The 72,089-nt window shown below is 43.8% G+C and overlaps 2 protein-coding genes across 2 annotated transcripts in view; one reads left to right on the forward strand and one right to left on the reverse strand.

Annotated features, from left to right (window-relative positions):
* The first annotated feature begins 15,960 nt into the window (after window positions 1-15,960).
* Window positions 15,961-49,435, forward strand: SRA1 (steroid receptor RNA activator 1). The gene is made up of 5 exons (XM_077266130.1): window positions 15,961-16,172; window positions 17,276-17,398; window positions 35,719-35,924; window positions 42,477-42,585; window positions 48,002-49,435. The coding sequence occupies exons 1-5, from the start codon at window positions 16,148-16,150 to the stop codon at window positions 48,199-48,201; spliced, it is 663 nt and encodes a 220-aa protein (XP_077122245.1). The 5' UTR covers window positions 15,961-16,147; the 3' UTR covers window positions 48,202-49,435.
* Window positions 49,436-59,635: 10,200 nt separating this feature from the next.
* CD14 (CD14 molecule) overlaps window positions 59,636-72,089 on the reverse strand; it is a 17,593-nt gene continuing 5,139 nt past the window's right edge. The window contains exon 2 of the mRNA XM_077266131.1: window positions 59,636-61,941. Coding sequence (XP_077122246.1) covers window positions 60,557-61,941 — 1,385 coding nt within the window. The 3' untranslated portion in view covers window positions 59,636-60,556. The remainder of the gene's footprint in view (window positions 61,942-72,089) is intronic.

Raw genomic sequence — 72,089 nt, forward strand, 5'->3', positions numbered from 1 at the left:
TTTGCTCATCTCTAGTCCTAACTGCCCCGGTTACAGTCCTAAATTTGGGTCTTCGCCCTGCAGTCTTGGACATCTGCTCAATGTCCCTCACTACAACCACCCCACTGACAACTCCTGTCAGTGGAGAAAGAAACGGTAAATGGGTGTGGGTTGGAGTGTGGCCAAAATTTGGCGCAATACTTTACACTCGCTGCATGATCTGTCCCTCTTTCTCTTCTTCAAAAGTTGGGAGGATTGAGTAATATACAGTACAGACCAAAAGTTTGGACACACCTCATTTAAAGATTTTTCTGTATTTTCATGATTATGAAAATTGTGCATTCACACTGAAGGCATCAAAACTATGAATTAACACATGTGGAATTATATACTTAACAAAAAAGTGTGAAACAGCTGAAATTATGTCTTATATTCTAGGTTCTTCAAAGTAGCCACCTTTTGCTTTGATGACTGCTTTGCACATTCTTGGCATTCTCTTGATGAGCTTCAAGAGGTAGTTACCGGGAATGGTTTTCACTTCACAGGTGTGCCCTGTCAGGTTTAATAAGTGGGATTTTTTGCCTTATAAATGGGGTTGTAGTAAATGCTCAGTAGTGTTGAGCAGAAGTCTGGTGGAGACACAGCTGATAGTCCTACTGAATAGACTGTTAGAATTTGTATTATGGCAAGAAAAAAGCAGCTAAGTAAAGAAAAACGAGTGGCCATCATTACTTTAAGAAATGAAGGTCAGTCAGTCCGAAAAATTGGGAAAACTTTGAAAGTGTCCCCAAGTGCAGTGGCAAAAACCATCAAGTGCTAAAAATAAACTGGCTCACATGAGGACCGCCCCAGGAAAGGAAGACCAAGAGTCACCTCTGCTTCTGAGGATAAGTTTATCCGAGTCACCAGCCTCAGAAATCGCAGGTTAACAGCAGCTCAGATTTGAGACCAGGTCAATGCCACACAGAGTTCTAGGAGCAGACACATCTCTACAACAACTGTTAAGAGGAGACTTTGTGCAACAGGCCTTCATGGTAAAATAGCTGCTAGGAAACCACTGCTAAGGACAGGCAACAAGCAGAAGAGACTTGTTTGGGCTAAAGAACACAAGGAATGGACATTAGACCAGTGGAAATCTGTGCTTTGGTCTGATGAGTCCAAATTTGAGATCTTTGGTTCCAACCACCGTGTCTTTGTGCGACGCAGAAAAGGTGAACGGATGGACTCTACATGCCTGGTTCCCACCATGAAGCATGGAGGAGGAGGTGTGATGGTGTGGGGGTGCTTTGCTGGTGACACTGTTGGTGATTTATTCAAAATTGAAGGCATACTGAACCAGTATGGCTACCACAGCATCTTGCAGCGGCATGCTATTCCATCCGGTTTGCGTTTAGTTGGACCATCATTTATTTTTTAACAGGACAATGACCCCAAACACACCTCCAGGCTGTGTAAGGGCTATTTGACCAAGAAGGAGAGTGATGGGGTGCTACGCCAGATGACCTGGCCTCCACAGTCACCAGACCTGAACCCAATCGAGATGGTTTGGGGTGAGCTGGACCACAGAGTGAAGGCAAAAGGACCAGCAAGTGCTAAGCATCTCTGGAAACTTCTTCAAGATTGTTGGAAGACCATTCCCGGTGACTACTTCTTGAAGCTCATCAAGAGAATGCCAAGAGCGTGCAAAGCAGTCATCAAAGCAAAAGGTGGCTACTTTGAAGAACCTACAGTAGAATACAGTTAGTCCTCGGATTACGACGGTCTCGAGTTACGTCGTTTCGTGGTTACGACGCCTCATTCCGACTTACGCGGTTTTGCATCGTAAGTCAAACTACATGCAACTACATGCAGCGGCGGAAGAATAGAGTCCAGTACTGTACACGGTTACACGAGGAAAACGAGTCTCCTGCACGCCATAACACCCTTCATTATGGCTCCCAATTGTAAGCTAGACTCATCTGATACCAGTGCATCAAAGAAAAGGAAGGCCATCACCATGGAGGTGAAAGTGGATATCATAAGGTGATCTGATAAGGGGGAAACATCAACTGAAATTGGCAGGTCATTAGGACTTAGTCGTTCGACTATATGGTACAGTACTGTATGAACGTATGGTCCGACTTACATCGAAATTCGGTTTACGATGCCGCGTAAGAACGGATCAACGTCGTAAGTCGAGGACTACCTGTATAAGACATAATTTCAGTTGTTTCACACTTTTTTGTTAAGTATATAATTCCACATGTGTTAATTCATAGTTTTTATGCCTTCAGTGTGAATGTACAATTTTCATAGTCATGATAATACAGAAAAATCTTAAAATGAGAAGGTGTGTCCAAACTTTTGTCTGTACTGTATATGAAGTGTTTATTTTCCATTTTGGTTTTCTTATACCTTTTGTACTCAGAAGAGGCTCTTTGATTTTGTTAAATAGGACGGTTTATGGACATTTAACACCTTAAAATTTAACCTTGTTAAAGGACCTTATTCTCTTTCAAATGGCAATCAGGAATAAGGGAATAGTGCTGCCCAGAGGCCACAATTCCTGTGGGTGTCAGCTGTACATGACAGCTGGCACCCTGCCGTATCAGCCCCACATGATTTTTAAGCCGATTGGGCCAATTAACCCCTTAAATACCACTGTCAATTGCAACAGCGGTATTTAAGGGGTTAAAAGGGGGTTAAAAAAAAAACCTTTGTAACCATCGGACCCCAGCTATGAGAATCGCTGATGCCAATGGTTACCATGGTACCCTGAGCTCATTTGATGTTCCCAGGGTATGGTGGCCTGTGAGATCCAGGTATAAGCTGAGTCTGACAGGCACAGTTAGTGAGGTTAGTGAGACACTGACAGTCTCATGCACTGCTGTACACGAATACTGCAGTATAGGAAACCAGTAATCAAAATAAAAATTATGTCTCACAGTGGGACTAAGTAAAAAAGTGAAATAAAATATGTAAAAAAGTACTCACAAATCCCAAAAAGCTGTTTCACCATTCAAACGCAGCATTTGTAATAAAACAAAAATAAGCAAAAAAAAGTACCGTATATATAATTGGTATCACCCCATCCAGAATGACCCGCTCTATAAAACTGTCATATTATTTATTTTGTATGGTGAACACTGTAAAAAATAAAAAACATGCCAAAAATGTCACATTTTCATCACACTGACTCACAAAAAAAGTGATTAAAAAGCGATCCAAAAGTCATATGTAAAAAAAGTATTAAATGAAAACTCCAAACTGTCCTGCAAAAAACAAGCCCTAATATGACTCATTTGGCCAAAAATAAAAAAAGTTACAGCTCTCAGAATATGAGTATGCAAAAGAAATTCATTTTTGTAAAATATTGTCTTTAGTCTGTATAACTAGCAAAACATAAAAAAAACTGTATAAATCTGGTATTGCTGTGACCACATCGACCTGACAAATAAATTGGCCTTATCACTTTTACCGCACGGTGAACAGCACAAAAAATAAAAAAATAAAAACAATCACTAAATTGCTGGCTTTTGTTAATTCTAGATCTGAAAAATCTGAATAAAAAGCGGTCAAAAACTGTTATATACCCTAAAATAGAACCCCCAAAAAAGGAACTCATCCCTCAAAAAATAAGCCTTCATATAGCTCTGCTCGCTTAAAAATAAAAAAGATACAGCTATCAGAATATGGCGATGAAAAAAACTACTTTTTACAAAAAAGCATTTTTACTGTGTGATAGTAGCAAAAAAACCCAACCTATCTGGTATCACTATAATCACATCGACCCGATCGACAAAGCGGTCTTCTCACTTTTACCACACTTTTAAAGGTGCAAAAAATAAAAAATTAAAAGCAATAACTGAATTGCTGGTTTTTGCTCATTCTGTGTCTGAGAAATAAATACATGAAAAGCTAACAAAAATTGTTGTGTAACCCAAAATGCTGCCAAAAAAATCTGCAACTTGTCCCGCAAGAAATAAGCCCTCATACAGTCTGTTGGCCAAAAAAATTAAAAGAGTCACAGTTCTCAGAATATGGCGATGAAAAAAACTACTTTTTATTAAAAAAAACATTTTTACTGTGATAGCAGCAAAACCTAAAAACAACTATATAAATCTGGTATCGCTGTAACCAGAAGAATAAATACACCTTATCACTTATAAAGCAGGGTGAACCATGCAAAAATAAAAATGCAAACTATTTTTTTACTGCTGTCTATCTGTTCATTCTACCAAAAATTGGAATAATGCTTGGCTCACATTTATCCTGCGCTCTCCGCTGAGCGCTTACATTGGGGTTTCCGTGTAAATTCCCCAAAACACCAGACGGAACCACTTAATTATGAGGCAGATAAAGTCACTTTGGACTGGTCTGTGTTTCGGCTGTGTCCCATCCTTTTAGATGTCTTTTTAGCGCACAAGTGTGGGCGACCACAGATCTGGGTATCTTCTGGGCTCCGCAATTGTATCCTGCTAACTATTCTACCAATATCTGTGCTCCAAAAGCAAAATAGCGCTCCTTCCTTCTCAGCCTTTACGTGGGGCCAAATTATGGGGTCCAGTCTCACCTATTAAACATTGTGTACATGACAAATTTACAGCAAATACAAAAATTACATTTTTACCACTGAAGTGTCATATTTCCGCTTCTCAATATTATATCTGTGTGGCACCTATGGGTTCAAAATACTGACTACACTTATTTCCTTAGTCAGTGAAGTTTCCCATAGGACGTAACCTGGGGGGTTTCTGTTGGTCATGCACTTCAGGGGCTCAGCTTATGGAGCCCACAAACTATTAAAAAGAAATCTGCATTCTAAAAGCCACGTAGCGCTCCCTCCCATCTGATCTCTGCCGTGTGCTCAAACAGTAGTGTACAACCACACATGAGGTACTGGCAAATTCGGGAGAAATTGCATAACAAATTGTGGGGGCTAATGTCTCCCATTATCCCTAGTGTAAATGATAAATTTGGTGCTAAAATAGTATTTTAGGGGAAAAAATTTAATTTTTTGTTCTCACATCTAAAATGTTATAAAGTTTTGTGAATCATCTGTAGGTTAAACATGTTCAGTACACCCCTACATGAATTCCTTTAGGGGTCTAGTTCTCAAAATGGGGTCACTTGTGGGAGGTTTCTGTTGTTTTCACATGTCAGGGGCTCTCCAAACGCGACATGAAGCCTGCAGACTATTCCATCAAAGTCTACATTCCAAAACATCACTCCTTCCTTTACGATCACTGTCATGCGCCCATACAGTAGTTTTTCCCAATATATGGGGTATCAGCGTACTCAGAAGAAATTGCACAACAATATTTGGTGTCCATTTTCTCCTGTTACCCTTGTGAAAATAAAAAAATTTGAAGTTAAAAGTATATTTTTGTGGGTAAAAATGTGATTATTTTGATTTTCACAGCTCAGCATTATAAACTTCTGTGAAGCACCTGGGGGTTCAAGGTGCTCACTACAGTTCTAGATACATTCCTTGAGGGGTTTAGTTTTCAAAATGGGTTATGTGTGTGGGGTTTCCACTGTTTAGGAACATCAGGGGCTCTCCAAACGTGACATGGCGTCCGCTCTTGATTCCAGCCATTTTTGAGTTAAAAAAGTCAAATGGTGCTCCTTCCCTTCCGAGCCCTGCCGCGCGCCCAAACAGTAGTTCCCCCTCATATGGATTATCGGCATGCTCAGGAAAAATTGCACAACACATTTTGGGGTCCATTTTCTCCTGTTATCCTTGTGAAAAATAACATTTGGGGCTAAAATAACATTTTTGCGAAAAATATAAAATGTTATTTTTTTCCTTCCCCATTACTTTAGTTCCTGCGAAGCAACTGAAGAGTTAATAAACTTCTTGAATGTGTTTTTAAAGGGAACCTGTCACCCCCCCAGGGCCTATTAAAGTAAATGAGCCACCTTCAGCAGCACTAAGGCTGCATTCTGTGGCAGGTCCGACCCAGAGAGGACGAGGAGGAGGAAGAAAAAAAAAAAAAAAAAAGAGACGCGGGCCCTTTAAATCTTCGGGCGGCGCCGACCGCCGCCACGACCAGGCCTCCCCCCCGATGCCAGCGCTGGCATTGGGCCCCCCTTCTACAGCGCTGGCATTGGGCCCCCCGTTCTAATACTCACCTCTCCTGGTTCCTGCGGCAGCTGCAGCATCTTTGGAGCCCTCTGACTCTCAGGGCAGAGGGTGCTATGACGTTATCACTGCGCGCTCAGCCTCTCTGTCCTGAGCGTTGCAGAGCCGGAGAGACGCTGAGTGCACCGGACCTGCGCTGGGAATGGGAGAGGTGAGGATTTTACTTTTTTTTATTTTCTTTATGTCTAACTCAGACACACTGGGGGTAATATGTTGGACACACTGGGGCAGATTGCTGGACAAACTGGGGCAGATAGATTGCTGGACACACTGTCTGGGGGCAATGCTGGACACACTGGGGCAATGCTGGAGACCCTGGGGCAGATTGCTGGACACACTGGGGCAATGCTGGAGACCCTGGGGCAGATTGCTGGACACACTGGGGCAATGCTGGACACTGGGGCAGATTGCTGGACACACTGGGGGCAATGCTGGACACTGGGGCAGATTGCTGGACACACTGGGGGCAATGCTGGACACTGGGGCAGATTGCTGGACACACTGGGGGCAATGCTGGACACTGGGGCAGATTGCTGGACACACTGGGGCAATGCTGGACACTGGGGCAGATTGCTGGACACACTGGGGCAATGCTGGACACACTGGGGCAATGCTGGAGACCCTGGGGCAGATTGCTGGACACACTGGGAGCAATGCTGGACACTGGGGCAGATTGCTGGACACACTGGGGGCAATGCTGGACACTGGGGCAGATTGCTGGACACACTGGGGCAATGCTGAACACTGGGGCAGATTGCTGGACACTGCGCCTGTGCGGCCGCCCTGCTTGTGAATCCCAGCCCCGTACTCTGCATAATGCATAACACACTGCGGGGCTGGGATTACCAAGGTGGGTGGCCGCACTCGCCGCACAGGCGCAGTCTGCAAGCCTGGCTGTGACGTCAGACGGCCAGAGCTCTCTGCGCCTGCACCAAACAGCGATACACAGCGCAGGCACCGGATTTCATGGGTAAACAGCGCTGAGTGACGGCAATGGGGGGGGGGCGCCAAACTCGGGAACAGCCCCGGGCGGCAAAAGCTCTAGCTACGCCAGTGCACGGCCCACAGTCAGATATATGTCATGTTACACAGCCCACAGTCACATATATGTAATGTTACACAGCCCACAGTCACATATCTGCCATGTTACATAGCACAGTCAGATATCTGCCATGTTACACAGCCCACAGTCAGATATCTGTCGTTACATAGCACAGAGTCAGATATCTGCCATGTTACACAGCCCACAGTCAGATATCTGCCATGTTGCACAGCCCACAGTCAGATATCTGCCATGTTACACAGCACAGTCAGATATCTGCCATGTTACACAGCACAGTCAGATATCTGCCATGTTACACAGCCCACAGTCAGATATCTGCCATGTTACACAGCACAGTCAGATATCTGCCATGTTACACAGCCAGTCAGATATCAGCCATGTTACACAGCCAGTCAGATATCAGCCATGTTACACAGCACAGTCAGATATCTGCCATGTTACACAGCCAGTCAGATATCAGCCATGTTACACAGCACAGTCAGATATCTGCCATGTTACACAGCCAGTCAGATATCAGCCATGTTACACAGCCAGTCAGATATCAGCCATGTTACACAGCACAGTCAGATATCTGCCATGTTACACAGCCAGTCAGATATCAGCCATGTTACACAGCCAGTCAGATATCGCCATGTTACACAGCAAAGTCAGATAGCTGCCATGTTACATAGCACAGTCAGATAGCTGCCATGTTACACAGCACAGTCAGATATCTGCCATGTTACACAGCCCGCAGTCAGATACAGTGGGGCAAAAAAGTATTTAGTCAGTCAGCAATAGTGCAAGTTCCACCACTTAAAAAGATGAGAGGCGTCTGTAATTTACATCATAGGTAGACCTCAACTATGGGAGACAAACTGAGAAAAAAAAATCCAGAAAATCACATTGTCTGTTTTTTTATCATTTTATTTGCATATTATGGTGGAAAATAAGTATTTGGTCAGAAACAAAATTTCATCTCAATACTTTGTAATACATCCTTTGTTGGCAATGACAGAGGTCAAACGTTTTCTGTAAGTCTTCACAAGGTTGCCACACACTGTTGTTGGTATGTTGGCCCATTCCTCCATGCAGATCTCCTCTAGAGCAGTGATGTTTTTGGCTTTTCGCTTGGCAACACGGACTTTCAACTCCCTCCAAAGGTTTTCTATAGGGTTGAGATCTGGAGACTGGCTAGGCCACTCCAGGACCTTGAAATGCTTCTTACGAAGCCACTCCTTCGTTGCCCTGGCAGTGTGCTTTGGATCATTGTCATGTTGAAAGACCCAGCCACGTTTCATCTTCAATGCCCTTGCTGATGGAAGGAGGTTTGCACTCAAAATCTCACGATACATGGCCCCATTCATTCTTTCATGTACCTGGATCAGTCGTCCTGGCCCCTTTGCAGAGAAACAGCCCCAAAGCATGATGTTTCCACCACTATGCATTACAGTAGGTATGGTGTTTGATGGATGCAACTCAGTATTCTTTTTCCTCCAAACACGACAAGTTGTGTTTCTACCAAACAGTTCCAGTTTGGTTTCATCAGACCATAGGACATTCTCCCAAAACTCCTCTGGATCATCCAAATGCTCTCTAGCAAATTTCAGACGGGCCCGGACATGTACTGGCTTAAGCAGTGGGACACATCTGGCACTGCAGGATCTGAGTCCATGGTGGCGTAGTGTGTTACTTATGGTAGGCCTTGTTACATTGGTCCCAGCTCTCTGCAGTTCATTCACTAGGTCCCCCCGCGTGGTTCTGGGATTTTTGCTCACCGATCTTGTGATCATTCTGACCCCACGGGGTGGGATTTTGCGTGGAGCCCCAGATCGAGGGAGATTATCAGTGGTCTTGAATGTCTTCCATTTTCTAATTATTGCTCCCACTGTTGATTTCTTCACTCCAAGCTGGTTGGCTATTGCAGATTCAGTCTTCCCAGCCTGGTGCAGGGCTACAATTTTGTTTCTGGTGTCCTTTGACAGCTCTTTGGTCTTCACCATAGTGGAGTTTGGAGTCAGACTGTTTGAGGGTGTGCACAGGTGTCTTTTTATACTGATAACAAGTTTAAACAGGTGCCATTACTACAGGTAATGAGTGGAGGAAAGAGGAGACTCTTAAACAAGAAGTTACAGGTCTGTGAGAGCCAGAAATCTTGATTGTTTGTTTCTGACCAAATACTTATTTTCCACCATAATATGCAAATAAAATGATAAAAAAACAGACAATGTGATTTTCTGGATTTTTTTTTTCTCAGTTTGTCTCCCATAGTTGAGGTCTAACTATGATGTAAATTACAGACGCCTCTCATCTTTTTAAGTGGTGGAACTTGCACTATTGCTGACTGACTAAATACTTTTTTGCCCCACTGTATCTGTCGTTACATAGCACAGAGTCAGATATATGTCATGTTACACAACCCACAGTCACATATATATAATGTTACACAGCCCACAGTCACATATACAGTGGGGCAAAAAAGTATTTAGTCAGTCAGCAATAGTGCAAGTTCCACCACTTAAAAAGATGAGAGGCGTCTGTAATTTACATCATAGGTAGACCTCAACTATGGGAGACAAACTGAGAAAAAAAAATCCAGAAAATCACATTGTCTGTTTTTTTATCATTTTATTTGCATATTATGGTGGAAAATAAGTATTTGGTCAGAAACAAAATTTCATCTCAATACTTTGTTATATATCCTTTGTTGGCAATGACAGAGGGCAAACGTTTTCTGTAAGTCTTCACAAGGTTGCCACACACTGTTGTTGGTATGTTGGCCCATTCCTCCATGCAGATCTCCTCTAGAGCAGTGATGTTTTTGGCTTTTCGCTTGGCAACACAGACTTTCAACTCCCTCCAAAGGTTTTCTATAGGGTTGAGATCTGGAGACTGGCTAGGCCACTCCAGGACCTTGAAATGCTTCTTACGAAGCCACTCCTTCGTTGCCCTTGCGGTGTGCTTTGGATCATTGTCATGTTGAAAGACCCAGCCACGTTTCATCTTCAATGCCCTTGCTGATGGAAGGAGGTTTGCACTCAAAATCTCATGATACATGGCCCCATTCATTCTTTCATGTACCCGGATCAGTGGTCCTGGCCCCTTTGCAGAGAAACAGCCCCAAAGCATGATGTTTCCACCACCATGCTTTACAGTAGGTATGATGTTTGATGGATGCAACTCAGTATTCTTTTTCCTCCAAACACGACAAGTTGTGTTTCTACCAAACAGTTCCAGTTTGGTTTCATCAGACCATAGGACATTCTCCCAAAACTCCTCTGGATCATCCAAATGCTCTCTAGCAAACTTCAGACGGGCCCGGACATGTACTGGCTTAAGCAGTGGGACACGTCTGGCACTGCAGGATCTGAGTCCATGGTGGCGTAGTGTGTTACTTATGGTAGGCCTTGTTACATTGGTCCCAGCTCTCTGCAGTTCATTCACTAGGTCCCCCCGCGTAGTTCTGGGATTTTTGCTCACCATTCTTGTGATCATTCTGACCCCACGGGGTGGGATTTTGCGTGGAGCCCCAGATCGAGGGAGATTATCAGTGGTCTTGAATGTCTTCCATTTTCTAATTATTGCTCCCACTGTTGATTTCTTCACTCCAAGCTGGTTGACTATTGCAGATTCAGTCTTCCCAGCCTGGTGCAGGGCTACAATTTTGTTTCTGGTGTCCTTTGACAGCTCTTTGGTCTTCACCATAGTGGAGTTTGGAGTCAGACTGTTTGAGGGTGTGCACAGGTGTCTTTTTATACTGATAACAAGTTTAAACAGGTGCCATTACTACAGGTAATGAGTGGAGGAAAGAGGAGACTCGTAAAGAAGAAGTTACAGGTCTGTGAGAGCCAGAAATCTTGATTGTTTGTTTCTGACCAAATACTTATTTTCCACCATAATATGCAAATAAAATGATAAAAAAACAGACAATGTGATTTTCTGGATTTTTTTTTCTCAGTTTGTCTCCCATAGTTGAGGTCTACCTATGATGTAAATTACAGACGCCTCTCATCTTTTTAAGTGGTGGAACTTGCACTATTGCTGACTGACTAAATACTTTTTTGCCCCACTGTATGTAATGTTACACAGCCCACAGTCAGTTATGTGCCATGTTACACAGCACAGTCAGATATCTGCCATGTTACACAGCCCACAGTCACATATCTGCCATGTTACATAGCACAGTCAGATATCTGCCATGTTACACAGCACAGTCAGATATCTGCCATGTTACACAGCACAGTCAGATATCTGCCATGTTACACAGCCCACAGTCAGATATCTGTCGTTACATAGCACAGTCAGATAGCTGCCATGTTACACAGCACAGTCAGATATCTGCCATGTTACACAGCCCACAGTCAGATATCTGTCGTTACATAGCACAGTCAGATATCAGCCATGTTACACAGCCCACAGTCACATATATGTAATGTTACACAGCCCACAGTCAGTTATGTGCCATGTTACACAGCCAGTCAGATATCAGCCATGTTACACAGCCACAGTCACATATCGCCATGTTACACAGCACAGTCGGATATCGCCATGTTACACAGCACAGTCAGATATCGCCATGTTACACAGCACAGTCGGATATCTGCCATGTTACACAGCACAGTCAGATATCTGCCATGTTACACAGCACAGTCAGATATCTGCCATGTTACACAGCCACAGTCAGATATCAGCCATGTTACACAGCCCACAGTCAGATATCGCCATGTTACACAGCACAGTCAGATATCTGCCATGTTACACAGCCCACAGTCAGATATCGCCATGTTACACAGCACAGTCAGATATCTGCCATGTTACACAGCCCACAGTCAGATATCGCCATGTTACACAGCACAGTCAGATATCTGCCATGTTACACAGCCCACAGTCGGATATCTGCCATGTTACACAGCAAAGTCAGATATCTGCCATGTTACACAGCCCGCAGTCAGATATCTGCCATGTTACACAGCCACAGTCAGATATATGCCATGTTACACAGCCCGCAGTCAGATATCTGTCGTTACATAGCACAGAGTCAGATATCTGCCATGTTACACAGCCCACAGTCAGATATCTGCCATGTTACATAGCACAGTCAGATATCAGCCATGTTACACAGCCAGTCAGATATCTGCCATGTTACACAGCCACAGTCAGATATCAGCCATGTTACACAGCCAGTCAGATATCAGCCATGTTACACAGCACAGTCAGATATCTGCCATGTTACACAGCACAGTCAGATATCTGCCATGTTACACAGCCACAGTCAGATATCAGCCATGTTACACAGCCCACAGTCAGATATCAGCCATGTTACACAGCCAGTCAGATATCTGCCATGTTACACAGCCACAGTCACATATATGTAATGTTACACAGCCCACAGTCAGATATCAGCCATGTTACACAGCACAGTCAGATATCTGCCATGTTACACAGCACAGTCAGATATCTGCCATGTTACACAGCCACAGTCAGATATCAGCCATGTTACACAGCCAGTCAGATATCAGCCATGTTACACAGCCCACAGTCAGATATCTGCCATGTTACACAGCCCACAGTCAGATATCAGCCATGTTACACAGCCAGTCAGATATCGCCATGTTACACAGCACAGTCGGATATCTGCCATGTTACACAGCACAGTCAGATATCTGCCATGTTACACAGCACAGTCAGATATCTGCCATGTTACACAGCCACAGTCAGATATCAGCCATGTTACACAGCCCACAGTCAGATATCAGCCATGTTACACAGCCCACAGTCAGATATCAGCCATGTTACACAGCCAGTCAGATATCAGCCATGTTACACAGCCAGTCAGATATCTGCCATGTTACACAGCACAGTCAGATATCAGCCATGTTACACAGCCCACAGTCACATATATGTAATGTTACACAGCCCACAGTCGGATATCTGCCATGTTACACAGCCCACAGTCAGTTATCTGCCATGTTACACAGCACAGAGTCAGATAGCTGCCATGTTACACAGCCCACAGTCACATATCTGCCATGTTACATAGCACAGTCAGATATCTGCCATGTTACACAGCACAGTCAGATATCTGCCATTTTACACAGTCCACAGTCAGATATCTGCCATGTTACACAGCAAAGTCTGATAGCTGCCATGTTACATAGCACAGTCAGATAGCTGCCATGTTACACAGCACAGTCAGATTTCTGCCATGTTACACAGCCCGCAGTCAGATATCTGTCGTTACATAGCACAGAGTCAGATATATGTCATGTTACACAGCCCACAGTCACATATATGTAATGTTACACAGCCCACAGTCAGTTATGTGCCATGTTACACAGCACAGTCAGATATCTGCCATGTTACACAGCCCACAGTCACATATCTGCCATGTTACATAGCACAGTCAGATATCTGCCATGTTACACAGCACAGTCAGATATCTGCCATGTTACACAGCACAGTCAGATATCTGCCATGTTACACAGCCCACAGTCGGATATCTGCCATGTTACACAGCAAAGTCAGATATCTGCCATGTTACATAGCACAGTCAGATAGCTGCCATGTTACACAGCACAGTCAGATAGCTGCCATGTTACACAGCCCGCAGTCAGATATCTGCCATGTTACACAGCCACAGTCAGATATATGCCATGTTACACAGCCCGCAGTCAGATATCTGTCGTTACATAGCACAGAGTCAGATATCTGCCATGTTACACAGCCCAGTCAGATATCTGCCATGTTACATAGCACAGTCAGATATCAGCCATGTTACACAGCCAGTCAGATATCTGCCATGTTACACAGCCACAGTCAGATATATGCCATGTTACACAGCCCACAGTCACATATATGTAATGTTACACAGCCCACAGTCAGATATCTGCCATGTTACACAGCCACAGTCAGATATCTGCCATGTTACACAGCCACAGTCACATATATGTAATGTTACACAGCCCACAGTCAGATATCAGCCATGTTACACAGCCAGTCAGATATCTGCCATGTTACACAGCCACAGTCAGATATATGCCATGTTACACAGCCCACAGTCACATATATGTAATGTTACACAGCCCACAGTCAGATATCTGCCATGTTACACAGCCACAGTCAGATATCTGCCATGTTACACAGCCACAGTCACATATATGTAATGTTACACAGCCCACAGTCAGATATCAGCCATGTTACACAGCACAGTCAGATATCTGCCATGTTACACAGCACAGTCAGATATCTGCCATTTTACACAGCCACAGTCAGATATCTGCCATGTTACACAGCCCACAGTCAGATATCAGCCATGTTACACAGCACAGTCAGATATCGCCATGTTACACAGCACAGTCGGATATCTGCCATGTTACACAGCACAGTCAGATATCTGCCATGTTACACAGCACAGTCAGATATCTGCCATGTTACACCGCCACAGTCAGATATCAGCCATGTTACACAGCCCACAGTCAGATATCAGCCATGTTACACAGCCCACAGTCAGATATCAGCCATGTTACACAGCACAGAGTCAGATATCTGCCATGTTACACAGCCAGTCAGATATCAGCCATGTTACACAGCCACAGTCAGATATCTGCCATGTTACACAGCCCACAGTCACATATATGTAATGTTACACAGCCCACAGTCAGATATCTGCCATGTTACACAGCCACAGTCAGATATCAGCCATGTTACACAGCACAGTCAGATATCTGCCATGTTACACAGCACAGTCAGATATCTGCCATGTTACACAGCCAGTCAGATATCAGCCATGTTACACAGCCCACAGTCAGATATCTGCCATGTTACACAGCCCACAGTCAGATATCAGCCATGTTACACAGCCAGTCAGATATCAGCCATGTTACACAGCCAGTCAGATATCAGCCATGTTACACAGCCAGTCAGATATCTGCCATGTTACACAGCACAGTCAGATATCAGCCATGTTACACAGCCCACAGTCACATATATGTAATGTTACACAGCCCACAGTCGGATATCTGCCATGTTACACAGCCCACAGTCGGATATCTGCCATGTTACACAGTCCACAGTCAGATATCTGCCATGTTACACAGCACAGTCAGATATCTGCCATGTTACACAGCCCACACTCAGATATCTGCCATGTTACACAGCCCACAGTCACATATATGTAATGTTACACAGCCCACAGTCACATATATGTAATGTTACACAGCACAGTCGGATATCTGCCATGTTACACAGCCCACAGTCAGATATCAGCCATGTTACACAGCACAGTCAGATATCTGCCATGTTACACAGCACAGTCAGATATCTGCCATGTTACACAGCCAGTCAGATATCTGCCATGTTACACAGCACAGTCAGATATCTGCCATGTTACACAGCCCACACTCAGATATCTGCCATGTTACACAGCCCACAGTCACATATATGTAATGTTACACAGCCCACAGTCACATATATGTAATGTTACACAGCACAGTCAGATATCTGCCATGTTACACAGCCAGTCAGATATCAGCCATGTTACACAGCCAGTCAGATATCTGCCATGTTACACAGCACAGTCAGATATCTGCCATGTTACACAGCACAGTCGGATATCTGCCATGTTACACAGCACAGTCAGATATCTGCCATGTTACACAGCACAGTCGGATATCTGCCATGTTACACAGCACAGTCAGATATCTGCCATGTTACACAGCACAGTCAGATATCAGCCATGTTACACAGCACAGTCAGATATCTGCCATGTTACACAGCACAGAGTCAGATATCTGCCATGTTTCAGCCCTGTCTCACAGCCCACAGTCTGTTATATGCCCTGTAGCCCTGCAGAGCAGGCGAGTATCACTACTATTGACAGACTGAGCTGTGTCTTTTGACGATGTGAACAATAAAGCTTTGAAGAGAAAAAAAAACCAGCCACGCAGCAGCAGTGAGTCAGTGACAGCGTGGGGTTTCCTGCTGCCTGGCTGAGCGCAGGAGAGATGGCTGAGCAGTATGTGAAGCCGGGTAAGGGCAGGCGGGCACAGGTGGCAGCTGGTGACCAGGGAGGTGGCACTGGTTCATGCTTCTGTCACTGGGAGCAATGTAACCCACTACTTCCCCATTACTGCTCCCTTTGTAGTGGTCTATGAGAATCTCACACACACCGGACCCTCATAGTAATGAGCAGGCTATGTCATGTAGGGACGTACTACAAGTGCCATGTAGGACATGGTTACCCCTGACCTTTGTACCTGTGCGGCTGCAGATGGCTTCATGGTGGGCATCATACAGTGAGTGTATAACTGATATAGGTATGAATTGTCTTATATATTGAGGTGTAACTATGGCGGGGCCGGCCGGGGCTGTTCTGGGGTCCATATGAAGCCTGGTGCTATCACTTGTGCGTCACACCGCAGCTATGTCATTGCACCAGGCACCAACTCTATTAAAAAGCCGTGATAGTTGGGCGCCACTATGGAAAGCAAAGTATGCCAATGGGTGCTGCACCGTAACCCCCTTCCTCAATGGATGCTGCAACCCCCCCCCCCCCCAGTGTATGTAGATGTCCCCCTCACGTATCCATTGGGTGCAGCAGCTGGGTGTAGTAGTACCCCCGTCTTCCCCCAGTTGAGTACAGTAACCCCCGTGTTCCTCCAGTTCCCTATTGGGTACAGAAGCTCCCCTCACGTATCCAGTGGGTGCAGCAGCTGGGTGTAGTAGTACCCCCATCTTCCCCCAGTTGAGTACAGTACCCCCCCGTGTTCCTTCAGTTCCCTATTGGGTGCAGAAGTTCCCCTCACTTATCCAATGGGTGCAGCAGCCCTCCCCGCTTCACCAGTGGATTTAGACATCCCTAGTTGGTGTGACAACCTGTGAAGACAGCACCTACCTTCTACAGTGCAATCCCCCAATTTCCAGTGAGCATGACCACCCCCTACACACAGCAGCCCCTAATCTCAGCCGACACATCAACTTATGGAGACCCAGTCATTGCTTGTCAGAATTTGTCGTCTAGTGTAATTTTCATTGTGAGATCTACAGAGCAGATTGCTGTATCCACCTGTAGTCGAGGCCGAATATTTGCCAATAAATTGTTGATTTTCCTTGTTTTTCATTTCTTTTATCAGGCAACTTAGAGAGAGGCTGGAACGACCCTCCACAGTTCTCTTATGGTTTGCAAACAGCAGGAGGGGGTAAACGTACGCCCCTGAACAAGAGGGTGCCCGCTCCATTACAGGGCTGTCCAGCAGGTAGGAGACCGTGGGGCCGCCAGGCACGGATGCTTATTTCTGACTCAGAGATCTTGATCCTGGAGCTGAATGATAACTCATCCTGTATGACTAAGGCTGGATGTCGGGAGAAATAGCATGGGACAGTGACATAGCCGGCCATGTATGACCGTCTACGTGATTTTCCATCAATAGCTCCTACACTCAGGGTATGTGCACACATTGGGGATTTGGCTGCGGATCCGCAGCGGATTTGATGCTGTGAATTCGCAGCAGTTTTCCATGCGTTGTACAGTACAATGTAAACCTATGGAAAGCCAAATTCACAGTGCCCATGCTGCTGAAAATTCTGCGGTTGATTTTCTGCGGCATGTCAATTCTTTGTGCGGATTCCGCAGCGTTTTACACCTGTTCCATAATTGGAATTCGCAGGTGTAAAACGCTTATTCCCTCATTGCTGTTTTAAAATGGGGAATAAGGGAATACGGCCACTCGGCAGCAGCAATTCCCGCGGGTCTCAGCTGTAGGTGACAGCTGACACCCTGTAGTATCGGACCCAGCCGGTTTAGCGACTGATTGGGGCCGATTAATCCCTTAAATACTGCAGTCAGTCGCTTCAGCGGTATTTAAGTTGTTGCAAGGGGGTCACAAGACCCCCTTAGTAACAATCGGACCCCTGCGATGAGAATCGCGGTTACCATGATACCCTGAGGTCATGTGATGACCCCAGGGTATGGTGGCCTGTGAGATCCAGCAATAAGCTGAGTCTCACAGACTGTGTCAGTGAGACACTGACAGTCTCTCATGTACTGCGGTGCACGAGTGCTGCAGTATAGGAAACCACTGAAAAATTATACATGTTCCACAGTGTATGTTCCAAAAGTGTAATAAAATGAAAAAAGTTAAAATATGTAAAAAAAAAAAAAAAAAAAAGCACAAAAAAGCACACAAATCACGAAAAGCTGTTTTGCCACTCAAAACACAGCATTTGTGATAAAAGAAAAAGTAACAAAAAATTACACATAATTGGTATCACCGCTTCCGGAACGACCCGCTCTATAAAACTGGCGCATTATTTATTCCATTTAGCAAAAAGCGTAAAAAAATATGGAAAAACATGCCAAAGATAATGTCGCTTTTTCATCATATTGACTCACAAAAAAGTGAATAAAAGGCGATCAAAAAGTCATATGTAAAAAATTGTATAAATAAAAACGCCAAACCGTCCCACAAAAAACAAGTCCTAATTTGGCTCATTTGGCAAAAAAAATAAAAGACTTACAGCTCTCAGAATGTGACAATGCAAAAACAAATTCATTTTTATAAAATATTGTTTTTAGTGTGTAGAAATAGCAAAGCATTAACAAAAATATAAATCTGGTGTCGCTGTACTCGTGCTGACCCGATGAACAAATTGGTCTCACTTTTATTGCTTGGAGAACGCCTCAAAAACATAAAAACAATACCCGAATTGTTGTTTTTTGTCTGAAAAATCTCAATCAAAAATTATGTACCCAAAATGGTACCAAAAAAAATCTGAAACTCGTCCCACAAAACATAAACATTTTTACTGTGCTATGGCAGCAAAACCTTAATAAATCTGTTAAGGCTGTAATCACACTGACCCAAATAATAAATCTGTCTAATCACTTATACCACAATGGAAAAATGCAAAAATAAAAATAAGAACTATTCTTGTACTGCTGTCTATTTGTTCTTTCCACCTCCCAAAAATCAGAATAAGGCTTAGCTCACATTTATCCTGCACTTTCCGCTGAGCTCTTAAAAAGATGGATACCTCCAGAGCAGATGCGAAACGGACTCCAAAGTGTCTCCATCTGCCTCATTATGGTGGGTGGCTCTGTTGAGGGTTTCGTCTGAATTGCATTTTTATGGAATTTACACAGAAACCTCAACATAAGTGTGGTCAGCTTAGAACTCAAGAATGTGATCACAGCCTTATTCTGGAAGCGATCAAAAAATGTTTTGTACCCCAAAATGTTAACAATAAAACCCCTAATTTATCCCACACAAAACCAGCCCCCACTCAGGTGCGTCCTCTGTTACTGGAACTATAAGAGGTCCCACTTTACTGTTACAACAAAGTCTCTGGAAAAGCGACACAGCTCCAGCACCCCCTCAAATAAAATCCAGTGAATTCTGCGCTCCCAAATCCAAATGCCCCCTCCTTCTGAGCCACACTGTGCCTAAACCACAGTAAGCAGCCATATTTTTGGCATTATTGTACTGGGGGGAGAGAGAGAACTTAAAGGGCCACTGTCACCCCCTCCAGCCGTTATAAACTAAAAGAGCCACCTTGTGCAGCAGTAATGCTGCAGTCTAACAAGGTGGCTCTTTTAGTTTTTGATTCATTTATTACCTCAATAAAGCGTTTTAAAAATTGGCCACACATACCAGATATTGTCCCAGGAGGCGGTCCGAAGCGTCCTGTATGAATCCCCCAACTGCCGTCACTCTTCTCTTCAGGGCCGATGGTACCCGCCCCCTTCGCGTTGTTGCTTCTTAAATCCGGCGCCTGCGCTGTGCGTGCCTGCCTGGGGTCTGCGCAGTGTTCTTTGTCAGTCACATCTCAGATGCCGGGTGCCTGACTGCGCCTGTGCAGTGAATCCCCGCCCCGCACTGTGTTATTCATTATGCACAGTGCGGGGCTGGCGTTCCTGGGCATGCGCACTGCGCTGTTCAGGCGCTCCCCCATCTAGGACGCTCTACCATCTCTGACGCTCCCCCGCCTTCCCAGGAACCCCAGCCCCGCACTGTGCATAATGAATAACACAGTGCGGGGCGGGGATTCAGTAACAGGGCGCAGTCAGGCACCCGGCATCTGAGATGTGACTGACAAAGAACACTGCGCAGGCCCCAGGCAGGCACGCACAGCGCAGGCGCCGGATTTAAGAAGCAACAACGCGAAGGGGGCGGGTACCATCGGCCCTGAAGAGAAGAGTGACGGCAGTTGGGGGATTCATACAGGACGCTTCCTGGGACAATATCTGGTATGTGTGGCCAATTTTTAAAACGCTTTATTGAGGTAATAAATGAATCAAAAACTAAAAGAGCCACCTTGTTAGACTGCAGCATTACTGCTGCACAAGGTGGCTCTTTTAGTTTATAACGGCTGGAGGGGGTGACAGTGGCCCTTTAATATACGGGGTGCCTGTAACCAGAAGTACATGCTGGACACAATGTCTTGGGCCACTACGATATATGGGGACTCTGCACTGTATAGGGGCACAATGTTTGAGCAGTAAACTGGCATATTTGCATTTCTCCAGAAAAAAAACCTGGTGTGGATGTTACAAAATAGTTGTTACAGCCGTAGATGAATTCATTGAGAGATGCAGTGTCTACAATGGGGACACTTTGGGAGTTTTCTGCTGTTCTGGTACCTTTGGGACTCCGCAAATGTCGCTCGCAAACTATCCTAGCAAAATCTGTGCTCCAAAAGCCAAATAGCGTTCCTACCTTCTCAGCCCTGACGCGTGGCCTAACAATAATTACTGGCAACATGTGGGGCCTCACCGCGTTTGGGAGAAATTGCACAATAAATTATGGGGTTCCGTTTCTCCTACTTACGTTTGTGGTTCATGAAAAATTTGTTCCACTAAAATGTAATCTCCACATCTCAATGTTATAAAATTCTATGAGGCACCTATGGGTTCAAAATACTCACTACACCCCTATAAGAATTCCTTAGGCAGTGAAGTTTCTAATATTGGGTCACCTGGAGGGGCGTGGCGATGTAGCGGAGCTGTGAGGACGCGTCTGGCTGGAGCTCCAATAATCCTGACCTGAATCCTCTGTTAATACTTGCCCGCGAGGGTTTTCCGAACCACCGCTGTGTTCCCCTAGGTGCCTGGAGGTGCCCGGCTTCAGAGAGGCGGCGTGGGCGGCTTCGGTCGGGTGAGCTCCGGGAGAGCCTGGACGGAGGACGGAGCTGCAAGAGGCGGCGGCCATTTTCACTAACCACGCGCGCTGACGGCGGAAGGCGCGAAGCAAATCCTGCTGCACGGGAGAGAGCTGGCTGGTCTCCGGTGCAGTTCTTCAAGGTACGGGAGGGGAGTCTTACGGTGTGTGCCCTAAGAAACGGGCCCCGGGCTCCCCCTCATCAGTGCCGCACAACGCTTTATAGCGCTGACTGTTCCTGGCGCATACTACACTGGAACTTCTTCCCCGCTCCACTACCTGCGCGGTGGGTGTGGATTTGCCATGTTTTAACTATATACTACAACTGCCTGGGTGTAATCCTGAGCATTGAATGCAGATACTACACTCTTATTGTTCGCTGCTGGAACTACTTCCTGGATCCCTATATCTCCTGAGAGTACATTGGGTTGGATTATAATCTACCATTAACCTTGTGGTGCACGGCTGAGAGGGCCCCATAGGCTGTTTGGGTATTGTGCCACAGTATTGCATTGTCCGGGCAGAATCTGTACCCTATTAAAATACTAACTGATCCTCACTATGTCGTCCGCACATCGCACCAAAAACCTAAGTGCAGCTGAAAAACTTAAAAAATTTACACGATCTGATCCTCCTGATAATCTGCGCTCAAAAAAGAATAATACTTCTCCTATGGGGAAATCTGAGACCCAGGTACAAAATCGTGCCTCCGAGGATGAGGGGGATGGAGATCAGGAGGACTTAACTCTGAGACAGGCATCCGAACAACTGATGCAAGCTATATCACTGACTAGAACCTCTCTAACTGGGAAGATAGAGGAAGTGCACTCTGAGGTGGGGCGCCTCCGTCAAGATATGCAGTCTATGAAGGGCCGTATTACAGAGGTTGAAACACGGGTGTCTCGCTTGGAGGACAACTCCGCACCTATGGAAGCTAAATTGACAAAAGTGGCTGGCTCCATAAATGCTTGGAAACAGAAGGCGGATGATCTGGAAAACAGGCTACGCCGAAATAACATCCGTATTATAGGCCTGCCGGAACGCTCAGAAGGCCAACAACCTGAAAAATTCTTGGAGGGCTGGCTCAGAGATATTCTGGGAGATGAATTCTCCCCTACATTTGCTGTGGAGAGGGCCCACAGGGTCCCAACAAAAGCTCCTCCTCCAGGCGCTCCACCGAGACCCTTCTTGGCCCGCCTTCTTAATTCCAGAGACAGAGATATGGCTCTTCGTATGGCGAGGCAAAAAAGTCCTATTAAATTTAACAGCGCTACTGTCTCGATATTCCCAGACTTTTCTATGGAGTTACAAAAACAACGGTCTCAGTTCATGGAGATAAAGAAACGACTGAGGGGGGAAAATATCGTGTATTCAATGCTTTATCCTGCTAGACTCAGGGTCGTGTATAAAGGTTCTTATCCTTTTTTACCACCCCGGCGGACGCTGAAGAGTGGCTACGGTCGTGTGTGGGAGTGGACGGGAGAGGAGAGAAATCCTAAGTTGGCTGCTGTTTATATTTACATGGATCTATAAAAAGAGGAGCCCTCTTGTCGGGCAGATTTTCTAGTTTCTTTCTATTAAGGGTCTGGAACTCTCTCGCCGGATTTTCCTTGTTGATGAGGGGAGCTCCCTTGCCAGCGCCCTAGGAAACAACTTTACCGAACTCTGCATCCAGAGATGGTATCCCCTTTTTTGGACTGGGTTATGCGGAGCACAAATTTTTGCTCCCTTAAGAAGTATTTTTTGATCTTCAATGTTTTGATTTTGTTCATTGTTAGTTATATAGACATTACTGCCATGTTTTTCTTCATCACCGGCGTGACGGGCACTCGACGTGATACTATATTTTCTAAACTGATGAGATATGGCGTCTGAAGTAACATGCATGACTTGGAATGTGAGAGGTCTAGGGTCGCCTCGTAAGAGAGTCAAAGTATTTTCTCAGATAAGACGTTATCGCCCTCATGTAGTAGCTTTAGTTGAAACACACCTGACTAGAGACTCGGCTCGATATGTGCAGAAGCCTTGGGTACAATGGTCTGTGCACACATTTCATACTAGTTATTCTAGAGGAGTATCTTTGTTAATCCATAAGGATATTAGATGGGAGGTCAGAGAAGTTCGGAGGGATCCGGAAGGTCGTTTTGTGTTTGTGTATGCGAATATGAATTCAGAGGAGTATGTTATAATGTGTATATATAACCCTCCTCCTGCTAACATGTCGGTTGTCAAGAAGGCGGTCGACTTTGCTTTAAACTATCCAGATGCGCATGTTCTCTGTATGGGAGATTTCAATATGTTAATGAATGAAGGTATGGATAGACTTCGGCTCGATGGAGAGAACACAGATGTAAGTCCTTCACCATCTCGATTGTCAATATTCATGGAAGGTACTGGCTGGTTGGATCTTTGGAGAATGCATCACCCCGACGTAAGGGAGTTTACTTGTCATTCGTCTGTCAGACGTACTTTGTCTCGCTTGGACTATGTATTCGGCTCCAGTAACTTGGCAGTACGGGTGAGGGAGATGTGTCATGGGAATAGAGGAATTTCAGACCATAGTCCAGTGATCCTTAAACTTAAGTTGGGTCGGGTGAGGAACATTATAACGTGGAAAGTAAATCCATTCTGGCTGAAGTTAATGGGCCCAGAGGACCGGACTGTTGACCAACTGGACTGTTTTATTGCATCCCACCCTATGCCGCAAAATATTAATATTCTCTGGGACGCCCTTAAGGCATACCTAAGGGGTTGTTTGTCTTCTACTATTTCGTATATTAAGCGACAGACCTCAAAGGAAGACGATGACATGGACGAGCGACTGAGAGACTCGGAGGCGGCCTATATAGCTAACCAGACGAATGAGAACAGGATGGAGTGGCTACACTTGCACAGACTCCATAGTCAATATACTGACACTAAGTCTAAGCGCAAACTATTTTTTACTAGACAGACATACTTTGAACTGGGAAATCAGTCCAGTAAGCTCCTAGCATACATGGTGCGCCAGCACAGTACGTCCAACACTATACTTAAAATCCGGAAACCAGATGACTCTGTAGTAACCTCGACAGATGACATACTCCAATGTTTTTGTGATTTTTATAAAGAGCTGTACAGTTCCAGGGGAGACTCTGATACCTCGGAGTGTCTAAGTTATTTATCAGATTTAGTATTCCCCGCGTTGAATGCTGCACAACAAGCCTTTTTAGACGCTGACTTTACTCTTGACGAGGTGAACAAGGCTATATCTGACATGGCTTCTGGCAGGGCGCCTGGTCCGGATGGCTTCCCTATAGAAATATATAGAAAATATAGAGATGCTCTGGTTCCAACTCTGCTGAAAGTATTTCAGGGGATTTGGGAGGGAGGTTCCTTGCCGGATTCTTATTATGAAGCAAATATCATAGTCTTAAAAAAGGAAGGGAAGGACCCCCTGGACTGCGGATCTTATCGTCCTATTTCATTAGTTAATGTGGACTATAAGATTTTCACTAAAATTCTAGCTACTAGATTAAACACGGTAATATTAGATATAATACATCCAGATCAGACAGGTTTTATGCCGGGTAAGAGTACCTCTATTAATATCAGGAGGGTTCAATCAATAGCTCAATACAGTACGTTGGTACCTGAGAATAAATGGGCCGTGGCCTCACTAGACGCGGCTAAGGCATTTGACTCCCTTGAATGGCCTTTTCTGTCTGCATGTTTACAGCGATTCCAATTTGGTCCTAAATTCCAAAAATGGATTGCAGCATTATATTTGAAACCAAGAGCCCGGATAATTATCAATAATTCTATTTCTGAATCTTTCTCCTTAAAGAGAGGGACTCGCCAGGGATGTCCTCTATCTCCGGCCTTGTTTGCTCTTGCAATCGAGGCGTTGGCGATTCGTATGAGGTCCTCCCCGTTGGTTAAGGGCATTACGATAGCAGACCGCGTGGATACTGTCGGTCTATATGCGGATGATATGGTTGTATTTCTTGATGAGGTGGAGGAGACCTTGCCACACGTGATCACTACTATAGAGGGATTCAGTAGACGTTCCGGACTATATATTAACTGGGATAAATCTGCCTTGATGCCTCTCTTTCATGGCTCGGCAGCACACTACTACGCTGTCCCTATTGCCGGTTGTCACTAGCTTTAAATACCTAGGAATAATTATACCAAAAGATAGTAGACTGGATTTACAATTTAATATTCTCCCGTTGCTGGAATTCGTTAAACATAAATTTGCTATATGGAGTAAACTGCCTCTATCTGTCTCGGGCCGTATAAATTTGATAAAAATGATACTCCTCCCGAAGCTTAATTACTCCCTCCAACATAGTGCAGTACCGGTTCCTAAATCCTTTTTTGCCAACTTAAACTCTTTAACTACATCCTTTATCTGGGGGAGGGCTAGACCCAAACTCAAATTATCCACCTTACACAGATCTAAGCAAATGGGAGGGGCGGCGTTGCCAGACTTTTTTTTATACTACTTGGCTGGACAGCTTAGAGCTCTGGGAAAATGGATGCCTGGGAGCGATTTACCAAACTCGGAGAACCACCTGGCTTATGCTGCCAAGATCAGCTGCCCGTTGGGTTTCCTGGAAATAAACAAACCCTCTGTCCCTAAGTTATTGCCATTGCTTCGGTTGGCAAGGTTGATTTGGCGACAAGTGAAAAAGGTAATCCGTTTTGATGGTATTGTAGCTGAAATGCCATTATGGGATAGTGAATACTTCCCGAGCTTACTGAATCACCCTTCCGCTCAGTTTTGGACGTCGCATGGTGTTTTGTCGCTTAATGATCTTTATGAACAGGGAACCCTAATGTCGTTTGAACAAATCCAGCATAAGTATGATATACCGAGGCCTCAGTTCTTCCGATACCTTCAACTTAGATCGGCGATTCAGTCACATCTTCGAAGTGTAGAGGTGACACAAGTAATATCCTCCTTCCCACTGATAGGGATTTTTAAGTCACAGGGACCCCGTGGTCTTATCTCTGCATTGTATACTTACATGTTGTCCGTGGGTGCTGATGCTACTTTGTTGCCAATAAGGGAAAAGTGGAGAGTCCTGATACCTGACTTACAGGGTGAGGACTAGGAGATGGCCCTTGAGTCCCCGACCAAGGTGTCCCCCTCGGCTAACAATAAAATGATACAGTTATATATTCTGCATCAATCATATCTAACCCCATTGCGACTATTTAAAATTGGGTGGTCCCGATCTTCTGAATGTACTAGATGTCATATGGAGGAGGCGGATTTCATACACATGATATGGGAATGCCCAGTTATTATGTCTTATTGGAGAGAGGTAGCCTCGTTGTTGACTTCCCTTGTACATATTCCTGTTCCCTTGACCCCGGCAGTGTGTTTGTTTGGGATTCTGGAGGAGGAAATGTGGGGCCACCACGTTCAAATTTTTTTGAGGGAGACACTTTTTCTGGCAAGAAAATTGATTGCCTTGCGTTGGATGGGCACTCCACATCCGTCTCTTAGGGCCTGGATAGAGTTGGTAAATCTGATTGTGCCGTATGAACGCACCTTATACCAGAATAGAGGTTGTTTAGAGAAATTTAATAAAATCTGGGACTTATGGAACTCGTCGTATCTCACCATGTCATCACGTGATTAAGGGCCTAGATTCAGTATAGTAAAGAGTTGAGAGACTATACGATTCACGCTGAGCACTGAAACCGTTATACTAAGGTGATGGAGTTTGTTTTGTTTAGGCAGTAAGACAGGTTGAGTTTTAGGATTTTCAGTATATGTGACATACTATTATATCTTAAATATGCATAATCTGATCGGTGTATATAACATTATGTTAATGAATCTATCGTTATGATGTACCTGCACTGACCTGGAAATATGTTAACTGTGTATGTACATGTGAATTAAGCGTTTAAATAAACGAATTTAAAAAAAAATATTGGGTCACCTGGGAGAAGTTTCTGCTGTTCTGGCACCCTAGGGACTCGGCTAATAAAGCCCACAATCTAGATAAACGAAATCTGCAGTCAAGTAGCGCTCTTTCTCATCCGTTCCCTGCCATATGCTCAAACAGTGAAATCACATTCGGTAGAAATTGGATAAAAAATTGTGGGGTGCGATTTCTCCCATTCCCCCTCTTGCAAATTATAAATTTGGTGCTAAAACAGTATTCTAGTGGAAAAACTTTAATTTTCCCGTCTCCCATGACAGCACACTTGAGAGAGGGATCCGCCCAGTCAGGACAGGAAACCTACTGAAATAAAAGGGCGGTACCTCTCCCTCGCTTCAGTTGGGTTTCCTGTCCTGATGGGAACCCCTTGTGCTGAAGAACGGCGGTTCGATTTTATTGACAGAAGATCTTCTTACCCGCTCCTGTCCCGGCACTGGAAGCACAGGCAGGGCGCCTGTATGTCGGCCTTCAGGAGCGGTAGCGCCGTTCGCAGATCCCATAGGGCTCTTGCGCACGTGCGGGCGTCGGTCCGGCACAGTCCGGACTCCTGGGGCCGGTCTCTGTCCGCCACGCCGCTCTCTCCCCCTTAGCTGGGCCACTTCCGGGTGCGCGGCTGACGTTGCGCGCAAGGTACGCTGGGAGTGGGCGTGCCCGCGTGACGTCAGACCGGCGTGCCGGATCCAAGATGGCGGCGCCCATGCAGAGAACGCCGGTAACGCCACAGGCTACCCGGCGGTATCCAGGGGGAAGGAAAAAGAGCGCAACGGTCACCGGAAGAGGTGGAGAGCACGAGTACCCTTTATTAAGGGAGAAATAACGCTGGAACAACGCTCATTTCCATACAGCTATTCCAGACATGGAGGATCGTATGGAACTCCAGCAGCAGCAGCAGCAGCCTTTACAGCAGCAGCAGCAGCAGCGTGAGCCCCTGTCAAGTGATACGCCTGCTCACCAGCGTACCAAAAAGGATAGCCGCTCGAGCGCAAGGAGTGGCAAACGCCCTGGTCGGTCGTCTCAGGATTCTACCCCCAGAAGAATCGTTCCACGTGCTCCTAGTCCGCCTCAGATTCCGGTACCGTTTGTGGTCAGCGGGTGGTGAGTGATCTACGTGAATGTCACCCTGGTGGTAATAGGCTACATTTTCTGTTTACTTGGCAGGCGCCGAGGAAGGCTAGCTCCAAGACCAGGAATAAGGAATGTGCCCTCTGTAGAGCTCCGTTGGCAGTCCAGTGGCAGAAAAGTCTTTGCTTAGATTGTATTCAAAAAACCATCCAGGAAGAAACCCCTGACTTTGCCTCTACTCTAAGGGCAATAATTAGAGCAGAAGTAGAAGGCTCTGTTAAAGCGGCCCTTAAGAAAAAGGGTAGTAGAGACCCAGAACCAGTTTCCGCGTCGGAGGTTTCTCATTCTGAAGAGGAATATCAGGAGGATCCATTGTCTCCCTGCTCCTCCGCCTCTAAGTCCCCTGGCTCCTCTTCAGATAGTGATATTGGGGGGCGTCCATGCTTTCTTACCGAAAACATGGACAAACTGGTTAAAGCCGTTAGAGCTTCTATGGGCCTAAAAGATGAGAAGACAGCCAAATCCCTGGAGGACATTATGTTCGGGGGGTTGGAGGAAAAAAGAAAACGTACGTTTCCCGTTAACTCCAAAATAAAAGCCCTTATTGAAAAAGAATGGAAAAAGCCGGAAAAATCGGGTAATCTGCCCTCGGCTTCTAAAAGACGTTACCCCTTTGAGGAAAAAGATTCAGAGACTTGGGATAAAGTGCCTAAGATTGATGGCGCAGTAGCAAAATCTTCTAAAAAGCTATCCCTTCCCTTAGAGGACTCTGGAGTATTAAGGGACCCCTTAGATAAAAAGGCGGACGGTTTCTTAAGACACACCTGGGAAGCAACCGCAGGCGCTCTGAAACCTGCAATTGCAGGAACCTGTGTGTCTCGTTCCCTTATTGTTTGGCTACAGCAAATAGAGGAGCAGTTGACATCTAAAGCTCCAAGGGACGAAATTTTATCTAATGTGACTATGGCTAAAGGGGCAGCCGCCTTTATAGCAGATTCATCAGCAGATTCCGTAAGGTTGGCGGCCAGAGCTGCAGGTTTATCCAATGCAGCTAGGCGTGCTCTCTGGTTAAAGGGGTGCCCGGGAGACCTGCCCTCAAAAAACAGACTCTGTTCTATACCTTGTGATGGCCATTTCCTCTTCGGTAAAAAGTTGGAGGACATTCTGGAAAAAGCCGGTGACAGGAAAAAGGGTTTTCCTCGCTTTCCAGTGGACTTTAGAAGGCCTTATTTTCGGAGGGGCAAATTTAGTAGAGGCCGCCCCCCGGGAGACAGAAGGGGCTGGGACTCCAGAGACAAAAGGGGATCTGGATATATGTTTAAAGGTCCCTCAACTTCAACTAAAAAGCCCTCCCAATGACGCCAGGCCAGTAGGGGGGAGGCTTTCATCTTTTTTCCCAGCCTGGGTAAACATCTCCCCCTCTCATTGGGCTCTGATGGTGGTCAAAGACGGCCTAAAAATAGATTTTGTTTATCCACCGCGACGGACTTTTATTTCAACACCCCAAAGAAAAACCCCGGAAGAGCAGCTAGCCTTGGAAACAGAGGTACTAGAGCTGGTTTCAAAACGTGTTTTGATAGAAGTCCCGTGCAAGGAACAGGGAAAAGGTTTTTATTCCCCTCTTTTTTTGATAAAAAAACCAGACGGGTCACTAAGAACTATCGTCAATCTAAAACGCCTCAATCAATCGGTAGTAAACTGTTCCTTCAAAATGGAGTCTGTAAATACAGCGATAAAACTCTTGTTCCCACAGTGCTTCATGGCAGCTATCGATTTAAAAGACGCCTATTATCACGTCCCAATTCATCAAGATTTTCAAAAATTCCTAAGGGTAGCGGTTTATGTCCAAGGTTGTCTCAGGCACTATCAGTACACTGCCCTCCCGTTCGGCCTGTCAATAGCGCCAAGAATTTTTACCAAGCTGATGTCAGAGGTCATGTCCTTCCTCCGCTCACGGGACGTGGTAATTGTTCCATATCTGGACGACTTCCTGATAATAGGGAACTCAGCGGCGCACTGCCTGTCACAAATAGAAGAGGTTATGACGACACTAGAATTGCTGGGGTGGAAAATAAATCTTGCCAAATCAAGGTTGACGCCGGAGCCGGTTCAGTCCTTTCTAGGCCTGGTTCTGGACTCCGGGCGTCAGCTTTGTCTTCTACCAGAAAACAAGCTGGTCAAAATCCAAAATCTTGTGGAAACAGCAATTCAACACCCTGTAATGACTTTGAGAAAAGCAATGTCCTTGCTGGGCTCTCTGACGTCCTGTATACCCGCAGTAAGATGGGCTCAATTCCACCTAAGATTATTACAGTGGGAGGTCCTGTCGGCGCAAAAACTGTTAAAAGGGCGTTTAGAGGGCAAGCTGTGTCTTTCATTGGGGGTAACGGATTCGCTAAAATGGTGGGCCATAAGAAATCATTTAACATCTGGGGTCCAGTGGGTAACTCCGATAGAACAGGTCATCACCACAGACGCAAGCGGTACAGGATGGGGAGCTCATTTAGGGACTCTCTCTGTTCAGGGATCGTGGTCCCATCTAGAGTCACAACAAGCGTCAAATTTAAGGGAATTATGGGCCGTAGAAAGAGCTGTGAAACACTTCCTTCCCATCATTCAGGGCCACCATACCAGGGTCATGTCGGACAATCGCGCAGTGGTGGCATATATCAACCACCAAGGGGGGACGAGATCCCCTTCCCTAATGAAGTCAGCGTCTGTCCTCCTACAAATAGCAGAACACCACCTGCTATCCCTCTCTGCTCTTCACATAAGGGGAATCGAGAATTCGAGAGCAGACTACCTAAGTCGCAAGGCACTGAGGCAGGGGGAGTGGTCTTTAAATCCCCGGGTCTTTCAAGAGATAGTGCAGGCCTGGGGCTTACCTGTGATAGATTTGTTTGCCACTCTAAACAACAGGAAGGTAGACAGGTTCTGTTCACTAGACCCGAGGGAGAATCCCTTCGCAGTAGATGCCCTGCAGATTCAATGGGATTTCAGTCTCGCGTATGTGTTTCCACCAATAGCAATGATACCAGCAGTAGTGAGGAAAATCAGAATGGAGCAAGCGAGAGTAATATTGATTGCTCCATTTTGGCCGAAAAGACCTTGGTTCTCCCTCCTGAGACAAATGTCTATAACCGATCCGTGGATCCTACCAGAGATTCCGGACCTACTAACCCAGGGCCCAATATGCCACTCTCAGGTGAAGGGCTTCCATCTTGCAGCCTGGAATTTGAGAGGGCATTACTAAGTAGGCGGGGGTTTTCGCCGGGGTTAGTTTCCACCTTATTAAAAAGTAGAAAACCAGTAACATCTAGAATTTATGGTAGAACGTGGAAAAAGTTTCTGGATTTTTCGGGGCAACCTTTGGGGGACAAGGCTCCTGTGGGTACCATCTTAGAATTTTTACAAGCGGGTTTACAACTGGGGTTGGCAACCAATACACTCAAGGTCCAGGTGTCGGCATTAGGTGCCTTATATAATTGCAATCTTGCCTCCAATAGATGGGTGTCCCGCTTTATTAAATCCTGTAGTAGGTCTAGACCGATAAAAATTCAGAGACTTCCCCCGTGGGATTTAAATCTGGTATTAAATGCTCTAACCAATAGTCCATTTGAACCCCTGCAGGAATCATCATTAAAGATACTCACTCTTAAAACGGTACTCCTGGTTGCGTTAACATCAGCCCGTAGGGTGAGTGATTTACAGGCCCTGTCCGTCTCCCCTCCTTACACGCAAATTTTTGATGACAGGGTAGTACTCAGACCAGATCCGGCATACCTTCCAAAGGTTGTACTTAAATTTCATAGAAGTCAAGAGATTGTGTTGCCCTCCTTTTGTAACAATCCTAGGAACCCAGGGGAGGAAAAATTTCATACACTGGATGTGAGGAGGGCTATTGTGCAGTACATATCCTTGACTAATCAGTGGAGAAAAGATCAATCCCTTTTCGTAGCCTTCCAGGGTAGTAGGAAAGGATATGGGGTATCCAAGTGTACTATTGCCAGGTGGATTAGGGAGGCTATTTCCTTATCCTATGCTTCCTGTGGCGCCCCGATCCCTGATGGCATCAAGGCTCACTCCACCAGGGCCGTGTCTACTTCCTGGGCTGAAAAAGCAGAGGTATCGATAGATCAAATTTGTAAAGCCGCTACCTGGTCCTCTCCGTCTACCTTCTTTAGACACTACCGGCTAGATCTATCCTCCTCGTCTGATCTTACCTTTGGTAGAAGGGTGCTACAAGCGGTGGTCCCTCCCTAAGGTGTTCTTTCTCCAAAAATCTCTCAAGTGTGCTGTCATGGGAGACGGGAAAACACCAAGGTTACTTACCGGTAGCCGGTTTTTCCGGAGCCCATGACAGCACCTGTATATTCCCTCCCTTCTTTTTTCACCCTTTGGTGCGCACTTTTTAGCTGGGTGTATTTTGTTATATTTATAATGTGGTGATGGATTACCATGTACTAACCAAAAGGGCCTCTCATGCTCTGGAAAACCAACTGAAGCGAGGGAGAGGTACCGCCCTTTTATTTCAGTAGGTTTCCTGTCCTGACTGGGCGGATCCCTCTCTCAAGTGTGCTGTCATGGGCTCCGGAAAAACCGGCTACCGGTAAGTAACCTTGGTGTTTTTTGTTCTCACATCTAAATGTTATACATTTTTGTGAATCACATGTAGGTTAAAAATTCTCAGTACACCCTAATTGAATTCCATGAGGGGTCTAGTTTCCAAAATGGGGTCACTTGTGGGGGGTTTCTGCTGTTTCGCATGTCAGAGGCTCTCCAAATGAGACATGGCATTCACAATTTATTCCAGAGAAATAGCGCTCTCTACTTTCCTAGCCCTGCCATATTCCCAAACAGAAGTTTTTGACCACATAAGGGCTATCATCACGTTCAGGAGAAATTGCTTAACAAATTATGGGGTCCATTTTCAACTAAGATCCATTGTGAAAATTACAAATTTGGGGCTAAAAGAACATTTTTGTGTGAAACAAAATGAAAATTTTCCATGTGACGACTTAATGTTTTCAAATTCTGTGTAGTACCTGTGGCTTCAAAATGCTCACTGTACCCCTGAATAAAATCCTTGAAGGGTGTAGTTTCCTTCCTTTCCAAAGCCATGCCGTGTGCCCAAACAGTAATTTTCCCCTACATATGGGCTATCGGCATACTCAGGACAAGTTGCACAACAAATTTGTGGGAAAAATGTGATTTTTTTTTAACGGCGTTATTTTAAGTACCTTGAGGGTTCAGGGTGCTCACTTGAGAGGTGTAATTTGCAAAATGGGGTCACTTGTGAGGGCTTTCCACTGTTAAGGGACATCGGGGGCTCTCCAAATGCCACATGGCCAGTCAATTTTATGCTTCAAAACTCAAATGGCGCTTCTTCAATTCCAAGCCCTCCAATAGCCAAAAAATAGTTTTCCCCTACATATGGGGTAGCGGCATAGTCAGGATAAATTGAGCACCAAATTTGGGGGCCACTTTTTCTGTTACCCTTGTGAAAATATAACATTTATGGCTAAAACTACAATTTTGTGGAAAAAATGTGGTTTGCCCCTTTCCCCAACCAGAGCTCTACACTATAAACTTATGTGAAGCATGTGGGAGTTCAAGGTTCTCACCACACATCTGGATACATTCCTTGAGGGGTCTAGTTTCCAAAATGGTTTTTTTTTTGGGGGGTTTCCACTGTTTAGGTACATCAGGGGCTTTTCAAACGCAACATGGCGTGTGCCCAAACAATAGTTTTCCCTACTTACGGGTTCTCACTGTATTCAGGAGAAATTGCACAACAACTTTTGGGGTCCGTGTTCTCCTGATACCCTTGTGTAAATAAAAAGAAATTGGGGCTGATATACCAAGGCTTTGTTCTAGTGTACTGTCAGTCTCTACAGGAATGGAAAGTAAAACAAGGTAGAATAGTGGCAGGTCATAGTGCTATAGAGCTTTTTTTTTTTCTTTTTCGGGGGATTTTCCAGATATATGTAGCGAGGACATTGAGGTATGACGGGGAGTGACATAAAAGACTGCAGTGACTTTTTTTTTGCTGTTCCTAAAACCATTTTGATGGAATTTTTCCAGTTTCAGAAAACTGGACTCAAAATGCTGTAAAATACCTAAAATACCAAGCAGAGAAGGCACTTACCCTCCCCAGGTCAAGCTTTCCGCATCTTGGTTTTCTGGCTTCATGACTACAGCGCACATCACTGCTGTAAGGAATTACTGATCTCAGTGATTGGTGACAGCGGTGACTGTCAAAGTGACATCAGCACTGCTGCCAGAACACTGAGACTGGAGCAGTGGCGGAAGGTGGCATCGGGCCTGGGGAGGGTGAGTACCCATTCTTTGTGTTACTTAAGGTATTTTAGAGTGTTTGGGGTCCACCTCAACTGTTAGTTGAAAACCTCTTTAAGGACGTCTTTTTGCACAGTGCCTTTTGTGGCCGGGGCTTCAGAGGAGACGGTGATATTCACTATATGCAGCGGCCAGACGATCACATGTTAAAAATAAAGATAATAAAGACTGATCTGTCAAAATATAAATATTAATAACCCAAACGGTAAACACCATAAGCGGCAAAACTTCAAGAACGCCAAAATTACTTTTTTTGTCAGTCACTTTAGTACCACAAAAAATGCTGTAACCGGCGATCAAAACATCATATTTATTCCAAAATGGTATCAATAAAAACGATGTCTCGCCCTGTAAAAAATAAGCCTTCACTCAGCTTCATCCACCTGAAAAATGAAAACATTATGGGTCTCGGAAAATGGTGACATGACCCAAACAATTTTTTTTTCACCACTAAATAATAAGACTGAACATTTTTGGTATCGCCGTAATCGTACTGATGAGCAGAATCATATTGCAAGCTCATTTGTACCACAAAATGTACACCGTAAGAATAAATAATGTCAGAATTGCATTTTTTTTTATTTTTTTTTTGCAACTTCTCCCCACTTGAAGCTGGTTACAGAGGCACACTGCGCCCGTCTGGAAGCGAAGAAGCTCTGTTCAGATGGCTGATCTTCAGCTCCTCTGTGGACATCAGCTTTCTTTTTTTCCAGACATGCGCTCGTGCAGATCAGGTCTACAAGTCCTCGGGGCGTGATATAACATGCTGAGCGGGACCACTAGTCTGGGGAAACTATTGACTAGTCAAAAGGAAATTTACATATTAAAAACAGACTGTACAAACTGGTGGGTTGTAGGTTATGGGGGACCTGTCGAGTTTCCTTTATTGCATATTAACTAGAAAAAAAAGCTGAAAGGGATTATCTCATCCTAGAAGTGGTGGCTTATTGTTGGAATATGACAGCAACATAGATATTGTTAGGAGTAGATCAGAATTTTTCTGTCATTGTTTGTGTTGAATAAGATTTTCATCATTCTTTATTCTCTTCATTTTAGTTCCTCCAGCACAGTCACTTTCCAGCCCGCCATTGATGCCCCCAGCTTCTTCCAGTAATATTGGTCCTCCACCTATAGGACAGATGAAAAGTATAGATCACTCCAAGCAGTGTTCCACTGACACGGAAGCCAGGGGTCCCATTGACATTAAGGACGTTCTGACCCCATTGAATCAAACACTTGGAGACTGCAAAGATTCAGTTAAGGTGACTAAAGCCGTAGAAATTGAATTTTCATCCCAGATTTGAAACCTTTTTACATGTGTGTCATCATCTTTGTTGGTTGATCATAAAACTCAATGGGGCCCGATTTGAAGCTTTTACAGTGGTAATCTGGTATAAAAAGCTTTGAAAAGTGATATAACTTTTGTCACAACTTACAGCTGCACTAAAGTTATGCAACTTTGGCCTTCTCACACTATTTTCACCTACCTCTGACAAAGTGGGTGGAGCGAGAGAGTGGCAACTGCTGCTCGTCAAATTCATGACAAATGGGAGCGTTCACTATGCCACAAATCTTTCTTCAGCAGGGACATTAAGGCCTCTTTCACACGTCTGTGTCTCCAGTACGTGTGGTGACAGTTTTCACACCTACCGGAGACACTGACACACGTAGACATGTCACACACACATGTCAGTGTGTTTCCACGGACCTTGTCCTTGTGGTGCCCCACACGTAGACATGTCCATTTTTTACCGTCAGCATGGACGGCAAAAGTCCCACACACGTGCTCACAGAAAACACATGAATGTCCTCCGTGTGACACGCATCAGCACTGGGGAAGAAGCACTACAGTAAGCGCTGTTCCCTGGCGGCAGGTGCTGATGCCGGCTCTCATCAGTCTCCCCTGCTCTGCCGGCGATCGGCGCGAGTAGAAGAGAATGATGAGAGTTATATTAAAGTCCGAACGATGACAGCAGGTGGGGGCTTTTGGGACTCTTACTCTCATCATCCGACACCTGCTGCTTCTAATAACAGTGACAGCAGGAGCGGATGATCGGGTTATTCCTCAGCCGCCGCCTGCAATATAACTAAATTAATGAATGAAAAACCCGACGTGGGTCCCCCCCTATTATCTTTAACCAACCAGGCAAAACTCACAGCTGGGGGCTGCAACCCTCAGCTGTCAGCTGTTGTTGCAAATTGCCTCTTCAGTGAGGAAGAGGACTTGAACTCTAGTGCCATCTATTGGAAGTAGCAATCCTAAAACGTCAATATGGACCCTTTAACGAGCCTTGACTTATGATGAACGCCAAACCAGAATCTCAAGTTGTAGTCACAGTGTTTCCGGGTGCTGCCTTTTGTCAGCATCTTCGGATTACACCTTAACATTTGCTCATCACTATTACGTACCTGTAGATAATTTGCCTTCCATGTTTGTGACAGCTGCAGCCACTCAATGGCCTTAAGGCCAATTTCACAGGTCCTGATATTTCCGGGACTGGAAAAACCAGTACTGGAGATCAACACTTAGGGCATCAATATCAAGATCAATTCATTGGGGGGGAAGGGGTCAATATCTATGGCCCCCTACCAGCCTGAGAATACCAGCCTCCAGCTGTCTGCTTTAGCAAGTCTCGTTGTCAAAAATGGGGGGGACCCCACACCGTATCTTGAAATTATTTATTTAAACAGCACGGGGACCCCTCTGTTCTGGATAACCAGCCCTACTGAAGCTGACAGCTGATGGTTGCAGCCCACAGCTGTCAGTTTTGCCTGGCTGGTTATCAAAAATACAGGGAAACCCACGCCGGTTGTTTAAATGTATTTATTTATAGTGCAGGCAGCGGCTGATGAATACGCTTATCAGCCGGTGCCTGCTCTCACTGTTATCAGTTGAATGTAACTCTCAACATTCTCCCCTGCTAGTGCTCATCGCCGGCAGAACAGGGGAGAATGATGAGAGCGGTCTTCAGCACTCGGCATCAGGAATAGCGCAGCTCTAACTGTACCTCTGGTTCCCAGGTGCCGGTATGTGTCACACTGATGACACACAGATGTAATCCGTGTGCAAAAAACAGACATGAAAACTGTCACCACATGCACTGGACACACGTCTGAAAGAGCCGTAACCGAGATTTTTGCACGCACAGCAAAACATTGATGAGGCCATTGATTGTCTGCAGCTGTATAAAGAGTAGATTAAAGTAAACCGTGACCGATGGGAAGCATTAGAACAATGTAGGGTTTTTTTCCATTTTCTTTTTTCTTTTATAAAAAAATTTAAAAAAAATTAAGTCCTGTGAACGCTGTGCCATCAGACACTTTTGATTTGTGCATTTTTTTCTCTATAAGCTTAAGTGGTGAGCCTGAAAAACTGCATGTAAAAAATCACAGTTGCTGTGAGATTTCAGAAATCTCATGCACCCATTTTTTTTTTGTCATCAGTATTTTGTGCGTTACATGTTCTTAATAATAGAGGATGTCACTTCTTTCAGTCTTTTTCACCAATTGAAAACAATGGTGGGTGACGCTGAAAATCCGCACCAAAATAATGCAGGTATAAGTTTTGCAGCATTATTTGTGTCAAAACCTGATTAAATAGAATGAGATTTGTTTGCACTTTATTTTATCATCATGCACAAGATACAAATGTAGCATGACAAAAACGCAGCAAAAAACGTAAGAAAAATCAAGCAAAACTGGCTTTTTTCCTGCAGCTTCTTTTCTGCCAAGAGAGCAGGTTTGCTGCAGAAGAAAATATACTAAAATAATGCCTAGTGTGAATATAGCCTTAACTCACATCATTCCAAATTTCTTTTCAGTACTAGAAAATAAAAATGAAATCAGAAACAAAGATGAATTTATCACAATGTGGACAAAAATGACACCAGATAGATCCTATTGACTTCTAATGGGACCCATCAGGTTGACGTTATGGTATCCATAGTTTAAAAAAAAAAAAAGATGTTCAGTTAAAAATCATGCAATCTCCTACATGACTGCTTAACAGATGTCGCAGTGGATTTTAAAACTGTGACATTTTAGAAGACGCTGAGTATTTCATCTTCTGCTTTGTATTGTAAGCTATTGTTTTCTGTCTATACATTGCATTTTTTCAGTTTAGAAATGTATTAATGAATGGACAACGTGGCGTCTGACACATTAACAGCCAGCAATGATTGGTGTGTGCAGTGACCTTCCTCTGTGCCGAGGCTTAGGTAGGGGTTTGGTTCAGGGGGGCAAGACTTCTGAGTGAGCCCCTAACCAGGTAACCACATTTAGGGTATGTGTCCACGTTCAGGAAACGCTGCGTTTTTGACGCTGCGTTTTTCTGCAGCGTCAAAAACGCAGCGTCCAGATGTTACAGCATAGTGGAGGGGATTTCATGAAATCCCGACTCCACTATGCGTTAAAAAACGCATGCGTTTTTGCCGCGAAAACGCATGCGCGGTGCGTTTTTTCAAAACGCAGCATGTTGCTACAATGAGCAAAACACGCAGGTGACCTGCCAGTGACCTCAGGTGCATTTTTGGTCAGGATTTTACCTGCATAAAATCCTGACCAAAGCCTGAAGCAAGCCTGAACGTGGACACATACCCTTACAGCTACAATGGCGCAGCCTAATGGTGGGAATAGGGGAGCCTCAGCAGATCACCAGGCGGCTACTGAAAGTAAATCGCTATACAAAAACCAACACCGTTATTGCCGCCATATGGTGACCAGTCCTACTGAGAGCAGGAACTGACACGCTTCCTCCCTGTGTGCCAGAGATTGCAATGCAGAGTATTAGATCAGCGATCAGAACAAGGACAGTTGACGTTCCATCCCAGAACAAAGTTGAAAGAAAAAAAACTGAAAAGCTGTAAAAATATAAATAAAAAAAAAATCACAAAATAAAGAACAAAAAATATGAAAAAATATTATACCTATAAATATATATATATATATATATATATATATATATATATATATATATATATATATATATATATATATATATATATATATATATATATATATATATATATATATATATATATATACAGTCATATGAAAAAGTTGGGGCACCCCTATTAATGTTAACCTTTTTTCTTTATAACAATTTGGGTTTTTGCAACAGCTATTTCAGTTTCATATATCTAATAACTGATAGACTCAGTAATATTTCTGGATTGAAATGAGGTTTATTGTACTAACAGAAAATGTGCAATCTGCATGTAAACAAAATTTGACAGGTGCATAAGTATGGGCACCTCAACATAAAAGTGACATTAATATTTTGTAGATCCTCCTTTTGCAAAAATAACAGCCTCTAGTCGCTTCCTGTAGCTTTTAATGAGTTCCTGGATCCTGGGTGAAGGTATTTTTGACCATTCCTCTTTACAAAACAATTCCAGTTCAGTTAAGTTTGATGGTTGCCGAGCATGGACAGCCCTCTTCAAATGATCGCACAGATGTTCAATGATATTCAGGTCTGGGGACTGGGATGGCCATTCCAGAACAGTGTAATTGTTCCTCTGCATGAATGCCTGAGTAGATTTGGAGCGGTGTTTTGGATCATTGTCTTGCTGAAAGATCCATCCCCTGCGTAACTTCAACTTTGTCACTGATTCATGAACATTATTGTCAATAATATGCTGATTCTGAGTTAAATCCATGTGACCCTCAACTTTAACAAGATTCCCGGTGCCGGCATTGGCCACACAGCCCCAAAGCATGATGGAACCTCCACCAAATTTTACTGTGGGTAGCAATCGTTTTTCTTGGAATGCTGTGTTTTTTTGCCGCCATGCATAACGCCTTTTGTATGACCAAACAACTCAATCTTGGTTTCATCAGTCCACAGGACCTTCTTCCAAAATGTAACTGGCTTCTCCAAATGTGCTTTTGCATACCTCAGCCGACTCTGTTTGTGGCGTGCTTGCAGAAACGGCTTCTTTCGCATCACTCTCCCATACAGCTTCTCCTTGTGCAAAGTGCGTTGTATAGTTGACCAATGCACAGTGACACCATCTGCAGCAAGATGATGCTGCAGCTCTCTGGAGGTGGTCTGAGGATTGTCCTTGACTGATCTCACCATTCTTCTTCTGAGCTGTATTTTTTTGCAGGGCAAAATGTTTTCACCTATACCATTTTTATTTACGTTTGTCTTTTTGATTGCGTTTTATTCCACTTTTTTTCTAGCGGTTTGATGAGAAATATGTGATATCAAACGTGCACTTTTTTTTTTTACTTAGGCCTTCTGTGGGACGTTTATTTTTTCACTTTGATTGCTGGTATAAAGCATTGCAATGCTTTATACCTATCAGTTCTTCACTGACAGAAGCTTCTTAGACCATGCTAAATATTGAAGGACAGGGCAGTTTATTTGAACACTCGAAGAATGAGAGATGACCTCCTTCCACCTTCCCTCAATACTGTGTAAAAATGCCTGAATAAGAGCTGTGAAAGGAGATTTGCCCCTTTTTGCAGACAGACTCTTCATGACAGTAGCCAAGACACCATGGCTTCAACTGGAGGAATACAGATTTGACATTCTACAGGACGTCGGCTTAAGGGACTACAGATTTTCTCCATTGAACATCACTGAATCCTCAAAGACTTTTGGAGAATCCAGGTTGGGACAATCTGGTCACCTGGCCACATATATCAATGTACTCTGTCAGTTTCCCAAGCTTGCAGCTACCTCCTCTCTGTGGTTGCTCGCCAAAAGCTGGGTGCCACTGGTTGAGGTCGTTGACCATCAGAGCCTCGAAGTCACAGATGTTCTAATTCCCGGCCAGCTAGCGGAAGGGTGAGACTGTCATTAACACCATCTTATGCACTTGCTGGGTCTGTACTATGTTATTGTCTATTGGTGGTTCAATAAAGTATTGCCACGCTGTGTTATCCTCACCCTGTATTGTCTGAGTAGTGATCTACCCACGGGAAAGGAGTGTGGTTGTTCAATGGGATGAGCCCTGGTCCATGCGGTCTTTCTCAAGACAGCCAGGCTTGCGGACGAGAGCACCCATTTAACCTCATGTCTAAACAACTCCTAACATAACATTTCCTATTTGCCCCTTCTTTCCAAAAGAGGGTAAAATCAGAAAGATGTATAGCCCAGTCGTGAAGTCAGGAACACCAACTATATCAGTGTGTTCCTCCAGTATCAAGGCCTCAAGCTCTACCATTTTTTTTTTTGCTAGACTTTTGCATTTGTGAATATACACCTTAGATTTTCATCTTCTTTTCCCACATTTACTTTTAGAAATGCTAATTCCTGAAATGTTGTGGGCAAATGTGTGTTGACTATTTGTAATACATGAATGTCCCTATCCACTTACCTAATCCTCCCCCACCAGAGAACATTTCTTCACCCTCCAATATAGCCAGACTCCTCTCTAACCTACCTCTTAATTTACTTTCTGCCTCGTCCTCGACCCTAGTTTAATTACTCTGCCACCCTGCTACAATTCTCTCCTCCAGCATGGCAGACCCCCTTCCATTCAGGTGCAAGTTTCGTTCCTGCAGACTGGTGCCGTCATTGTATTACATAGTCATTCATCCGAATAGCTGTCGGATAACACTACATGACAACAGTACTACGTGTATTACCTGGTAAGTCTACTACAAAATGTCTGATTTTGGGTTTCCCTGGCAGAATCGGCTGTTTGCTTGGAGCAGGACCTGTGGCGATTGGTTGACCACAGAGGCTGCGTTTTGGAAGAGATTGTCTCTGTTAGGTTACAAATATGATTAGCATTAAGGGATTATACAATGAATTGTTACCATTTTCTTCTTCTGACCCTTTCTTAGTAATGATTTTTGTTTAGCCTCAGGTCCTTACCGAAATTAGACGGCGATTGACTGTGTTGGAAGAAATGTGGAATAGTGGAAAGCTGTCCATATCCGTCCGAAAGAGGATGAGCTTGCTGGCGAAGGGTAAATTCAATTTAGATCACTTTTATTTTATTAGTTTCCTGAATTCTATTTTGCTGACACGGATTTATAGAAGCAGTATTCATGATATAGGCGTCAGGCAGTTTATTGTCCAGCTCCTTCTGACTCCTGTATACGCCATATAATAATGGGTTGGCTGCTTAATGGAAATCTGTCACCAGGTTTCTGCTCCCCCATCTGAGAGCAGCATGATGTAGTGTCTGACACCCTCATTCTCGTGATGTGGCACTTACTTGACTGCTTGATAAAATCACTGTTTTATCTGCTGCAGATCTAGTGGTTCTCTTTGCTGAGCTCTGTATAACCTTGCCCACACCACTGATCACTACCATTTACATTGTACACAGAAAGCTGCCAATCAGTGGTGGGGGCAGAGTTATACACAGCTCATGAATATGATTGCTTACCTGGCACAGGATTACTAATCCTCTAGTGATAATCTCCTGCTGTTAAATCAATGATTGATTTTATCAAAACTACACCAAGCAGCCCAGTAAGTGACACATCACTGTAATCAGGGTCTCTGTGTCTACATCATGCTGTTCTCAGATTAGGCGATAACAACTTGATGACTGATTACCTTTAAAAAAAAGGGCATAAAGTAAGAAGCTATTTTATTCACTTTGCAGTGAAATCACTGATTCCAGTTTGCCAGTCTCTTCCATGGCACACATCGCATATTCACCCGCACAGAATACAGCCAAAGCAGCAGGGGGACGTGTTGTGTACAGTATATCCACTTTGTCCTTCTGTGCAGGCACAGACTTTCATCTCTATGTAATAAAAACATAATTTGTTATAAACAAGGACTGCTCGATGCAGCCTATATCATATTTAAGGCGCCTGAACAAATGAGTTTGACTTCATTACCTCAAAATGGAGTCTCTCCGGTCAGTGGTCACATCAGCTCAGGGCTCTCCCATTTGGGCTGACCTCAGCACCCATGGTATTCACAAAGATCCCAGCCCGGTTATGGCACTGCTACAGTCCAGGGGGATAACTGTTTTCCCCTGTCTGGATGACATTCTTGTCAAAGCGCCATCCTTTGCGCAACATCTAAAGAGCCTACAGGTCGTTCCTCAGCCTCTGAAGCGAATCGGTTGGATTGTCAATTGGACAAAGTCTGTTTTAGTTCCTACATAGCGGCGTTGGTTTATAGGAATGGTGTTCGACACCATTCAGACATCGGTATTTCTTCCAGAGGAGAAGAGATTATCTCTTTAGTCTACCATTAGAACTTTGAAATGACTGGACAAGCATTCCTTTTTCGATTTTACATGGAATGTCCTTTGAAAGATGGTGGCGACTTTTGAGGCAGTGCCATTTGCTCAATTTTGGTCAAGGCCTCTACAGAACGTGCTCCTAGCCTAGCTCCTAGCCAGTCCCTGGATCGACCTATTCATCTCCCCCTTCACTGTCGTCAGTCTCTCAGGTGGTGGTTGATGTCACCCCTGTTAACTTGGGGTCGCTCTTTCCATCCCATTCAGTGGCAGGTGCTCACCACGTGTGCCAGCCTGTCCTACTAGGGAGCAGTCTTCCACAATTTGACATTCCACGGGTTTTGCATCAGGCTGGAGAGACTTCTCCTAATCAACATACTGAAGCTCAGAGCTGTCCGTCTGTTTTTTTTTTACATTGGTAGCACTTAGTCCAGGAGTTGCTAATCGGAGATCAATCAGACAATGGTAGTGCTATGGCCTATATCAATTGCCAGGGGGGCACACAAACCCTATATTCCATGGCGGAGGTCGCAAGCATTTTGATGTGGGCAGAAGACAAGGTTCCTCTAATCTCGGCAGTTCATATACCAGGGATAGACAACTGGGAGGCGGAATTTTTAAGTCACAAGCAGCTACTTGCAGGAGAGTGGGCTCTTCACCCTGAGATTTATTCTCACCCAGACTAAATTACGAGGTGCCGAAATGTATCACAAGTTCCTGGGACCCCCAAGCAACTGCAGTTTATGCCCTGGTTATCCCTTGATCCCAGTTCGATCTGCCTTTTCTCTTTCCACCTCTACCACTTCTACCAAGACTTCTCAAGAAGATCAGGGCAGAGGGTGTTCCAGTCACTCATTGCTCCAGACTGGCCTCGGAGGGCCTGGTATTAGAATGTGATCAAACTCCTGTCAGATGTCCCATGGGCCCTTTCAGACCTTCTGGACCTTCTGTCCCAGGTTACATTGTCCCAGTCACAGGAACTCAATTTGATGGCATGGTTATTGAAGCTGCAATTTTGAGGACAGCAGGATTTATTTTCGTTGGTGTGAGTCTACCAGTATTTGGCTATGTCTTTTTTTTCTTGCCAGTTCTGCTCTCCTTCTTACAGTCCAGATTGGAAGCAGCGCTGGTGCTTTTATCCCTCAAGGGTCAGATTTCTGGCCTGGCTATTCTACTTCAGAGGGATTTGGCATTGATACCCCAACTTAATAGTCTTCTCCAGGGGTTGTCACACATGAAGCCACCCTATCGGACTCCCCTGGACTCTTGGGATATGCATCTTGTTTTGGAAGCTCTTCAGTCTCTGCCTTTTGAGCCTAGCAGAGAGATCTGTACACTTTTTCTTATCAGGTAGCTTTTTTTTTATAGCCATCACTTCTATTACGAGGGTCTCTGAGCTTATGGCTCTTTCCTGTTGCGCTCATTTCCTTATTCTTTATCAGGATAAGGTAGTGTTGAGGACAGTTCCATCTTTTCTCCAGAAGATAGTTTCACCTTAATAAAGATATTATTTTACCTTCCTTTTATCCGGCACCATCTCATCTAATGAGAAGGCTCTGCACAGGTTAGATGTTTGTTAGAGCCGTAAGATATTATTTATCGGCCACTGCCTCACTAAGGGGTTCTGACTCCTTGTTTGTTATGCTAGAGGACACTCGTAGGGGTCAGGCCGTTTCTAATGCAACCATTGGCAGCTGGATTAAGATAGCTATTATCCAGTCTGTGGAGACTCGAGGGTCAGCGGGTGCTCTCATTCGCTCCCCTGGCTGTCTTTAGTAAGACCACATGGAACACGGCTCATCGCAATAAACGCCCGTTCTCCTGCCCCGTGGGCAAAATAATACTCGGACCAATGTAGAGCAAAAAAGATTCTCCAAGAGCAAAACTTAATAGTAACAAATATAAATTTTTATTAACAATCCAAACATTAAAACAATTGATAAAACTGAAGATGACAACACAAACTGTACAGAGTTGAAAAAACACTGTGCAGGAGTTTGGTCAGGAATGGATTCTGGATGTTGTGCACCATATCCTATTAGATAATTCTTTGTTTTTAGACTGCCATGGTGGTATACGTAGGGAACATATAAAGACAATTGTTAATATATGTAAATCTCAGTCTAGATAGTTACCCTGGCCTCAATTGTTGCACTTTTGCAGTATAGATAAGGTGACCACTTTGGATAGTGATAACCAAGCAACTATAGTGCAAAACCTGCTATGTATGTGCTTATTGACCAACCAAGAACATTTAGTGTCATGCTAGTAGGTGCTGGAGTTAACCCTTGGTGTTTACTGCAGACAAGATGGTCATAGTGTATTTGAATAAAGCTTTTCTAGCATGGTTTTTAGACCAACTTGCTGCAGGCAGACCAGGAGAAGAAATGAAACACAATATAACGACAACACATTATCCCTAGTTGATACAGTATACTCAAAATAGTGCAAACCGCATAGTTACCCAAACTCACAACCGCAGCAGTGTGACCCCTTAGGCTACTTTCACACTAGCGTTGTTTGCTGTACGTCGCAATGCGTCGTTTAGGAGAAATAACGCATCCTGCAAAGTTGTCCACAGGATGCATTTTTCCCCATAGATTTACATTAGCGTTGCATTGCGACTTATGGCCACACGTCGCAACTGTCGTGCGACGGTTGCGTCGTGTTTTGGCGGACCGTCGGCACAAAAAACGTTACATGTAACCTTTTTTTGCGCGTAGTGTCCGCCATTTTCGACCGCGCATGCGTGGCCGAAACTCCGACCCCTCCTCCCCGGACCTTACAATGGGGCAGCGGAAGCGTCGTAAGACTGCTTCCGCTGCCCACGTCGGGCATCACTTTCACAACGCGCGTCGGGCCGACTCATAGCGACGGCCCTGTGCCGACGCTAGTGTGAAAGAAGCCTTAACGTGCATTTTGGCTATTCTTCCTCACTGCTGTTTGCGCTATTTTGAGTATACTGTATCATAACTTTAAAAGAGGTCAACAGTCATGTAATTTACCCACCTTTTTGGTCCTCTCCTGGGTAAGCACTGAGATCATTCAATGCATGACTTAAAGGGAACCTGTCACCAGGTTTTTCCAGTATAATGGAGGGCCAGCCTCTGTTGCAGCATTCTAGAGAGCTGTATGGATGTCCCCAATTCCATATACAAGACACAAAAAGGAGCTTTTAATATACTCACAGATGACGCGGTCCATACCAATGGGCATCTTTTTTTTTTATCTGGCAACTCCTCTCTTACAGTCTCCGTCCTCCTTCCTTGCTTCATGTGAATTACACATCTTATGTAATCCGCCGAGGGCATAGTAAAGTGCTGTAGGGCAGAAAGACGTGCGCCAGCCCAGGAGCACAATGGGGGACGCTGTGTGGATAACATAGGACACGTCATCCACAAAGCAGGGAAGGAAGGAGGAGGTTGAAGGAAGAGAGGAGGCGGCGGATCAAGACTATCAGTCCGAACTGTGCTGTCTGTGAGTATAATAAAAGATTGTTTTTGTGCCTTGCATAGTGAATTGGGGACATGCATTACATAAAGTATATTAGGATGCTGTAAAATAGGGCTGATAGGTGCCCTATTTTATATTGGGAAAAGTTGGTGATAGCATTAGCTAATTATAGGTTAGTGTAAGCATGCCTGTATCACATAACTAGTGAGTGATGCTCTTGTATGTCGGGTGATTGGATCATACATGCCAGCATTGAAATGAAGGCTCTCGGCAGCACATCGTGCTGTCTAAACCAGAGAGATAACGATGCTATTCTATGCACACAGAACCATCATATTAACCATCATTGTAAGCACATAGAATTCTGGTCGGCCTGTCTAATGCAGACCAATAAGAGATCGCCGATCGTTTTCTATATACCCTGTGGGCAGTTCATTATTGGCATTGTAAATGCCTCTTTACACACATGCTGCACAACCTCCATGTATCTGCTCATGCGCTGAGAGCTCAGGGGGACGCAACTGGCAAGATGGTTAAGTGAATTACCCTATTTATGGAGCTATAATGTGGTACCTATGGTCAGAAGGTGGCAAATACAGCGGCCATGACAGGTCAGAATGTGATTTTTATTAGGACAGACCATGAGTAGAAATAATGTAACAAGTTCTTCTTGCTTTCTTTGTGTTGGTAGATATGGGTCAATTCATCTTTTCATTACATTTTAGAGCTGAAAGGCAAGAATTGGGATTCCGCTGACGAAATTCATCGATCGCTTATGGTTGATCATGTCAATGAAGTGAGCCAGTGGATGGTGGGAGTAAAGCGTCTAATCGCTGAAGCTAGAAACCTACCTCAGGAGCCTCCACCTACTGAAGAAGAGACACTAACAGATGGCACGGCAGACGCTGCCCAGCAGGAGGGATAGGAGGACATTACATTGGTGCTGTTTATCATTGCTATGCATCAGATTGGTCAATGGATCATCACAAGTCTAATGTTTCTTAGGACTTCTGTATTTTTTCCTTTTTTTGCTGAGTAAAGAACATTAAATTGTATCCGATTCCTGAACAAATTGGTGTCTACCAGAGTAAAGTTAGAGGGGTTTTCTGAAAGTAGAAAACATGGCTGCCTTTTTTTTCCCCAAAAATACCACAACAGGTTAAGATGCAAATGCATTTCGGCCCCATTCGCATGATTGATGCTGAGCATCCCATGGAAAGGTACTGTTTGTGTAATAAAGCAACCATGTTTTTCTATTCAAGTACAATTCCTTTAAAGGCGTTTTTCCCTTTGAGCAATATGGGTGGGACTTCTAGTACTTGCTGTCACCATTTGGTTCTCGGAGGCTGATCTTGGAGGTGGGGGAAGGATTGTAAATTGCTTCGGGGATCAGTTTTTTGCAGTATTCACATTAAAGGGTGAGGTTCCTGGTTGCCAAAAGTGAAAATGTCCAGTACTATACAGGAATACAGTAATCTTGAGGTGGGACTTCATCCATTATACAAAGTCACTGCCTTTTTGAGCACTTTAATACATTGCCTCTTTGCTGCAGTAGACTCCTGGACGATAGATTTTTACTTTCTGAGCTGTTAATGGCAATGAAGAAAATTAATATTAATTATTGATTGCATCACATTAGTAATGTTTCACTATACCATATATACCTGTAAGACTACAGTGTGGAAACTAAGGGACTAGAGTTAGCGCAAATCGATTTTCAGGACCCGGTCCATCGGCCACATCAGTAATATGTGGTTGCTGAACGGGAGCCATGAGAGCCGCATCCTACCATCTACATCCATGGCTCTTTGTTTGACTAGCTGCTCCTGCCCAACATCACATGTGCATCATGACACAACAATGACATTGTGCCAGGCTAGCTAACAGAAGAGCTGAAGATGACATCGACCACAGACTATGGACTTGGCCAATTGACCAAGTCTCGTTCATCGATTTGCACCAACTCTACACAGGATACAGTGCTGGTTATAAAAGTGGTCCTGAAGATGATCACCCTGTGCTTCCCTCTGAAGACCATCTCATAGTCATCATAGATATTGTGATACAAGTTTGGAATTTATTTTATATTTCGTTTTCGCGTATCAGACTGTTTTCTTGGAATTTCTGGATACTTTTCAATAAAATTGGTTACAATTTTTTTTTCTTTGTCCTTGTATATTTCAGTTGAAATATTTATCATATGTAAATCATAATGTAAATCATACACAGTAATTAGGCTACTACACTAAAATATATGTGATCACCATGAAACAAAGCTTAACAAATGCTTGAGTGGTGTAATTTAAAGGGATTGTCCACTGCTCAGACAACCATTTCTTAAATGCGTTGTTCCCCAATGTAAAATAAAGATACCACCTGCACCAGTGACGTTCCAGTAATATGAGTCTGGGTCTTCCAGGACTCAAATGGCATAACAATCAGCGGTCACTAATGGGCTGCAGTTTTTACACTTTTCTCCAACTTTCAAGGTTCATTTGAAGGAAGTTCTTCACAAGGTATTACCATGTCATGCTAGTCTTAGGAGACCCAGCGTCGAGTCATACTAACCTCAGGAGACCCAGTATCAAGATCACTGGAATGGCACCAGAGCGTTACGTATCTGTGTTCTTTTTGTTTTGCACTGGGAAATACAGAATATAAATAAGCCCCTTTCAAGCTTCTGGTCCCTAATGCAAATCTGTCACAACACCTCCACCTAGCATTTATGATTTCTAACGCTTGTGTCTTATGGGTCAATTGGCGTTTTGGGTCACCTCAGGTCCCAGTTCTACTGCTACCCTGCACCCTATGTAGCTACGCACTAGTTGTGTTGCACCAGTACAGGTATGTTGTGCTATTAAATACTTGATCCCCCTACTTTTTATATTGATTACCTATACTCAGGATAGGTCATCAGTATCAGATTGGTGGGTGTCCAACAGGTGTCACCCCCACCGGTCAACTGTTTTCAGCATCGGTAAGATATAAGCAGTTGCAGAGCTGAATAGCACAACTCCGTTAACTATTTATTAGCCACTGACATATTTCTGCAGATCTGCTCCTATTCAAATGAATGGGAGAGGATTTGCAAAAGTCAACAGAGGCCAATAAACAGTTCAAGGAATTGTGGAATTTAACTCTTCCACTGCTCATATCTGACCAGAACAGCTGATCAGTTGCGGTGCCGGGTATTGGTCTCTTAATGATCTGATATTGATGACCTATCCAAAAGACGACAAGTTATCAATATAAAAGCAATGGAACAATCCATTAATATAATATAAATGTGTGTGTGATATCCCCACACCAGTCTGTAACAGAACCACCACTTCCAGTCTACATCTTTCAAGAAAACCATAATTTTTATGTAGGACAATGCTACATCACATACAGTGAAGTACTCGACTTCTTGCAAGATGCAGACTTTTTCCTGTACCACTGCTTAGAGAAAGTGGCTTCTAAAAAATGGCTGTAGGATTTGGAGTTGAATTTGAGTCCATCTGCAACCTGAAGTAACTCACGTTTAATAATACCAGCCCGTAGCAGTACCCCAACTCCACCTTGTCAAAATGGAGGTCTGTGCGCATTATTAATCCAGCCACAAACCCATCATCTGGTCTGTCAAAAGTAACTCTCATCTCATCAGTCCATAAAATCTGTCTTCAGAGAGGAATTCAATAATGACAACACGTATGAAATTTAAAGATTTCATAAATTGTAAAACTAAGGGAATTATCTATGAGGGAACCTGTGGCTGTGGTAAATCATGTGGGAAAAACAATTAGGGAATTCAGGAGAAGGGAGGGGAAATGCTTGGGGAACCTTTGGAATGAGAGGGCACACTACTGGCGAAACATGTTAATGGACATCACGGGGAAAACATCAGAATGATTAAATTCAAGGGCAATGATAAAATTAAACAGGATAGTATTACAGAGAGAGTCTCGATGGATCATCCGTTTGAACACACAACAGCCTTATGGTCTGAAGGAACAACTTAGTTATAGCTGCTTCCTATAGGAGATGTGGCCCACAGTGAAGAAATTTCCATCATGGATACACATGTTCCATAGCTTTCATAAAACCATCTATCCTGTATCTCCCCCTCATAACCATGGTAGTCCTTCACATAATCATCTCCTTTTTTCCCAAAAAATTGAAAATGTCCCCTCAACATACATATTCCCTATTCCCCCTCTTCTTTCTCTCCCATTATTTGAATATATCTTGACCTTGTCCTAATATATTTTTTTGAAAATCTATTTGTATCGAGGGCATTGTATAGATAAAGCCAATCAATTAAAATTGATTTATATAGTCCCCTCTATAAGTTGTAAAGCGCTGCGGAATATGTTGGCGCTATATAAATAAAAATTATTATTATTATAATTATTATTTATATAGGTGTACCACTGGATACATAAGCATGACACCTGACATGATACTGAAGCTGACCAAATCCCATAAAGGGACACTGACACAACACACTGCAAGAGACCAATCCATATTCCCATATATTATTTAATGCCCTCCCGATAAACCCCCCGAACGGAGGGGGAAACGCATTGGGAGGCTATACCATCCCTATGAGTAATTTATGAGCAGTTTATACTTGGGTACTGCCCCTGTAAGGGCAGGGGCACTACAATGAGTTTTAGAGGAAAAGAGAAACTTCCCTCCACACCCTGCTATCATTGTTTCTCTCCTGCTCCTGTCTTATGAACCTTGGACAAAAAGAAAAAAGGAAAAAACTACATTGGTGAGATCAAACCAATTTCTATCATGAGCACTGATTATTTGAGCACTAGCACTCTATGTATTGTTTTGGTTGTTTATGTATTATTATCGGCCTACATATTTTTTGTTATAAGTTAAAAGTTATATTTGATTTAATTTATTGCCTTGCTGAACTCTACTGTACTTGTTGGAAGGATTATAGAGGCCAGATAAACCCACTAACTTTTTAGTTACTTGAGTTAAAACAAAGACTTAGCATTGATTCCTTGAACCCTCTCCTGTACCACCTGCCACCACCAGTTGTGTTTTATACAGGCTGACTAGAGGCCTGGTTCTGCTTAATGTAGTGTATGTCTTTGGGGCGCAGGTTACAGAAATGCTCCCCTCAAGAGTGGCTTCAGAGATTTCAATATTTTCTATGACACGCTACATTTATCAACATTAAATCTGATTTGCCAAGTATTTGCCAATCAGACATCTTAGCCAGATCGTTTTGCAATATTGTAATGTTAAGGTCATGTTTTAATATCCTACATAGTTTGAGGTCGTCAGCAAAGATTGACACTTTACTCTCAATCCCATCCACAAGGCCATTAATAAAGAGGTTAATAAAGAGGTTAAAAAGAATTGGTCCTAGCACAGATCCCTGTGGTCCCCACTGCTGACTATATCCCATTCATTTAGAGAACGTACCATTTATGACGTCTCTTAGTTTCCTATCTTTTAGCCAGTTTCTTACCTATCTGCATAGAGATTCCTCCAGTGTTATGTGGTACAGTATCAAATGCCTTTGCAAAGTCCAGAAAAATCACATCAGCTGCATTACCAACATCCAGATTTGCACTTACCTCCTCATAGAAACCCAACATGTTAGTTAGACATGACTTATTCTTCATGAATCCATGCTGGTTGTCAGTTACTATATTATTCTGTTCAATATATTTCTGCAGGTCATCTCTTATAATGCCCTCAAAGACTTTGCACACTACTGATGTCAGACGATAGTTACCTGTTTCCACCTTCTTACCTTTCTTAAAGGGAACCTGTCGGCAGAATTGTGTTGATTAACCTAAAGACAGTGTCAGGTTGATGCCGTTACACTGATTAAAATGATACCTTGGTTGATGAAATCCGTCTTGTGATTGTTGTTTAATCTTTATTTTAAGTTTTCGGTTAATGAGATTCTCGTGCTCCGTGGTGGCCCAATATGGGGGTGCCAACATCTAGATTCATTGGTGAAAACAGGGGTTTCCTCTGACCAGCCCAGGAACAAGTTGGCAATCGATGGGGTACAGAAGTTCCCAAATGCTGTGCCCCTGAGCTGGTGGAAGTACTTCCTGTCAAAAATGAAAACGTTGTGGGTGAGTGTAAATTTGAGGAGATTGAGAACAAATTAATTGTGATCTTCACGCTGTACTGATCTTGACCTCAGAACGTGTTTAACACCTACAAGGCCGAACTCGTGGGATATTGCTATAAAGAGACTCGACATCTATGGAGGCCAAGAAGGAACCCTCAACGACATGGATGCCCTCCAGTTACAGAAGAAGATCAGAGGTATGCCTAATGTAGGATGGTAAAGCAAGCACAAAGGGATGGAGAATTTCATCAGCGTAGACCCCACAATTCTGGATCAGGAAGTCAGATCCTGAAAGTATAGGGCATCCTTTAATAAGGTTTAGCCCTTTGTGCATCATTGGTGTACCTATCCCTAAGGATGGCATTGCACATTTCAATGTAGTTAGATTGTTCCATAATCACAAGGCCCCTCCCCTTGTATGATGGCTTAATAATTAACTTATCATTTTTGTCAGATTCCATAAAGCCTGTTCCTCCCCTCGTGATAAATTGGAGTCTGGGATAAATGACATGGTAGGGATCCTGTGTAGGTCTCTCTCCACTAGCTTCAGGAAAATGTCTATACTGTTGACCTCCCCTTGAGGTGACATTTTGGTGCTTCTGTTCCTAAGGCCAGTGAAAGGACTAGTGACCCCACCCCTGTCATTTTCCTCCAATGGGCCAACAAGGGCCCTGTAGCCCTCCAATTCATCATCCTTCAGTCCCAATCTCTCACTTTGTTACTGATCGTACTGCAAAAAAAAAAAAAAATTCCATTTCAATTTCCTACAAAAGAGATTGATGTCCTTTGTCCACCCAAAACAATCAAATCTGTTTGTTGGGACAAAATTAAGACTCTTCCCAAGGACTCCATACTCTTCTGTGGACAGGGCATAAGATGTCAGGTTAATGATTTGGCCCTGGTTTAAATGACCTTCAGTCTTAGGTAATATTCTCTGCGGGCATTTCTCTCTAAAAAAAAAAGAGGAAGAGGAGGAAGATAAGGGTGGATATGGTGATGTGGTGCTATAGGAAGAATCCCTAGCAGACTGGTTTGACATACCGACCCCCTCCATCCCTGTCTTTATCGTCTTCCCCTTAGTGAGAATCCTGGGTTGGCATGTTCTGTGTCAGTATCAGATGAGGATATGTCGGATGTATTAGTTTGATGAAAACTATATGCCTGATTGTCCCCAAAGGCCTTCAGATCCCTCTGGAACAGTAGCTGCTTCCTTTTTTTAATGAAAGACTGACATTTTTTTACCGAGGCCTGTAAAAGGCCTTCCCGTCTATTAAAGTCCGGGTCAACCTTGGATTTGAGGGTCTTCTCTATTAATATATTAAGTTGCTTAGATGATTTTTCAAAGACCCTCTTTTCCTCCTCTAGAAGTAACTGCATAAATCTCAGGGTGGACTCCATTGATTCCTTCATCCACTTTATTAGCAAGTCTTGGGAAGCAGCTCTAGGAGATGGATTGAGGTTGATCCTCAGGCCTCTAGGGACAATCTTGTGTTTTTATACAATTTTCTAGTGCTTTAATCTCCCACCAGGATTTGATGTGTTCTTTGTACCCTGCATACAGATCACTGAATAATGATTACAGGGATTGAAAACCACTTTCACCATTTAGTGGATTGATGGGACAAAAAACCTGCTTTGCGTCTTTTAACCAAGCTTCCGTGTCTAATGGACCTGCCAAGAAACTGGACATGCTAGTGTGAAAACAGCAAGAAACTGAAAAATTGGCAGGTAGGGAATTCAGATTAACAAGTGGCTAACATAAGAAACCCCAAATTGGATATAAAAATTTACTTTTGATGTACATAATTGAAATAAAGCAACACAAACACCATACAGTAAAAAGGAGAACTCTAGGTTCATCCTACACCCATGGTCTTGGGGGCTGTATATTTATCCTAGGGACTCCCAGAGTTAGCCATCGTTGAGCAGGGGCGCCATATCCACTGTCAAGTAGGGTGCCAACCCAACCTCTGCTGGCAAGCAGGCTATTTATGACAGGAGACAGCTTTAGTGGAGTACAAATGTTTATCATTGATCATCTAATAGTATCCAAATGATGCCCAATGGTTCACTTACCTACTCACCCCTCCAGCATTTGCCCACCAACACTTGCAGTTCCAGCGGCCCACTTGCCTTGGTATTTCCTTTCATTTATCCCCAACATTGTGTGATTGGGTGATTGCTTGCACTCCACAGGGATATCTAGGGCAGCTAGGGGCAGCAGCCGAGGAGCGAGGGCGCCGTTTTAACATAGAATTAACTAGGGTGCCAACCTCCGCTTGTAGGCAGGGACTGAGATAAGGACCCGTATTGTAGGGTGAACCTAGAGTGCACCTTTTAATTGTATGATGTTTGTGTTTGTGTACATTAAAAGTTAATTTTTATATCCACTGTGAGGTTTCTTATGTTAGCCACTTGTTAATCTGAATCCCCTACGGACAATTTTTCAATTACATGATAAGGAACAGTAGCATTTTGAAGTAGCGTATTTTCGAGTTCTACATTACGTACCTGTGTTTTGGAACTATGCAGATTTGCTGCATCTAATGAAAGTCTAATGGGGAAAATAAGCACAGGATACTAAGCTTCTCATTAAAAAGAAGCACAGTGGGCATGGGACCTCTATGAATCCCACCCACTGTGCTTGTAATGTAAAACAAAGTGATTTGGACACAGTGAAAATACACTGCAGGTCCAAAATGCTACTATTCCTGCTGGTCAGAACGCAGCCTAAGGCCTCTCTCACACTCGCGTATAAATAATCAGTACCATCCAGGAGAACGGGATAATTTTTTTCTCACTTGTCATCCGTATGTAATCCATTTCTTTACTCAGCAGTTATTAATCTTTTACAGGACCATTTACAGTTTCCTATCTTACAGAATTGTAATGTATCCATAAAAATCTCATGCCATGCTGATGGTTCTTATGTGGTGGAATTTTTTTTCTCTCACAGCCATCTGATTTTGGAGTGAAATCGCAGCATGCCAAGTACAGTTGAGATAAAATACGCAGATCTGCACAGCCTCATTGAATTACATTGGTGGGAGTGCAATGTGATTTTTTTTCTCTCAAGTTGCCGAGTTTATACACAAGTGAGAATGAGGCCTAAGGGTGGAAACAGAACAGCGCATAGCATATGATGCAAGAGCATTGGCTGCGATATGCTAACGACCCTCAGCTCCATCTCTGCTGTGAGCGTGATCAGAGTGTTTGTGCTCTGTGACCGATCCTCTCTCATGAGAGAAACACAACACAGGTGTGGAGAAAGTAATGTCTCCATCTCCTCAGTGGCCTGACTCGGAGTGGAGTTCAATGTTTCACACACCACCATAGACTTGTTTAGGTGCAAGTGAGCCGAGTCTCGCTGTTGCGAGTGTTCTCTTATGTCGGATTGGCATGAGAAAATAATTGCAGATCTGAGCTGCCCCATAGATCAACACTGGTCCAAGTGCTATCTGATTTTTTTATCACATAGCACTCGGCAGTGTTATACATCCATGTGACTCCGGCCTAAGGGTGATATCTGCATTAACATCCACAGCATAAATTGACAAGCAAATGATGTGGTTTACATGCATCATTTTTGCGATGGTATCCACACTGGTGTTTCATTGCTGATTTTCCATTGCAGGAATCTTCCTGTTTTCAACAGTTTATGATATACTGACCTCTGGGACCCAGACCTAGAAAGGATGATATAGTAGTGTTATTGGTAAAAATATACATTCTTCCTGTTGATCCTTGGTGGGCCATCTGTTTGAAAACTAGTCTTCATGTATGTCGGGGCCCACTGCAACGGTTTCTGCTTGTGAACACTGTTTAGGGTGGCCGAGTAGTAGGTTTATGCACCACAGCAAGCCTTTGAAGGATCCTACACCTTGAGGTTCAAGGGACTCCAGAGGCGCCAGCAGCTTCAAATAACTGTTTGCTGCTTTGTAATGGTATTTTGGCAGCTGCTCCCTTAATCCAATGAATTCGTCTGGCAGAAACCTTAGGGTACGTGTCCACGGTCAGGATGGCCGGCGGTATCGCCGGAGCGGCGAAGCCCCGCCCCCTTCTGGGACGCGATGATGCCGGATGTGTTAACTGTACACATCCGGGATCATCGCCCCCCTCCCATAGGGCCCTGTGTTATGCCTTGCGGGGACGCTGCGTCCCCGCAAGGTGTACGGACATGCTGCGATCTGAAAAGACGCGCAGCATGTCCGGAGTCGCAGGCCCGCCGCGTGCGGGTTTCCACGCATAGTGGACACGGGATTTCACAAAATCCCCTCCACTATGCTGGAACATCTGGACGCTGCGCGTTTGACGCTGCAGCTCTGCGCAGCGTCAAACAAGCAGCGTTTACTGACCGTAGACACATACCCTTACTCATTATGCATTTATCAGCACGAACACGTCTGTGCTCAGAATAAGCCACAAATCTCTTAACAGTATGATGATCACGCTTAAGTTTTCAGGAAATATCTAATGTTTTCATCCCTTCACCAAGGCATTGCACTATTTGATGCTTTTCGGCAGCATAGAGATCCTTTCTCTTTCCCATGTTACTTGAAAACTGTGGCCTGCTTAATAATGTGGAACATCATTTTTAAGTAGTTTTCCTTTAATTACAATCACCTGGAAAACTACTTATCACGTGTTTAAGATTGATTTCAGTGAACCATTGAGCCCTGAGACACAATACCATCCACGAGTTTATTTGACAAACAAAACAATTAAATCTTTATGACACAAGTCCAATTTGCATAATAATTTGGAACTGGAACACAGGGTAAATAAAATATAAATATATATATATATATATATATATATATATATATAAATATATATATATATAAATATATATATATATATATATATATATATATATATATATATATATATATATATGTTGTGAATTGACTTTTTGGCTCCCTCTTGTGGTCACTAGTGGTATGACTCTGGGATTGTCTTTCTTCAGTTTGGAACTCACCTGGGTCATTAGTCCAGGGGTGTCGCTATATTAACTTCCTGGATCCTTAGTCCAGTGCCTGGCATCGTTGTAATCAGATCCTTCTGTTGCTCCTGTCTGCTGGTCCTGGCTCTTGCAAAATTAAGCTAAGTCGTGCTTCTTTGTTTTTTGAGTTATTTGCTTGCTCCTATTTTTGTCCAGCTTGTACTAAATGTGATTTCTGACCTTGCTGGAAGCTCTAGGGGGCTGGTGTTCTCCCCCCGGCCGTTAGTCGGTTCGGGGGTTCTTGAATATCCAGCGTGGATATTTTAATAGGGTTTTTGCTGACCATATAAGTCATCTTACTATATTCTGCTATTAGCTAGTGGGCCTCTCTTTGCTAAATACCTAGCTCATGCTTATGTTTGTCTTTTCCTCTTACCTCACCGTTATTATTTGTTGGGGGCTTGTATCCAACTTTTGGGGTCTTTTCTCTGGAGGCAAGAAAGGTCTTTCTTTTCCCTTCTAGGGTTAGTTAGTTCTCCGGCTGGCGCGAGACGTCTAGAACCAACGTAGGCACGTTACCCGGCTGCTTCTATTTGTGGTGCTAGGATTAGATATATGGTCAGCCCAGTTACCACTGCCCTATGAGCTGTTTTTTTGTGTTTGCAGACTTGGTATTTATTCCTGAGACCCTCTGCCATTGGGGTCATAACATATATATATATATATATATATATATATATATATATATATATATATAAATATATATATATTTTTTTTAAGAGACCACTGCAAAATGTTCAGATTGTCCGATTTTTCTCTTTATAGGTATATTTTTGAGTAAAATGTAAATTGTTCTTTTATTCTATAATCTTCTGACAACATGTCTTTGAATTTCCAAGCAATAAAGTTTGTATCTTTTACTGACAAAGAAAAATGGTTAAAATAAAAAAACAGCGCTTTCAGATCTCAAATAATGCAAAGAAAACAAGTTCATAATCATTTAGAAACAACAATACTAATGTTTTAACTCAGGAAGAGTTCAGAAATCAATATTTTGTGGAATAACCATGATTTTTAATCACAGCTTTCATGCGTCTTGGCATGCTTGCCACCAGTCTTTCACACTGCTTCTGATGCAAAAATTTAAGCAGTTCTTGTTTGTTTGATGGCTTGTGACTGTCCATCATCATCTTGATTACATTCCAGAGGTTTTCAATGGGGTTCAGGTCTGGAGATTGGGCTGCCCATGACAGGGTTTTGATGTGGTGGTCTCTTAATTTTTGCCAGAGCTGTATACACTCTCATAAAATATTAAAACAATAAAGATTGACAATACGCAGATATTTATTAAAGGCTATCTTAAAATTTGATTCAATAAATTATGATATTTACATGATAAATGAATACTCAAGCAATACAAAAATATAAATTTGATAAAAATCAATTCTGAAAATATATTGCAAATAACGGCACAAGAGATGATCAATCGTTACGAAGCTAGGACACCGCCATTATTTATGACATTCTGACAATTATGAACATTCTGTCATAAAGTATTAGAGTTAATATTGAAAGAGTATTTTAAGCTAAACCAACATTCTTAGGCATTTGTACAGTCATATATTTAAAACATCTCCCAGATACAGCTCATATGTTGGTCTACTTTTGCAATCAGTTTTTGTTTCTTTAATAAAAGCTCAAAATAAGAAAAAAATAAAACAGCTTTGCAGGTTAAAAAGAACCGGTTAGAAACTTTAACACCCCTTATCTAATATATAATAAAGATATGCAAATTAGTCAGTGGATAGTGCTGCTAGCAGGAGGCTGAGAAGCTGTAGGTGCATCTTCCCTCCCCAATGCACTTGCAGACACATCTATACATAACTTCAAAATGTGATTTTTCAATGCTGAAGCAGCACTTTGGGTTCATAGAGGGCTCGACTGACTTATCATTTAAAGGGCCGCTCAATAATATCAATGGTTGGGGGGAGGGTTCTGACAGGTTCCTTTTAAAAGCAGTGCTATTAAAAAAAATATCTTGCCATGTTATGGCTGCAGCTACTATATAGACCTACATGTCACATGCTTAACCATATTCATTGCAATTACAGGAGAGAGAATAAATGTGCAGTCACCTCTCCATTCACAGTCACTGCTCCAGCAGGCAGGACTAAGGTCTAAGATGAGAATACACTAATAAAATCTGACATTGTTTCTGGATCCTTACACATGTATTCCCAGTTACACGCTATTTGAATTTCCAGAATCCATGCAATGAGATCTTGTTTTGTTACTTCGGCAAATTTTAACAAAGCAAATGACAACAGACACACACAATATTAATATGACAGCACATATGACACCAGTCAGGAGTTGTCTGTGACAGTCAAACATCGAATGATTGACATCGTTGATCAGCTTACCATTAAACGTTTCAGGAGAATCACATACGTATCCATCCGGCCACCCCTGAACCGTCAGGTTAGACATTGAAATCGCTTTCATTTCTTTTATAAAAGAGCAAGAACAGGTATATGGGATGTTGTCACCTTTAAAGCTCCTCAAATTCTTGAATGTTTGTATCTGACTAACTTGTAGCACCTTTATCGGATTCCCGTCTACAGCAAGAATATTTAAAAGAGGCATATGGCCAATGGAGGAAAGAGTAGAAAGCCTAGTGAAGGACAAATATAACTCTCTGAGATTGGGCAGAGAAATATTTAAAAATTCAATTTTGTTGTAGCTTAGATCTAATACCTCACAATTTGGTGGTAGACTGATACTCTCTTGTTCCAAACCTGTATTAGATAGATTTAGATGACTTAAAGATGGTTGCCATTCACATAAATAATTTGACGACTTGGAAAAGTCATTGAGACTTAAGTCTAAGTATCTGAGTTGGTCGTACCTGCTTAGTGCTTGGCACAATGTCTCATAATTACTAAAATTGCTGCTTCTTAGTTTTAACGTTTGGAGGTTAGGATATGCACCATTACAAAACATGGAGGAGACATTGTGATCCGAGAAGAGATTGTCCGACAGATCTAAAGTTGACAAGAACTGAAAGAGTAAAGCGATGTCACAAGGAACTCCTCTTAATAATGACTCTTTTACAGTTAGGTTCTTCAAAATGGACATCCAGTTTCCAAACCTATAGAAGGCAGTGTCTCTCTGGATTAATGGGTTTGAGGAGACATTGATGAACTGTAGAGCTAATATATGAGGAGGCGATTCCATTAAATTAAATCCAACAGATTGTCCGACGAAGGTGGTGTTTTCAAACGATAGCAGGTCAACAGGAACCTGGAATATTACACTTATAAAAGCAGCCAAGAAGTCCTCTGACAACACAACATTGACAAAACTAATCTTGGTCAAGGAAACACCTGCTATTTCCCAAACCAATTTTGTGTCTATTAAAGAAAAATCTTCAGTGTTGATGAAAGTCCCTCCATTAAATTCAAAACTTGTGGCTACGGCACATGGAAGGAGGGACATAATGTTGTTCAACTCAAGGAGTGAACAGGAGCAATGTCTGACGTACTTGTCGTATAGACAGTCTCCATGAACCTTCTGAGCAAACAAAAGTGTGAGAAAAAGAGAATAGTAGATCTTCGTCTTCATGTCTAAAAGAGATAATGACACAATTAAACTCTGAGATATACTAAACATAATCAGTGTAATGTACGGATCTGTAATGCGAAGCTTATTTTTTGCTTCAGACTATGTTGTACTGTATGCCTCCAGATTTAAATAATGATGTCATAGATTCAAATCACATTTCTGAGGAAAAAATGAGGGAATGTACTAATCCATGCTATATTATTATAGTTCGGATCCATGAGAAGGGATAGGCTGGTAGCTAACTGGTAAAGGCGAAACCAGACATTAGGTGGAGGATGCGGGCACAATTCTATTAAGGTGTACCTGTCGTTTCAGGTAACTTTTCACAATAAGGTGTGTTGTGTGTGGACATGAAGAATAACCATGATGGATTTGGAGTGGTTTTAGAGTGGATGGTTAACTTCAGAAGGCAGGTGAGAGGGGGAAGATGTAGATTTCTCTGATAAGATATCTTACAAAATCTCTTACTTTTTTTTATACTATTAATTTATACAAACTTTTTTGAAACGAAGGTGACCATTTAAAAGTTCTGCAGCTGATTTACCATCTATCATTGTAAGGGGTCGTTCTATGCAGAATTGTAGCCTACAAACACTGCCCCCTTACTCAGTAGAAGAACACTGACCAACACCTTGCTCCCCAGACTGATGAAAACATCCATTGATACAGGAGACCCAACTCAATGCAGAGTGAAGCTCTCTTCTGTCAATCCACAGGATCCACTTTCAAGTATCTCATGAGATAAGTATGTTCATGTGATTATTGGCTCACCTATGAGACAAATAGACATCTATGGTGTTTGCATTTGTGCCAATTCTTTTAAGACTTGGCAAATGAAATCATTGTGCCAACTTGTATTTAATTGTTTGGCTCTACTAGAATTTGGAAGTTACATTATTGCCTAATTTCCAGGTCTCTGGTTGTTTAGATACAAAGAGGAACTTGGTTGAGAAACATGTTGAGATTTAATTATGGTGTCCTTTTGTTTAGATAATCCTGCCATTTTTTTTCCATGCACCTACATCACTTCACACTTAATTAAGCCAAGTTCAAGCATGCTAGAGGCTATATTTCAACCTCTTTAAGGATGTGTGCCAAAATTGGAAGTTATCTTCATCCAAAGGAAAGATGATATCTTTCTGATCGCTGGGGTTTGACCTCTCAGATACCCACTAATGCTGCGCGCCTTCTAAATGGAGAGTGAGCATTTGCCCAGCTGCTCGATTTATTCATCAATCATTACTGCCCTTACTGGCAAGCAGAGGGGGCTCGCAGCGGGCCCCTCTCTTCTGCTCACCAGGCCCCAGCGGCAGTTGCTGCTGCTTCATTTTACTGATCATGAATCTTCAGATGGACAGGTAAAATCTGACAACAGCCACCAGCCAATCACAGGCCGGCAGCTGAATCGAGCAGAGGACGCCGCTGGACCTCGGCCGAGTAGAGAAACGTTTTTGTTTTGTAAAGCAGCACTATAGGGGTGCATTATACTGCTATGGGGGTGCATTATACTTCTATGGGAGTGCATTATACTTCTATGGGGGTGCATTATACTACTATGGGGGTGTATTATACTTCTTTGGGGGTGCATTATACTGCTATGGGGGTGCATTATATTGCTATGGAGGTGCATTATACTTCTATGTGGGTGCATTATACTGCTATGGGATGCATTATAGTAGTATAGGGTGCATTATACTACTATGGGGGTGCATTATACTGCTAAGGAGGTGTCTTATACTACTATAGGGGTGCATTATACTACTATGGGAGGTGCATTATACTCCTATAGGGGTGCCTTATACTACCATGGTGGTGCATTATACTACTATGGGGTGCCTTATACTACTATGGGGGTGCATTATACTGCTATAGGGGTGTATTATACTGCTATGGGGCTGCATTGTACTGCTATGGGGGTGCATTATACTCCTATAGGGATGCATTATACTACTATGGGGGTGCAACATTCTGCTAAGGGGGTGCCTTATACTACTATAGGGGTGCATTATACTGCTAAGGGGGTGCCTTATACTACTATAAGGATGCATTATACAATATGGGGGTGCATTAAACTCCTATAAGGGTGCATTATACTACTATGGGGGTGCATTATACTCCTATAGGGGTGCCTTATACTACCATGGTGGTGCATTATACTACTATGGGGTGCCTTATACTGCCATGGGGGTGCCTTATACTACTATGGGGATGCATTATACTGTAATAGGGGTGCATTATACTTCTATGGGGGTGAATTATACTGCTATGGGGATGCATTATAGAAGTATAGGGTGCATTATACTACTATGGGGGTGCATTATACTGCTGAGGGGGTGTCTTATACTACTATAGGGGTGCATTATACTACTATGGGAGGTGCATTATACTCCTATAGGGGTGCCTTATACTACCATGGTGGTGCATTATACTACTATGGGGTGCCTTATACTGCCATGGGGGTGCCTTATACTACTATGGGGATGCATTATACTGCTATAGGGGTGCATTATACTGCTATGGAGCTACATTATACTGCTATGGGGGTGCATTATACTACTATGGGGGTGCATTATACTACTATAGCGGTGCATTATACTACTTAAGGGGTGCATTATACTAGTATGGGGGTGCCTTATACTATCATGGGGGTGCCTTATACTGCTATAGGGGTGCATTATACATTATGGGGGTGCATTACACTCCTATAAGGGTGCATTATACTACTATGGGGGTGCATTATACTCCTATAGGGGTGCCTTATACTACCATGGTGGTGCATTATACTACTATGGGGTGCCTTATACTGCCATGGGGGTGCCTTATACTATCATGGTGGTGCATTATACTACTATGGGTGCCTTATACTACCATGGGGGTGCCTTATACTACTATACGGGTACATTATACAAAATGGGGGTGCATTACACTCCTATAAGGGTGCATTATACTACTATGGGGGTGCCTTATACTACTATGGGAGGTGCATTATACTCCTATAGGGGTGCCTTATACTACCATGGTGGTGCATTATACTACTATGGGGTGCCTTATACTACCATGGGGGTGCCTTATACTACCATGAGGGTGCATTATACTGCTATAGGGGTGTATTATACTGCTATGGGGCTGCATTGTACTGCTATGGGGGTGCATTATACTCCTATAGGGATGCATTATACTACTATGGGGGTGCAACATTCTGCTAAGGGGGTGCCTTATACTACTATAGGGGTGCATTATACTGCTAAGGGGGTGCCTTATACTACTATAGGGGTGCATAATACGATATGGGGATGCATTAAACTCCTATAAGGGTGCATTATACTACTATGGGGGTGCATTATACTCCTATAGGGGTGCCTTATACTACCATGGTGGTGCATTATACTACTATGGGGTGCCTTATACTGCCATGGGGGTGCCTTATACTACTATGGGGATGCATTATACTGTAATAGGGGTGCATTATACTTCTATGGGGGTGAATTATACTGCTATGGGGATGCATTATAGAAGTATAGGGTGCATTATACTGCTAAGGGGGTGTCTTATACTACTATAGGGGTGCATTATACTACTATGGGAGGTGCATTATACTCCTATAGGGGTGCCTTATACTACCATGGTGGTGCATTATACTACTATGGGGTGCCTTATACTGCCATGGGGGTGCCTTATACTACTATGGGGATGCATTATACTGCTATAGGGGTGCATTATACTGCTATGGGGCTACATTATACTGCTATGGGGGTGCATTATACTACTATGGGGGTGCATTATACTACTATAGCGGTGCATTATACTACTTAAGGGGTGCATTATACTAGTATGGGGGTGCCTTATACTATCATGGGGGTGCCTTATACTGCTATAGGGGTGCATTATACATTATGGGGGTGCATTACACTCCTACAAGGGTGCATTATATTACTATGGGGGTGCATTATACTCCTATAGGGGTGCCTTATACTACCATGGTGGTGCATTATACTACTATGGGGTGCCTTATACTGCCATGGGGGTTCCTTATACTATCATGGTGGTGCATTATACTACTATGGGTGCCTTATACTACCATGGGGGTGCCTTATACTACTATAGGGGGTGCCTTATACTACTATACGGGTACATTATACAAAATGGGGGTGCATTACACTCCTATAAGGGTGCATTATACTACTATGGGGGTGCATTATACTCCTATAGAGGTGCCTTATACTACCATGGTGATGCATTATACTACTATGAGTGCCTTATACTGCCATGGGGGTGCCTTATACTACTATGGGGATGCATTATACTGCTATAGGGGTGCATTATACTGCTATGGGGGTGCATTATACTACTATAGGGGTGCATTACACTACTTAAGGGGTGCATTATACTAGTATGGGGGTGCCTTATACTATCATGGGGGTGCCTGATACTACTATGGGGGGTGCATTATTCTACTATTGGAGTGCATTATACTCCTATAAGGGTGCATTATACTACTACGAGAGTGCATTATACTGCTATGGGGGTGCATTATATTATGGGGTGCATTATACTGCTATGGAGGTGCATTATAGTACTATGGGGGTGTATTATACTATACAGCTCTGGCAAAAATTAAGAGACCTCTGCAAAATGTTCAGTTTGTCTGATTTTTCTCTTTATAGGTATATTTTTGAGTAAAATGTAAATTGTTCTTTTAGTCTATAAACTTCTGACAACATGTCTCCGAATTTCCAAGCAATAAATTTAGTATTTTTTTCTGACAAAGAAAAATGGTCAAAGTAAAAAAAAAACACAGTGCTTTCAGATCTCAAATAATGCAAAGAAAACAAGTTCATAATCATTTAGAAACAACAATACTAATGTTTTAACTCAGGAAGAGTTCAGAAATCAATATTTTGTGGAATAACCATGATTTTTAATCACGGATTTCATGCGTCTTGGCATGCGGTCACATTTCTGCCATTGGTTCCCTACTGTGGCTTTCACCCTGCTGCCGAAGTGGGAAAGGTAAGCGCCTTATACAGCTGAAGGTTATAAGGATTTTTATTGTATGTAAGTGATATTAATGTGAAGGCATAGTATCGTGTGGGCAGTATGCAGAGAAGGAAAAGTGTGGTTCTAGTGCTGTATTCATCTACTGGCGGTGGATCTGGCATTGCATTAATTCACGTATAGTGGTTCTGGTGCTACTGTTACGGAACTGCAACACAGAACTAGGATAGAAGGGGAAAAACTGACCCTGCACTGAGACTAGGCTGATACCCTACGATGGAGTGGGCGACCAATTCCTTGCGAATAGACCCACCGACGATCCTAGGATAATCTCAGTGAAGACCTATAGATAGGGGGAAGGAGGTCCCTGAAAGATCTAAGGACTGGGTATGAAAAACAGGTCACCTCCTAATAAAAAATACAGAGAATGCTGCAGAAACCAACTGAAAACAGAAACTAAGGATAGCGGAACCAGAGATCCCATAACTGCACAATATCAAACACAGAAAGCTATCAAAGCACCTAGCCAGAACTCTAGCAGATTAACACGGTTGTCCAGCAAGGAATGGGTGGCAGGTGCTGGGTAATAAAGGGTGATACAATCACCTGACCTAAGGCAACCCAGCACCAGGGGAAAAAGACCAGCAGCCAGAAAACCACAACAACATTCATGTACTGACTGTGGTTATCTAGCAGCATTCATGCACTGCCCCTCTGTGTATAGAGGAACTGTGGGCCAACCATACTGTGTATAGGGAAGCTGTGGGAATTATATTGTGCAAAAGGGAGCTATGGGCCATTATACTGTATATTGGGGAGCTGTGGGGACATCATACTCTGTATAAGGAAGCTGTGGGTCCACTATATAGAGGAGCTGTATATTGGGGGACCTAGTGGACATTATTAAATGTTAAGTGGGCACTTAAGAAGCATTATTGTTATAGGGGCATTCAGAGTATTGTAACCATCAAAGGGGTAAAATGTGGACAGTTTTCTACGGCATTTGCACAGAGCATTAATCTATTCAAGGGAGCAATTTTACTATCTAGAGGGCACAAATGAGGTATTTTAGTTAGTAAGGGGCACAGTGGTGGCATTATTATGTGGGGGAGTAAGAGGAGCTGTGTTTTTGTGCCACACGGCAGGTGCAGTAATAGAGATACATATGACAGCAATGGCTCAGTATTGTGGTATCAGTAAGATGAGGAGTTTGTGCAGGTTGGGTATAGATGGGGAGTGGAAATGTGCGAAATCAAATATGTTTTTGTTGTAACCTCTGCAGACGAGTCGTACGTGGAAGAAGTTGTGATATTGGTTGGTGCCAGACGGAAAAGAGGGGAAAATTAACTACTCCACCAGAAAGAATGTCATCTGTAAGTTACTATATTACTGCATTGTAATTACTTGCATGGTCTGCAGATCTGGTATCTACCACCATATGGTCACCATATGACAGTAATGTCAGTGTTGATCTTTATGTAGAGATTTATTTTCAGTAACAGAGCGGTCATCTGCTGAGGATCCTCTATACCCACAATCAGGGTTCACCACCATAGTTGTAAACACGGTTACCTGGTTGGGGGCCCACTCAAATGTTTCGCCCCCCACTGAGCTGAACACCTAGCTAAAGGCCCCGTCTCACATAGCGAGATCGCTAGCGAGATCGCTGCTGAGTCACAAGTTTTGTGACGCAACAGCGACCTCAGTAGCGATCTCGCTATGTGTGACACGTACCAGCGATCAGGCCCCTGCTGCGAGATCGCTGGTCGTGTCAGAATGGCCTGGACCTTTTTTTGGTCGTTGAGGTCCCGCTGACATCGCTGAATCGGTGTGTGTGACACCGATCCAGCGATGTCTTCACTGGTAACCAGGGTAAACATCGGGTTACTAAGCGCAGGGCCGCGCTTAGTAACCCGATGTTTACCCTGGTTACCAGCGTAAATGTAAAAAATAACAAACAGTACATACTCACCATCTGATGTCGGTCAGGTCCCTTGCCGTCTGCTTCCTGCTCTGAGTGCCGCCGTACAGTGAGAGCAGATCACAGCAGTGACGTCACCGCTGCGCTCTGCTCTCACTGTACGGCGGCTCAGTCAGAGCAGGAAGCGGACGCCAAGGGACCTGACGGGCAACAGATGGTGAGTATGTACGGTTTGTTTTTTTTTACATTTACGCTGGTAACCAGGGTAAACATCGGGTTACTAAGCGCGGCCCTGCGCTTAGTAACCCGATGTTTACCCTGGTTACCCGGGTGCTGCAGGGGGACTTCGGCATCGTTGAAGACAGTTTCAACGATGCCGAAGTCGTTCCCCTGATCGTTGGTCGCTGGAGAGAGCTGTCTGTGTGACAGCTCCCCAGCGACCACACAGCGACACAACAGCGACGCTGCAGTGATCAGCATCGTTGTCTGTATCGCTGTAGCGTCGCTGTGTGAGACGGGGCCTTAAGCCTCTGCAGGAATTTATACAAGCCAGCTACAGTAGTTTGTCCCCCTCTGCGTCTGACGTCACTGATGCAGACAGCGGGCACAATATTACTACATGGCACCTGCTGTGCTGAGATGTGCGAGCGCTCTGAGTAGCGGTGGAACAAGGAGGAGAGGTGAGTATTGTTGTTTTTTTTAAATGGAGCGTGCACTATATGCTATGGAGGCCTTTGGGGAATACATTATAATATATAGGCCCATGGTGAGTGCATTATACTATATAGAGTCCTATGGGGAGTGTATTATACTATATGGAAGAGTATGGGGAGTGCATTATATTATATTGAGGTGTATGGGGAGTGCATTATACCATATAAAGGCCTAGGGGGAGTGCATTTCACTATATAGAGGCCTATGGGAAGTGCATTATACTAAATAGAGGCCTATGGGGAGTGCATTGTACTAAATAGAGGCCTATGCGGAGTGCATTTTACTATATAGAGGCCTATGGGGAGTGCATTATACTATGTAATGTCCTATGGGGAGTGCATTATACAATATTAAAGGGAACCTGTCACCCCCCAGGCGTTTTTAACTAAAGGAGCCACCTTGTGCAGCACTAATGCTGCATTCTGTCAAGGTGGCTTTTTTAGTTCTGGTCCCTGCCAATGCTGCAATAATCGCTTTTATAATGTGCCCCCTCATACCTCGAATTAGACCTGGGGGCAGGTCTTTCCCCCCTAACACAGACGCACCACATCCGTCACTCAGGGCCTCTGTGCGCCGGCGCTGGCTCCTCTTCCTTCATTAGCGTTCCCGGCGCCTCTTGTAATTATTAAATGTTAAGTGGGCACTTATTACTTTCTAGGGGGCATAATGTGGGCACTGTTTTCTAGGGCACTTGCACAGGGCATTAATATAGTCAGGAGATTTGTTTTACCATTTAGAGGGCACACAGTACCACACATTAGGTGCAGTAATAGAGACACATATGGCAGCAGCGGCTCAGCATTGGGGTATCAGCAGCATGAGGATTTTGTGCAGGTTGGGGATAGATGAGGCTGTTCTGGAAACATGAGAAGTCAAATATGACTTTGTTGCAATCTCTGCAGCTGAGTCCTGGCTGGAAGTTGTCATGTTGGTCTGGACCAGATGGAAAAGTGAAAGATTCCATCAGAAAGAATGTTAGCTGTAAGTTCCTATATATAACTGTTCTGTAATCTCCTACAATATACAGTATGTTCTCAGGACAGGCATGTAAGGGTGTGACAGAGGCTGTCATGTGCCTCTCCCTCTCTAAACAGTGTAGGTATTAAATGTGTGCTGATACTTAGTCACTGTTATACTATGTGCTGCTGCATAGAATTTTGTGAACATTACTGTATTCGCTAAGGCCGGTTTCACACTTGCGTTCCTAGCAGCTGCGGAGGGCTGCGGACTTCCTCCGTGAAGCCCCGCCCTCCGCCCCTAGCTCCCCTTATTTCTGCATGCGGCTGGCATGCGGCCTGTGTACCTATATTTAACATTAGGTACACAGGTCATGCCGCAGTATGCGGATGCTTCCGCATGCGTCGTTTTGACGATGCGGAAAAAAAAAAATGCTACAAGCTGCGTCCTACGCTGGTCTCCGCATCGTCAAAACGACGCATGCGGAAGCATCCGCATACTGCGGCACGACCTGCGTACCTAATGTTAAATATAGGTACACAGGCCGCATGCCAGCCGCATGCAGAAATAGGCGGAGCTAGCGGCGGAGGGCGGGGCTTCACGGAGGAAGTCGGCAGCCCTCCGCAGCTGCTAGGAACGCAAGTGTGAAACCGGCCTTAATGTTATTATATAGTTATTAAATGTCATTTATGCATAGTGATTAGGGAAAGATGTAAAGGATAAGATAAGAGGGTAGCTATAAATTAGGATAGGATTTAGTTTAGTATAGTGTGGCACAATAGAGTCAGGAAAACTAGGGTGCCAGTATAGGAATAGTTAAGGAAATAAAGGGATTTCCAAGTTGGGAGGGGTAAGAGTGAGTGAGTTTGTCAGTGGACACTTCCTGATTCTCAGTCAGTCAGTGGGAGCAGTACAGTAGGGTAATATAGTTGTAACATTAAGGGTATGTGCATACGTATTCTGGATTTGATAAATCTGCAGGGCAAAAACGCTGGGTTTTTGCTGCAGATTTATCGCGGATTTACCGCGTTTTTTCTGCGGTTTTCACTGCGGTTTTCCATAGGAGCAGCTGTAAAACCGCTGCGGAATCCGCAGAAAGAAGTGACATGCTGCGGAATGTAAACCGCTGTGTTTCCATGTGTTTTTTTCCGCAGCATGTGCACAGCGTTTTTTGTTTCCCATAGGTTTACATTGAAATGTAAACTCATGGGAAACTGCTGCGGACCCGCAGCTGCAGAAACGCTGCGGATCCGAAGCATTTTCCCATCGTGTGCACATACCCTAAGAAAGTTCAACTTCAAGAGAAGGCAGAACATGCCAGAGGGCCACACAGTATGGAAAGGCACAGAACGCTTGGGAAAAGCAGAAAGCGGTCGGCCGCCACTTGGTACGATGGTATCCCTTAGAGAATCCGGAGCCTATGGTTTCGAATCAGGACAGAAGAACCTTTTTTCATCTCCCAGTGAAAGGGAGCCAGAGTGGGAACCAGTACAGGAAAGTGGGCACAGGAATATGGGGACCCCAGAGCCAGGACGAGCATTTCAGAGGCTAGAGGAGCCAGCA

Source organism: Ranitomeya variabilis, chromosome 5, assembly GCF_051348905.1.
Source record: "Ranitomeya variabilis isolate aRanVar5 chromosome 5, aRanVar5.hap1, whole genome shotgun sequence".
Lineage (NCBI taxonomy): Eukaryota > Metazoa > Chordata > Amphibia > Anura > Dendrobatidae > Ranitomeya > Ranitomeya variabilis.

Excerpts from the sequence above, each read along its gene's own strand:
- SRA1 (XM_077266130.1), top strand. The coding sequence starts at position 16,148 with ATGGCTGAGCAGTATGTGAAGCCGG. Across the intron at positions 16,173-17,275 it reads TGAGCAGTATGTGAAGCCGG|GCAACTTAGAGAGAGGCTGG; the intron begins GTAAGGGCAGGC and ends TTCTTTTATCAG. Across the intron at positions 35,925-42,476 it reads ACTGCAAAGATTCAGTTAAG|CCTCAGGTCCTTACCGAAAT; the intron begins GTGACTAAAGCC and ends ATTTTTGTTTAG.